The sequence below is a fragment of the Pteropus vampyrus genome, unplaced genomic scaffold (genome assembly GCF_000151845.1).
Source record: "Pteropus vampyrus isolate Shadow unplaced genomic scaffold, Pvam_2.0 Scaffold116, whole genome shotgun sequence".
Lineage (NCBI taxonomy): Eukaryota > Metazoa > Chordata > Mammalia > Chiroptera > Pteropodidae > Pteropus > Pteropus vampyrus.
In genome coordinates, this window is record NW_011888897.1 from 1,304,267 (window position 1) to 1,376,169 (window position 71,903).

At 39.1% G+C, this 71,903-nt stretch overlaps 3 protein-coding genes across 5 annotated transcripts; 2 read left to right on the forward strand and 1 right to left on the reverse strand.

The window, feature by feature from the left end:
* Positions 1-10,348: 10,348 nt before the first annotated feature.
* Positions 10,349-28,456, forward strand: FOXJ2 (forkhead box J2). Of its 2 annotated transcripts, XR_002781761.1 has the most exons (12): positions 10,349-11,508; positions 17,342-17,688; positions 18,877-18,951; positions 19,727-19,795; positions 19,980-20,120; positions 20,617-20,815; positions 22,454-22,849; positions 23,256-23,357; positions 23,925-24,134; positions 24,750-24,848; positions 25,712-25,892; positions 25,945-28,456. XR_002781761.1 is itself a non-coding variant. In XM_011365780.2 (11 exons), exons 2-11 carry the CDS (start codon positions 17,356-17,358, stop codon positions 25,798-25,800), a joined length of 1,713 nt encoding a protein of 570 aa, XP_011364082.1. In that variant the 5' UTR covers positions 10,349-11,508; positions 17,342-17,355; the 3' UTR covers positions 25,801-28,456. The 2 variants fall into 2 exon arrangements, 1 of the variants encoding a protein (XP_011364082.1); XM_011365780.2 differs by having other exon boundaries at positions 25,712-28,456.
* Positions 28,457-30,298: 1,842 nt separating this feature from the next.
* C3AR1 (complement C3a receptor 1) lies at positions 30,299-31,754 on the reverse strand. Its single transcript, XM_011365781.2, has one exon. The coding sequence runs from the start codon at positions 31,752-31,754 to the stop codon at positions 30,303-30,305; it is 1,452 nt and encodes a 483-aa protein (XP_011364083.1). The 3' UTR covers positions 30,299-30,302.
* Positions 31,755-51,220: 19,466 nt separating this feature from the next.
* NECAP1 (NECAP endocytosis associated 1) lies at positions 51,221-65,542 on the forward strand. Of its 2 annotated transcripts, none has more exons than XM_011365783.2 (8): positions 51,221-52,378; positions 59,452-59,552; positions 59,711-59,815; positions 60,499-60,580; positions 61,371-61,479; positions 61,580-61,763; positions 63,215-63,317; positions 63,657-65,542. In XM_011365783.2, exons 1-8 carry the CDS (start codon positions 52,284-52,286, stop codon positions 63,703-63,705), a joined length of 828 nt encoding a protein of 275 aa, XP_011364085.1. In that variant the 5' UTR covers positions 51,221-52,283; the 3' UTR covers positions 63,706-65,542. The 2 variants fall into 2 exon arrangements, with proteins under 2 accessions (XP_011364085.1, XP_011364084.1); XM_011365782.2 differs by lacking the exon at positions 51,221-52,378 and adding an exon at positions 54,130-54,804.
* Positions 65,543-71,903: the final 6,361 nt, after the last annotated feature.

Sequence of the window (71,903 nt, forward strand, 5' to 3'; positions counted from 1 at the left end):
GACAGAACGCAAAGGTGTTTTGGAGGGATTGTTCTCTCCTGAACATATTTGGAGCATCACTATAATAACGTGGCCTTTGGTAAAGGGTTGAGTCAGTAGTGAAAGTTTTTGTTTTGTTTTGTTTTGTTTTGTTTTGTTTTTTAAGGTCTATACTGTACTTCCCAAAAGGAAAGTAGCCCAATGAACAATACACACATGAAAAGGTATGCAACTGAATAGGTCCCCAGGGAAATCCAAATTAAAACCACATGAGATTGTACCATAGACCCAGGAGAATGGTTCAAATGGAGGAGGAAAAAGAAAGAGAATGGCTGACATGGGAGGGGATATGGAGTATCCCAAACTCTGTTAATGGGAGTGTAAACTGATGAATTAGTGCAATCACTTTGGAAAATTATTGAGCAATATTTATTAGAACAGAACATATGCCTACCCTATGACCCAACAATTCCACTTCTAGGTATACACTCAACAGAAATGCATTCATGTGTTCATCAAAAAATAGGTGCCAGAATGTTCATCTCAGCAGTATTCATAATAGCTCCAAACTGGAAACAATCCAAATGTCCATTAAGAGAAGAATGACTACATACATTGTGGTATATTCACACCACGGAATATTGTATAACAAGAGTGAATGTAATTACAGAGACATGCAACTGTATGGATGAATGTCATGAAATTGAAAGAAACCAGGTGCAAAAGAGACCATATTGAATGATTCTGTTTCTATAAAGGTCAAAAACAGGCAAAACTAATCTATGGTGTCATAAATCTAGATTGTGGTTACTCTTTGGGTTGTTGTGACTGGGAAGGGACATTAGGGTTTCTGTGATCTGTGAGTTGGTCTGGGTGCTGTTAACTTTGTAAAAACAATCATCCGAGTGAACATTTTTCCATATGTATTTTACTTTAAGAAGTTTTTAAAGAAAAAAGAAGCCTGAAGTATTAATTTGTCCAACTTCTCCACTGTTCAATTCAACATACATTCATTTTATAATTACAATATATAAGGCACTAGTAGGCACTATGGAGTCCTGGAAAGATATTTCTGTTTCCAGGAGTTCATAATTTAGGAGGTGGCACAAACATAAAAGCATTGCTTGAGAATAGTCTTTGCTACTATGCTAATTGTTAGGGCAATCCAAATAATTACTTTGGAAGAAAGTTGGGGAAAAGAACATGCATGTAGGCAGAGTTTCTGAGTTAAAAGGGATCTGAAGATCCTAGTAATTACTTGTGGGCAGGGGTTAGGGTGATCAATTGTCTCAGTTTCCCAGAACTGAGGGGCTTTCCAGGAGGGGAGACTCTTAGTGCTAAATCCAAGATATTCCTGGGCATCCTGGGCAACCTGGGATGGGCAGTCACTCTAAAAGAGCCTGAGCCTGATTCATCTATGAACTTGTTGAAGTATCTAATACATAGTCTGGCTCATAGAAGATGCTCAATAAGCTCAATGATTATTTGTCTAAATGAAATGGGGGAAACCATTATAGAAAAAAGGGCACCTATTCAAGTGATATCGATTGTTTTATGGAGGCAGAGAATTGTGGGAAATACGGGTTAGGACCAGGTTGAGGAGGGCCTTGAATGCCAGGCTAAATAGTTTGGATTATATTTCATTGACAATTGGTAGCCACGGAGTGCTTTCGAACAAAAGGCATGACATAAACAAACAAACAAACAAACAAACAAAAAACCTGTGCTTTTTCTTATTAAATCTGGGGGACAAGTTGGCATAAGTAGAGTACACAAGCTGACATCCAGGTAAAAGGTTTTTATGAGTCCAGAAAAAAATTAAATAATAGACTCTTAGAACTATAAGGGAGCTAAGAGGTCCACTAACCTAATGCCTTATTTTTTCATTAACAAATTTTCTTATTATATGCTCTTTTTAGAAACCGTTTCTTTCATACTTCTTCTTCTCCCTTCTTAAATTTTAATATTTATTTGTAATATGAATTTTAGTTAGCAGTAAGTGAAGGCCCAGTGGTAAAGCAGGGCTGGGTAAGCAGCTGTTTTTTCCCCTGCAAGGGCAGTGACTTCAGTGGTTTCATAGCCCTGCCACACTAGAACAAATTGTTCACTGAGCAAAGAAAGGACAGGTAGTATTTTTCTTGAAATTAAATTTATCCAGTTCTTAAATTGAATATAGTTCTGAGAGTATAACCTTCCCACCTTTTGGTGTTATAAATGTTAATTCTTTTATGAAATGATGGTGATGGTAGATGGTAGTTGGTCATGTCTTTATTGACAATATAAAAAGTTCTCTGCTCTCTCTTAAGTTCCTATTGGTTTATAAAATGAAATAGCCTAAAGCAGTCTTTTGCTGCATCCTTGTGCTGCTTCTAGTTCATAGTCCTTTCGTTCTACATATTACCAAGGAAAAATGTAAAATGTAGTACATATACACTTGTGATGGATATGGCTGACCCACTTCTATCTCCTTTTTATATGCCTTCCTATACTGCAGAGGCTGGAAACCCAAAAACCAGATTTTCTAGATTTTCTTGCAGCTTGGATTCTAGTTGTAAGTTTTGATCTAACAATAATTTGCACACCCAAGAGACTTGGGTAGAAGTAAGAAGTAGAAGTGAGGCAGAGGCCATCTTCTGGCGCTTTGCCTGTTGTTAGCCAGCATGATGGTGGTATGTTGGGGTTTTCTGCAGTAGTAGTCCAGAATCCCTTCACATGGCCACCGAAAGCTGTTGAGGTAGTGTTAGCAACAGTAGCTTCCTGATTCCTGGATCACAACGAGGGTACTGTGATCCTGAAGTCAACAGTTTCAGCGCTAGTCTTCATTCCTCCTCTTCTGAAGCCTCCCTGGTAGAAGAGTTTAGTAGTCTCATTCTCAGAGCCATTTCTAGAATACAGCAGGGACCCTGATCTTCCAGTTCTTCCAGTGGTTTTTTAAGCACTCATGTCCCTGTTTTAATGCATTTTCTGCTTAAAATAAAGTGGTTTCTGTTTATTACAAGCAACCCTGACAGAATACTGACTGGGCAATAGTAAGTACATTGTCTCTCTATGCCTTTATCAGTCTCTCCTACACCCCTGTCTTCTCTTTTCCTTCTTTCCATAAATGCCAAATGCAGTATAACCTTGTGTTTTCATCCTTAGTCTTTTGAGGACTTGTAGCTGTTTCTTGGGGGTTCCAGACAGGAAGAAAACTCTTGATTACTGTTTCACAAGGGGGTGAGAGGGTGAGGAGAAGGGGTAGAAGCCAGGCAACAGGAGGTTGAGGATTTTTCTAAGGTCCAAGATTCTATCTATTATCTGACTCAGTGTCTCATGTTCTCACCAGTGAAGATGCCACTGGTTTACTTTGTCGACATAAGAAACATCCAAACTTGTAGAGAATTTTTATGAGTTTTATTTGAACCAAACTGATTACATGTGCTGGTGAGCGAGATCAAAAATGCTCCTGAGAATAAGTTTTGCAGCTTCTTTTATGCATTTAAATTAAGAAGGAAAGTAAGAAAGATTACATAGTGGTGATGGAAAACAAGGTGGGGACTGGATTATAGAATAGTTAACAAGATGATGTGCTCTCTTGAGGGTGGTTATGACTTATTTAGAAGGTCTGTTAACCTAGATGAACAGAAACAATGGACAGGCCTTGCTTAAGGCAAAGATAAACCTTTTACTAAAAAGTTATATGCCCGGGGTATGTCTATCCATCATGACCTGCCTAACTAGTAAATTATGATAAGATCAGCCTGTAAGGTTACTTTTCATAGAACCACATTTTACATCCACAATTGTTACATGCTGGCAGGCTTGGATCTACGATTAAGGAACAATGACTTTTTTTCTTCCTTAGACTCTAGGTCTCCTCAGAAACAATTTGTGCTTTGGCTTATTGGGCATCATCAAAGGGAAAGTGACTGTGCTATCAATGTATGAATTATTAACCTAAAAATCATTTTGTATGTTTCTACATAATCCATATAACATTTGGGATATGGATGAAAAAATGTGGAAAGTAACCGCACAGGCTGATCTGATCATACATTTCTAACTGGGCAGATCATAGTAGATAGTCATGCCCAGACATATAATTTCTTTAGTAAAAGGCTTATCTTTGCCACAGGCAAGCCCTGTCCATTGTTTCTGTGCATTTAGGTTAACACACCTTTGAAATGCCTCTTGTCAGACCCTTCTAAAGCATGGCCACCCTCAAGAGAGCATAATCTTAACTTGTAATCCACCTTGCTTTCTCCCACACTCCTGTAATCTTCCTTATATCCCTCTTTAATCTCAAATGCATAAAAGAAACTGAAAACTGTTATTCTCTGTAGTATTTGAGATCTTGCTCACAGGCACATGTGATCAATTTGGCTCAAATAAATGCATATAAAAATTCTCTATACGGTTGGACATTTCATACACTGACAGGAACAAAATGTACTCTTCTCTCATTAACACAATTCTTGAAAGTTTTCTTAACATTTCCCACTCCCTCCACTCCATGCCCTTTGGCATAAGCAACATACACCTTATTATGCTAGAATTATTTATAGCCTCGTAATAATTTTCCCATGGGATTTTCATTATTGCAAATATAGCTGCTTCCTGTTCCTCCCTTTATTTCTAAACTATTGTCATAATGATACTGAAAAACACTATAACATACTACTCTCTTGTAAACTATCTGGCCTAGAAGATCCCAGAAAATCATAAAAAGATGGGATTGCTTCAGATAAACAGAAAGTATCTGTTGCTGAATCTTGACCAATAACGCTGGCAAGATCCTGCGGTGGGGGTAGTTATAATGCTAATAGGAAGTTCTTGCACTGTTCCCTCAGTTTCAGAGCACAATTTTTAGATCAAGTTAAAGTGTTGCTGGAGTCTAGCTCTAAGAAAAAAATCTGACTCAGAAACATGTACATTTGTTCTGGGTATCTCTCAAAAAAAAAAAAAAAGTGTCTCTCAACACAAATAGTATGTCCTTCTTATCCTGAATGTGAGATTGTAGGTTAAACACCTTATTTTCTATTCACTGCGTGTAGAAATCATCTTTTTCTCTAATCCCATCTATCTTTTCAATCTTTCTAGGAAGGCAGGTTGAGGGGAAATCTGCTTTCAAATTTTAAAGGCTTTGGGGGTGTTAAGGAGAAAATGGTAGTATTTTCACAGGTAAGTATCTTCCCAGGTAGATCTGGGAAGCACATCTACCTCTTAATTTATGGCTGGATTAACCCAGGTGGTGAGTGTGAAACATTTTTCCAGGATCATAAAGTTAGCGTAGATACTTTTAAAAACATATCCTAAAGGTCTGGCATCTTTAGAATTTGTCCAGTATGTTTTATAAAAGTCTTCTCATTCTGGTTTGGTTCAGATCACCTACTATGTATCTGACCACTGCCAGGCACCAGATATACGACGATGACTAAAATACACTTCCTACCCAAGGTTTTTGTATGTGATTAATGCCCTTTCTTCAGTCAAATCTTTACTGTTCCTTCACCTCCACCTACCTTCTCCGATTATTTTTTATGAGGTTTCTTTAGGCACCCACCTGCTTGGATACTGTGATCCAGGGTCATCCTTAGTTTTCCATATGAGAGCCTCAGTTTCCCTAACCTTCCCTAAAGGCAGGTTTTTTCCCTTTTTCTTTCCTCTATCTCATTCATTCTTTTAGGCAACGTAAGTAAACGGGAGACCAAAGGCTCTTAAGAATTTAATTTTCATGTGTATTCCAGAAAGCCAGGGTACATGCAGACTTCATGGGGTAAACAGGAAACTATCAAACCCATGCAGGAAATGACCTTGTTTGAGGGCAACGAGGTGCTGCCGATTTTCCTCTTTCTCCTTCAGTTCCTTTCTAAACTCATTTCCGGGTTTCAATCAATTTGGTCTTTCACTACAATTACAGAGTCCGGCGGGCTCTTCCAAAGTCCCACCCTAGAAAACGTCTCTGCGAGAATGGCCAATAAGCCCTTCTCTGTAGTGGACATTTTTATGCCTTGTTTTACATCACTGCAAAGTTCAACCAATCAGGAGTTGGGGTAGGAGGTACCAAAATAATCTTCACTTCCTCTCAAACTAGCCACCCCCCTTGCTTGCGTCATTCTGATAGATTACTTAGGTGGCCAATGAACAGGCAACCTTGGGCCCAGCCTACCTTAAACCCAAGCAATTAAAATGAAGACGGGGGATTGGGGCGGAGAATGGAAAACTTGTCCCTCTTTTGGAAATGGTTTGAAGTGGCGCGTCCGGATCTCGTGAACTCAGAATTTTAGAGTAGCGATCACGGCATGCTGTATATCTCAAATGCCCCAGTTCTGTCCCCCTTCGACCTCACCCTTCACATCCTTCTCCCCCCCGGATTCAGTAGAACACATCCCCATCCTGAATCCTCCGGAAAAGAATCAAACCCTAAAGCCTGGTGCTTTACACACTCCTCCGGGTGCCAGTAGAGTAGCGGGAAGGAGAGACCTTGCAGCCGCTGGCGCCAGTCTTTCCATTCAGTGCGTCTCTCCTCCCTTCCCCACGTTCCCGGGTCGGAGCTGACACGGGAGTGGGAGGAGCTGAGTGCCTGCTCGATGAGGGGAGCGGCTAAAGCTTCTTAAGGTGGAACAAAACTGTTCGGTGGCTGGGCCTCAAAACAACTAGGGTGTGACGTCCTTCTGCCTCTCTCTCTCTCTTCCCACACAGACTAGCCTTAGTTCTAGCGTTATTTTTAGAAGAGTAAACAGGTTAGGTAGAGGGTATAAAGATAAATTGATAAAATAACGAACAGTTCTGTAAATGAAATACAAATCATGGGGAGAAGTTTTTCTTTGTGATTTAATCTCTTCTGCTGTGTTCTTTTTTCCTGAAATTGCCTTTTAAAATTAGCTAGCTACATTTTTTATGATGTGTAAATGTGAGCTCAAATTTTGTCTGATAAATATATCTAAATGAATCGTTTTGTGTGTTACGTTTATTCTCTCCCCACTAGATCTGACTACAGTCATTAAAGGACCTTGTGCTGAGTGGCTGCGGGTATCTCCTATCCTTTTACCAGAGTCCCCCTTAGCTGGAAGAGAGGAGGTGGTATATTTTGTGGACTTGGAGTCTTAGCTCTGGCTCAGTCTTCTCATTTGTAAAATGGGGATAGTAATACCTACCGCCTAGGTTTAGTGTGAATACCAAAAGACATAGTGTAAATGAAAACGTTGTAATCTGAAAGGTGTAAATAAACATTAAGTAATATTATAAATACAAATCATGTAATAGTAAACATTTCTATCATCCTATGTTCCGACACTTTTTAAACAGTATTTTTAAAAACTATGTATTTTGTAAAACTTCAGACACAAAAGTAGAGAAAATAGTAGTTTTTTAAGTTGTAATAAGCAACACTTGGCCAATCTTTTAACCTATGACTTTCTACTCTATCATTTATTTTGAAGCAAATTTCAAACATTTCATGACTATTTCCATATGCAACTTTAAAAGATAAAGATTCTTAAATAATAACAATTTCATTAGCACATCTAAAATATAACAATAATTTTTTGATATCACTAAAGTTAGGATTGAAATTTCACCAATTGTTTTATAATATTTGTTCTAGCTGGTTTTTTTTTTTTTCCAAATCAGGATTCTCCCAAATGTCCACATATTGTGTTTGATAGATATGTCTCTTGATCCATATATATTGCATTTGGCTCAGGTGTGTTTTAGGTCTCTTTCAATCTCTAGGTCCTCTTTCCTCATGCACTTATCTAAATGCGTTAAATGCACGAAGTCATTTAACAGTCCTTCCATAACACTATGATATGAGTACTATTATTATCACCATTTTATTGATGAGAAACTGAGTGACAGAGCAGTTAAATGACTTAAATTTTCAGTTTTGAGTGCCAAGATGGGATTTGAATACATGAATCTTATCCACTATACTATGTTTCGTATAATACACAGGTCTTTAAAAAATGCTAACAAAATGTATAATGTGGCATATTCACCAATATTATGAAGAAGTATTTTGTTCAAGGTCAGCTAACACTCATGAGGAATTACATAATATGTTCTATCGTAGAGGAGAGTGGATCCTTACATTTTGATTGTTTGCATGTTTCAATGACTATATTTTTATTCTGTTTTTATGATCCTCCTTAATAGAAAGTAAAAGAAGAATAAATGCAAGTGCTTCCCCTGTTTTAGGGCAAAAAGTAAACCAAACCAAACCAGGCTTATCAGTTGTTTGTTTTTTTTTTAATTTAAAAAATTACACAAGCAAAAACCATACAAACACTAATTACAGATATAGTAGAAAATGAGGTAAATTAAAATACTCTTTAAGCTCACATCTTCAGTATATATCCGTTTATATGTGTGTGTATGTTTACACAAATATACACGTACACACGTGTACATATACAAACTTTTTAAATATGATTTTCTTATTGGAATATATTCAAATATATGAAAAAGAATGGTTCTTTAAAATAACAATACCTATTCCAAAATAGCTAACCCGTACAGAAGATATAAAAACAACTCCTCACTAATTCTACTTTCCAGAATTATATACCATTACTAGTCTTTCAAAAGCTAAGTAGTATTCTATTCTATAGATGTACCAGTTATTTAACAGTTACCCTATTATGAATATTTAAGTTGTTTCTAATTTTTTACAGTTGCGAATAATGCTGCGGTAAATATCTTGTACATATTAAATAATTTCTTGAGCTTAGTTTTCTAAGTTTCCAGAAAAAGAGAGTCTAATCTCTCCCTAGCTTTCCCATTTTTAGTGCTTCCACCTCTCAACGCCTGCCCCCGCATTCCATATACATACACGGAAATAAAAGATTGGAAAAAGAAACAAAACATCTAACACATAGCAAGAATAATCCGATGCCAAAGTATCTGTGTGAGGGGAACGAGTGAGTGTTTCAAAGAGGGGGAAAAATACAGCTTTAAAACCTGGATATTGGAAGGATGAGGTGAAAGAAATGGCTCAACTGGGCTTCACTTCCTTTAAGGTTAAAAATGACGTTTAATTCTGACAGCTCAGGACAATGGAACAGAAGATAGAAGCTGGGTCTTTGGAGTCATTTGGATTTGTTAGTTTAAGTCCTGATTTTGCTACTTACTAATCATGTGAACTTAGACATAGTCAATATCTCTAAGTCATAGTTTTCTCATCTGTAAAATAGGTATAATAATAGTGCCTTATGGGACTTCTAGAATAATTAAATGTAATAATACATGCAGAGTGCTTAGCTCGATGCCTGGCACATTGTAAATATAATGTAATTTTATATGTGTATAATTTAAACAAAATAAAGTATCATATATTTAGCCAGAAGACAAAAGACTTTACTATCTAATGTGAAATGTAGTCATCAAGCTGTATGCAGCCTTTTTTTTGAGCAATTCAAATATTTCATGCATAATATTTTTTGCTTCCATAATATTTTATGTGATAGAGAGTACAGTAGATTGACAAAAGTTTAATAGGCCAGAAGATGAAATGTAAAAGAGTTTGCAGAAGAATAATATGACTCCAGGAGGAAAAGTGGAAATGGGCTCCCTGGTGGCATTTTGGGGGGGGGGTGGTGGTAATTTTTCTGTAAGCGACAGAGAATGAGCACATTCTACACTTCGGTGACCAGGATAAGAAATGTTATAGAACTGTCAGGAGAACTGAACAATGGTCATATTTTGTATCCTGTACAGTTTAAAAAGCATTTTCACATAAATGATCTCATTTGATCTTTACAACACCCTGACTGGGTAGGCACTACGAGTATCAAGGTCCTCTCTTTGCTGACCAAGATTCCACAGAACAAGGGCCTTGCACAAATCCATAAAGCTAGATTTTCTTATGTTTAGTTCAGAGTTATCTTCATTACACGCTCTTTTATTCCTTTACACATTTACTTATTCAGCAAGCATTTATTGAACTCTAGGATGATATCAGGGTAACTTAACCCCAATCCCCATAACCCTTTGTAAACTATCAGGGGAAAGAGAAGCCCACCAAAGATATTCCTGAGAAAAACAGATGTTCATCTGTATACAGAATACAACAGAATGAGAAAAGGTCAGCATACCAAGATTAGAGTTAAATTGAAATTGACAGTTCGTGTATGGTGTGAACGAAGGAATCTCCGCAGAGAGAGCAGTAGGTCGATTCCTGGGGTGGGTGGGGAGCTGCGCGGAGCGAGGTGGCGGATGGAGGGGAGTCAGGGGCGGCGCGCGTCTCCCACAAGCCAGAGTACAGCGGCGCAGCTCTCCAGGCGCAGCGCCCCCCGGCGGCGCGACCCGCGGCTCGGCGCCTCCCGCTCCTCCTTAACCCGAGCGGGGAGGCGGTGGCGGCGGCGGCCCGGCGGGCGGGGGAGGGGGAGGGGCGCGGAGTGCGGCGCGGAGGCCGGGGAGGAGCCGGGGCCTGCAGCGGAGCCGAGCCGAGCCCGAGCCGAGCCCTGACACTGTCCGTCCGCCTTCTGGCTCCCCCGGAGCTTGGACTGGCCGGAGCCGGAGAGGTGGCAGCGCGGGGAGCCCCACGCGCGAAGGGAGTGGACCGGACGGGACGGGACTAGAGGAGGCGCTGCTGCCACAGTAGCCAGTGACCCGAGTCCGGAGCCGCGGCCTCCCGGACCCTGCTGCCCAGGCCGGCCCAGGGAGAGCGAGGAGTACGAAAACCCCACCCTCCGGGGCACCCCAGGAGCGGAGGCGGGAGCGGGGACGCGAGCCACCTCTCACCCTGTGGAAGAAAAGACCCTTACCACCTAGGCGAGGGAAAGAAGAGACCCTTATAGGTGGCGAGTCTCTCTTTCCTGGGGGCGAAGAAAACCCCCACACTGGCCCGGGAATAGACTTCCAGAAGTAGAAAGGGGCGATCTTTAACTCAAGGAAGCAGAGTGAGACCGCCCCAGCGCGCCTCCACCCCTCCAAACACACTCTCAGCACTTCGGGACTTTTGAGGCAAAGAGAAGGGAGGTATGCCTATGGAGTAGGCACCCTCCATCCTCTCCAGTACTCACACGGAGAGGAGTCCTTACATTCAGAAGCAGAGGACACTCCAGGGAAAGAAGAGGAATCGGCTTTCAGCCCCCTTCGGGAGAGGGGAAGAACTCCCCCCTCAACTTCCTTGTACCTAGACAGTGGAACAGGGCAGAGCCCCTCCGCTCAGATCTCTGTTGGACAGAAAGAGCCCTCTGCTCCCCAAGGATCCAGTTTGGGGGGGAGGGGGACTCCCCCAAGGGGGAGGAGACAACTCCTGGTTGGGAGAGGCTCCTCCCCTCCTCCCCAGGGTAGCAAGCAGAGTGTGGGGGGTGTGCCACCTTCCCCAGGTAGGACCTCCTTCTCCACCTCCCCCCACTCCTCCTCCCTCTGCTCCTCATCCTCAGGGGACCCAGTTCCCCTCCCCAGCTTGGGAGGCTCAGCCAAGTACAGGAAGAGCCACCGAGGATGAGACTCTTCATCTGCCTTTGAAGAGGGGAATCCCTCCAACCCCCATCTCCAGTGCAAGGTGGTTCCCTTCCTTTGCTGGGGGAACCTCGGAGACAGGTTAGTGCATTCTTTCATCTTCTCTCTGTCGTCTTAAGCACTAGTGGGCTGTAGGGGGCTGAGATGGTGGCTCTCAAGTTTCATTACTGGGGAAGATAGAGTGATAACTCAGAGAATCCTCTGGGAAATGTGTTCTGAGGTAGCTTTTGGATTCAAACTCACATCTCGCTGCAGAGGCTCTGAGAAATGGGTTTCTTAGTGTTTGGGGATTAATGGGATGGGGGTCATCTGAGGTCCCTAGGGAAGTGTATGTTTCCATGCTGACAGCAAATGGATATCAGAAAATGCCTGCATTTTCAAAACTACATCTATACTGTGTAACAGTGATTGACACATCCCAACCAGACTCCCATACCACCCTCCATCCCTGGGCCCTGTCACCCTGAGAGTAGGCCCTCACTAAAGTCATGAAGGCATTTTGTGCCTTGTTTAGGGCTTCCATTGGTATTACACTTTCTTATCTGTAACCCTAGGCCAGTTCTCGAACCCACTGTGATAAGTGCTCCTTTGACAGGAAAAGCAGTCTGTACCCACTCACCAGACATCAGACACCAAGAGGTCTCCTCTCATGATATTCTCATGCCTGGCTGGAAGCATGTCTCTACCAATAGAATCCAAAGGGAAAATGGGAATCTCCCATGTCCCGAGACAAGAAGAAAGGGCATAGAGGAATGCCAACTCTTAAATTGAAGTTCTTCGCTAATACTGGCCCTGTACCATTGCCCTAGTCCCCTCCCTACCTGACTCCTGTCCTTTGCTGACAGTTTCTCAAAGAAAGAAAAAATCAGATCCTGCACAGAAAGAGAGGAATGTTTTGCTCAGCCTCCTTCCAGTCTTCCATCTAAATAAGTTGGCCACCAGGGAAGTTTGATCTCTGAGGAGTTTCCTTTCATAGAAGCACCTAATAGTCTCATCTTCTCCCTTCCTGTTTCTTGTTCAGTTCGGAGTCTCTTATATTTAAGTTTCCCTTCATAAGATAGGAGTAGGAATCATCAAAGTCCAGATTCCTCAGAAAATGCAGAAAAAGGGTGCCAGGAAATAACTGAGCCCAGGCTATGTGTTTAGTAGAGCTCTGCCTTTCAACTTGGGATCACTGCCTTCATGCCTTGCCGTTAGGAAATATCTTCTGTAAGGGATATATTACATCCCACAGCAAAGCCACTGGGAGGCTTTATCTTGCTTGGGTTTTTATGTTTTCTCCTTCTCTCTCTGTCTGGGCCATGGGAGGGCTGCCTAACTCTCTAAGTACCATCACTTGGTCCTGGATGCTACCAGCTAGTAGTGGTATGGAGTGTAGGAGACAGAGCTATAACCCAGGTTTGTGTGACTATGCTTTAGAATGATGGGTGTGCATATATTTCTTAATTCAGGCGAATGTGGTTTTATCTCTGTGTTTTGAGTGGGTATGTGTCTGGAGACAAGTACATGTGTGCTTTTCAGACCAAGCCTCCAATTACCTAGAATTATATGTTTCCGGTAGGCCTCTAAAAGCAGGTACCCCTGTACAAGAACCTGGGGAGGGTCCTGGTAAGGATACCCAGCTGGAAGGAAAGTCTTGTCCTCCCCTGACCATTGAGAGCCCTTGTGAATGGCTCTGTGAAAGTCATCCCAAGCAGGAGAGCCCTGTCTCAGGCAGAGACTGCTTCTTCTAGGACTAATGAGAGAGCTTCATTTCTGATATCTCTGGCCTCAAAAGCATGAGAGTCCTTGGCTCTTAACCCTAGAACTCTCTCCCAAACTTTTTGAAAGGAGCTAGCTCTGGTGTAACAGCAGCTATTTCTTACAAAGTACTTTACCAGATGCTGGAACGCAACTTGTTGAATGGCTCAGAGTGAACAGGATCACAACGCCTCCAGGTGTACTGCCACCACACAGCTTCACTGGTCCTCCTTGCTCTGAGCTTCTCTAATTCTCCTTGCCTCTGTGGAATCAGTTTAGAAGCACATGGCTATGGCGCTGAATTAACTGCGATTTAGAAAGTGCTATTTTCCATATCGTGTCTTATGACTAGACCTAGTCCCCCCTGAAAAATAAGAGATGATGTTCTCCCATTCCTTCATCCTTGGAGTTTAGTTGGTCCTGGCATTGATCAGCAATGGGGTGAGACTATTCCCAAAGGAAAAGCTTGAGACTCTAACATCCTGAAAACTATTGCAAACTCAGTGCAGCCTTTGCAGTGTAAACCACTGCAGGCTTTCTGCTTCCAGTCCTTCCTCTATGACCTGTCAGTTTTCTAATTTTTCATTTCTGATATTCTCTTTTTTCCCCATTCAAAAATGGTAATAGCTACACTTACAAGTGCTTTAAAAATATTTACTCAAGATAATCCAAACAACAACCCTACAGTTATTATCTCTTTTATAGATGAAGAATCTACAGCACACATTATGTTACTTGCTTGAGGTAGTAGAGCCCAGACTGAAACGCAGGCAGACTGACTGGTAATTGGTAATGTAGTTAACTTAGCCACTACTCTATTAGTTTTGGCATTGTGTACAAAGCAGGAAGTTATCACTCCTTGATACCTGACCTTGGCACCATACAGAGAACAATTACTAGCCTTTCAGATAAAACTGGGAAGAAAACTGTGCCTGTAATTTTGGATCTTACACGTCTCATCCCAGGTCAGTCTTCCACTACAACAGAATGTCTTTCTGTTTTTCTCGCCTTTCTCCCAGTACTGTAGTCTTCATTAGACGTCCTGTGGATGTGATGGAGCCTGCCCTTTGGCTGCCTTTCCCAGTTTCCCTGGGTATTTCCTTTCAGTCTTCCAACACGCAGAGAAGAATGTGGCCTGACTCAGGTTCTGCCCAAGCCCAGTGGCACGAGGCCCACCTGGAGAGAGAGGTCTGGGTAACTAGGTTGGTTGGACTGAGAAATGGAAGTACCTCTTGTTTGCCTTTCTAATAATAGCCCTGAACATTAGCCTCATGCCATTATTTTGGGGCGCGTGGAATGTGTGGCAGCCACGAGCTCATTAAGCTTCATTTACGTCCCTCCAGGGATGAGGCTTTGGCCGTGTTTATGACTTCATCCCTTTTATCGAAGGGGGAAACTGAGGCATCAAGACTTCAGGGAGCGTGGGGTGGTTAGGGACATTTAAGTGAGTCCGCGTCAAGGTTGGGAATAGAGTGGAGGAACCTCAGTTTCTGAGGTTCTTCACACTGGGCTGCCCTTCGAGAATGGGGAAGTGACAGGAGCGAGGAAGTGGGATGGGTTAAAGGAGAGTGGTGCTGGCAGATCAGAAGGATCTTTTGCTGCAAGCTTCTTGTAGCTGGTAAAACTGGAATATATTTTGAGTGCTAGGGCGGTAGCTGGAGGGCTGACCGGGAGGGCGCTTGGAGAGTGGTTAAGTTTAACCTCAGTGTCCTAACCTGGTGCTGAGGTAAGGACAGGAAAGGGCATGGAACAACAAGCAAAAGGCTGAGAGTGCTTCCTTCCCAGAAGTCACAGTGATTGGCATGTGCCACATGGGTTCGGTAATTAAAGTCTACTCTCATGCTGCCCAATGTTGGGTGCATTACAAATGAAATATCCAGCTGGGATACCTCCGCTACGGGACCTGGTGACTGCCCAAAGTGCCCTGCTTTACCCCGGAGGCTGTGGTGTTTTGACTTGGTATAATGCTAGGAGGTCTGAGGCTTCTTGGAATGATTAAATGTCCCTGTTAGTTTCTAAGTTTCCATGGTGGTGAGATGAAAAAGAGGGTGCTGGGGAGAGAAGATAAGGATAAAGGGGAACCCCCTTCATGAAGCTATTTATAAACATGCCCCCCACCCTTCCTCTCCTGTGATTCTTGGCTTGCAATTGGGTCTCTGGCTGCCCAGTCCCCTGAGGCACTAAGGTGTTTCCTTCAGCCTTGTAGAGTGGGTGTGTTGCTGGTGAGGAGGGCAGGGTACTAGTGTGTACATGCAAAGATTGCATGGGTGTGGACCTTGGGGGAGAGGGAGATGAGTGTGAATGCTGACCCTTAGGAGGAAGGGGTAAGTGTCCAGGAGAGCAGAGTCACTGACTAGAAGAGGGACCGATGGCCTGGAAGATGTGTTGGAGGCAGGAGAGGACTAGGCAGCCATAGCTGGGATTGAGCTTTGAATGGCAAACTGTGAATTTGTGTACTGTTGTATGTATATGCTTGTACATAGTTTCTGGGTGTGGATTTGGAGGTTACATACATAATACATTTCTGTTCAGGATTCTGAACTCTGAGGCATGATAGAGAAATGCCCTGTGGTGGGATTGTACGCAGGGATACAAGGAAGAAATACTAGTTGCAATCTGGTGGCTGTGCAGGCACAAACCTGTTAGGCAGCAAGTGCTTAGGGGGTTGCTGGCATCAGCTCTAGGGGAGTGCCAAATGGCTACCAAGTAGTTCCTGCCAGCCTTTCTAGACCCTGTAATACAGATGTCACCCATCATTTTTCTCCTCCCCCCACTCACACCTCACTCTAGCTATACCTCTCTGCCAGTGAGAGCGCCCAGGCTGTGTAGGTGGCAGCAGGGCGTGCAAACGTCAGGCGTGGGCGGTTTGGCAGCGCCAGGAGTTTGCATGGAGGTGCAGCGAGCTGTGCGTGCCTGGCTGGGAAGGAGGGAGAGAGGAGGAGGGCGGGAGAAGGGGAGCCAGCTCCTAGCCCCAGAGTGGCTATTTTTAGCCAGGCTATCTGATTGTTACCGGTGCGCACTCAGCTGGGTGTCTCCCTGGCTCAGTGGAGCCCAGAAGGCTGAGAAGTGGGAGGTCCTTGTTGATGACTTCTTCCTGGTGTAGGTGTCTGTGGGCAGAAGCTTGCAAGGGGGTAGCTTTCAAGGTGTGAGGGCAGCTGTACTTAGGATCTGTTACCTCTGTGTGTGACTTTGTGCTCTGTTGGTAATGTATGCTATAGAGCTAATTGTGATGTCTGTGTTTGTGTCTGTCTCACATCTGTTCTTTGCTTGTTGTCATGTAATTTATGCTTCAGATATATCTAATATGCCTCATGTGCACATGTATGTGGGCTAAAAGGGCAAATGCTCAAATATATCTAATATGAAATATCTTTAAAGGTATGGTGTGTGTTTCATTAGTGTATATTTCTATTTACTTAGACTGTATTTCTTTATATGTTCACTTGTGTTGTCTACTTGTACGTGTATGTAAATTATAACAAGTGTCCCATAATAGGAGAATAGACTTTGGTTGATTTTACTTGCTAAGTGCTTTTTAAAAATTATTTCTATATAGTTTTAAAATATTATGTTGTAGGGCTTTAAGTAAGGAGAATAGAAGGAATAGCTCAATTTGATGGGTGGTTTGATCTCCCTTTTAGTTCTGCATGAAGGAGGAGGCCTCTTGGCCATGTTCCACACTGAGATGTAGAATAAGTATCAGTCTATCATCTGGTAGCTAATTGGTGATATATCCATTTTGGGGTTCTGGGAACACGTAGTTGAGGGCTGTGCCATGAGTGGAGTCTCCTATGGCAGGGGTCCCTAACCCCCAGGCCTGGGCTGCAGATAGGTACCGCCCCCGGCCTGTTAGGAATGGAGCCGCACAGTAGGAGGTGAGCAGCGAGCGAGTGAAGCCTCATCTGTATTTGCAGCTTCCCCCCAGCGCTAGCATCACCACCTCAGCTCCACCTCAGATCATCAGGCATTAGATTCCCGTAGGAACACCAGTCCCTGGTGTCAAAACGGTTGGGGACCACTGTGTTTGTGTCTGTCTCACATCTGTGGGAATTATAGCAGGAAGAAACTCTACTTCCTTTAAAGCAATAGGAATTCAAGTATTATTTGCTACCTATAACCAGAGGTAACACTCATCTCTTCTATTTTTTTCTCCCCTTTGCTCTCTTCTCTGTAGAACCCAGAAGAACCATGGCTTCTGACCTAGAGAGTAGCCTCACCTCCATAGACTGGCTTCCCCAGCTGACCCTCCGAGCTACCATTGAAAAGCTTGGGAGTGCCTCCCAGGCTGGGCCTCCCGGGGGCAGCCGCAAGTGTCCACCAGGCTCACCCACAGATCCTAATGCCACCTTGAGCAAAGATGAGGCAGCGGTCCACCAGGATGGCAAACCACGATACAGCTATGCCACCCTCATCACCTATGCCATCAACTCCTCTCCAGCCAAGAAGATGACCCTCAGTGAGATTTACCGCTGGATCTGCGATAACTTCCCCTATTACAAGAATGCCGGCATTGGTTGGAAGGTGGGATGGCTTCTATAACCAGGGATTGTTTTCAGCCTGCAACAACCTTTTTTTCTACTTCTGTTTTTCCTATAACCTTGTCCAGTTCACTTTGACCTGTCTCAGAGATGTGGTATATCCCTTCATTAGGTATCTCAGAGTAACTCCAGCGACACTGAGCCTCTAAGTACAGTTATGTGGACAGCAGGATGCTGTTGCTCCTCAGATTCTCTTACCCTCTGATTCCTCAAAAAGGAGAGTCATTTATTTCACAAATACTGATTGCCACTCTGTTCAAGTCACTGTGCAACGCATGGCATTGCTCCTTCCTATGTAGTGGTAGACATCTCATCAGATTTCCAATGCACATAGTGATCATCTTTTAAAAAATGGTTTACCAAGGAAAAAATATATATATAATTAGGTCTTTCACCAACTGCTCATCACAAGCAAGCAATGAGAGGATAAGTCATTTGGCTGGAGATAAAGGAAGAAGGGGTCTCTCCTCTTCCAGCCAAAGGAGAAGGCTGATGTTTTCAATCTTTCAGAGCAGCAAATTCATTTGCTAATTGCTGAGTAGAATGAGGATTTAATATAGTTCTCTCACTCTATGAATCACCAGTTGAGATACAAACCAGATGATGATGAGCTGGAGACTGTTGACGGCATTCAGTTTTTTTCTTCATAAATATGTCCCTGCTACCACAACCTCCAACACATACACACAACAGTATTTCTTTCCTTCGAATGTGACCATCCTATGGGCTGTTGAGAAAACGAAGGTGAACTGTGCCTTTGTTTCACTCATAATTTATATTTGTCATCATTTGTATAAATAGTTTTAATGCAGTGTGCTTTTACTACAGATAGCATGATATAGGAACTGGGCAATGTGATTTTGAGGCATTTATATATCTGTTGTCAATTGGGTAGAAAGATTGAAAAACTATATAATTAGCTTTCTAGAAGCACATGATAATCAAATTTATAGTCATTACTGCTCATCAGTATGATATCTGCATTTTTCTTACCTCATTGCTGTTGCTGTCTGATAGGTAATCTCTTCTGTCAGAAGAGTTGAGAGGTGATAACTTTACCCCGATGCTTGAACTCTATTGTATGTTATGTCCTTTTGTGTCCCTCTGTGCCTTATTAGAAAATTTTCTGCTTTGCACAATGCTCAAATCTAACTTGTTTGTGCTTCCCCAGAATTCAATTCGGCACAACCTTTCTCTCAACAAGTGTTTCCGGAAGGTGCCCAGACCTCGGGATGACCCTGGGAAGGTGAGATACTGCTGTAAGCGTTGAAGGGAGGAGCAGGAAGGAGAGAGAAGTAGTTGACAACCCAGAGTCTTGTGGTTGTTTTAATCACCCATAAGAGGAAATCATGTTAATTAGAGAAGCAGCTTTATTTTTTTTTTCTCAAAGGAAGAGCTTGGCAATCAAGCTTGTGGGCCTCCCCATTAGAATGAATGACTAAAGAAGATTATGAAATTTTTTTTTTAATAGAAATATTTATGATAAAGTTGACTTTGCTGCCCCCATTTTTTGGGTGTGGCACTTTTTCTGGATGTAAAAGGTAGACTTAATAACAGTTGTACGAATGTTTCTATACAAAAATCCCGTGATTTTTATCTTCAAAGGGAAGAAGGGCTAGGTCATTCTCTTCATTTGACAGATGTGGTTGCCTAAGTCCAAGAGTCTCGCCTTGGATCACATGGAAGGGAGGTGTTGCATCTGCCATTTCCAGCTTTTTGAACTATATCCCACGGCTCTGCTCCTCCAGAATAATCGAAGCCTGTGTTTGCACCACAGGGGTATCTCTGATATACTTTTAGGACAGGTTTACTCCTCAAAAATAGCCAGTACAGTGAGCTTTTAGGACAGATTTACTCCTCAAAAATAGCCAGTACCCTCAGGTTTCTGTGTGAAACTCCAGTCATTTTTCTCATTATAACTGTAATTTTATGTTAAAATCCTCCCAAACATCTACTTTTCCAAAGGTGGGAATTTCCGCATATAATGATTTTGTTCTCCATGGTGCTGATTCTCCCTCTAGGGCTCTTATTGGACAATCGACACCTGTCCTGACATCTCCCGAAAGAGAAGACACCCTCCAGATGATGATGTAAGTCCTCACCTCATGGAGAGATGCTGTTTCTGATCCAGCTGCTTCTTCCACATTCATTCCTGTATTTTCAATCTCTTCTTATATTTGAAGCGAAGAATAAATACCAACAGAGGTGAAACCATGGGTCTTGGGAGGAAGTTTAGCTTCTGCTTATATATTTTTCTTCTTTTATAACCCTCAGCTATCCCAAGACTCACCAGAACAGGAGGCAAGCAAGAGCCCCCGGGGAGGTGTTCCAGGGAGTGGAGAAGCCTCACTGCCTCCTGAGGGGAATCCTCAGATGTCACTTCAGAGCCCCACATCTATCACCAGCTACAGCCAGGTAGGTAGTAGAGGTAACAGGGAGCATAAGGGCAGGTGGGCGGGTGGATGGATGGATGGATGGATGGATGGATGGATGGATGGATGGATGGAAGGAAGGAAGGAAGGAAGGAAGGAGGAAGAATAGATTCATGCATCTGTTGGTTCAAAATTATGTATTGAATATCTGTGATATACTAGTCAGATAAATTGGGAAAGAAGGGGAAAGCAAAAGAGGAAAACTGAGAGGGAGAGAGAGAGATAGAACTTTGAGAAAGATTAAAAAAAAAAGGTGAGAAGAAAGGGAGCCAAAAGAGTTATGAGAAGGCAAAGAAGGACATGGATGTAGCACAGGGCAAGATAAGAATGAATGAGAAAAGAAAGAGAAAGTGATACTCTTTCTTTGAAAAGTTGGGAGAGGATAAAGAAGACAGGCCGGAGAGCTTGGTGACCATTAAAAGGTTGTATTGGTCCCTCATTTAGGACGCGGATCAAGTCGTTCTTGCCTCTTTTTGCAGGGCACAGGGTCTGTGGATGGCGGAGCAGTGGCAGCAGGGGCTCCAGGCCGGGAAAGCGCAGAAGGTCCCCCTCCCTTGTATAACACCAACCATGACTTCAAATTCTCCTACTCAGAGATCAATTTTCAGGACTTGAGTTGGTCCTTCCGCAACCTCTACAAATCCATGCTGGAGAAGTCCTCTTCCTCCTCTCAGCACGGTGAGTCCGCGTTTGGGATAGAAGCATGGTCGTCCTTACGTTTTTGAACAGGCGGTGACGTTTTCTTATCACCCTTCTGATTTTTAACACAAAAGAGGTTGATCCCTGGTCAGGGGAAGCATGTCATGAACCCAAACTGCTGGGCGTTGAGCTCTTCTGGCTTCGTTCTGAAGGTCAGCTGTTTCAAGACGGGAGCTGGGTTATTAGCTTCGGAAAGTGAGTTGGGGCAGCGTTTTTATGGCGGAAAGCAAGTCATTTACCGAATGGCCACTAGGGGACAGCAGCCATTCTCTTTCCCTAAGAATCCCTGTGTTTCATTGCGAGAACAATTTAATTTTATTCTTTAGCATATTTATATTTATGTGAATTTTTATTAGGAAAAATTTCAAACAGATGCAAAAATAGAGAAAATAGTGTATAAATCGTCATGTTTCCATAACCCAACTTTAACGGTTACCAGTATTTTGTTAAGCTTATTTCACGTACCCCTAGCTTTGTTTTCAAGTAAAGTAATTGGATGCAATTCTCAGACATGCCATCCTACTTGTAAATACTCTTTCAGTGAATCGTTAATTATAAAGGCTTTTTTTTAAGTTATCCATTTCCATGATCACTCCTAACACAATTAACAAGCCTTCCTACTATCAGTTTATATCTTATCCATACTCAATTTCCTGAATTATGATGTAAAAGGGATTTAAAGTCCTTATTAGGAGGCTCTTTGAGAGAATACCTGGTTTAGCCCTCTATAATTTCTAGGTTTTGTTTTGGTTTACTTTTAAAGAAATTAGAGATAGGAGTGAATTCAAGATTTCAGGTGAGTCATCAGACCTCGTTCTATATTATGGCCTTGTATAGGCAGCAGGAGACAAATGAAATGATTAAAAGCGGTTAGGAGTCACTTTTTGGAAAATTTCTATTAATTGTCGTGAATTACTTTTATATCCAAGAAGATTCATATCTAGAGTTGTGTTCCGAGATTGTAGCATTTGCTTGAGAAATGAGTGCAACTCAGGTGATTGGTTGGTTAGAAGTGGGGACCATGGAAGGGCTCTCAAAAACAAAGTAAAAAATTAGATTGAGCAAGGATAGCAAAGTGTTCACTCGAATGTAATGGTGGCCGAAAGCCCCTAGCCTCAATCTCTAGTCCTTCCTTGCCCGATCTATTTGAGAAATTCGTCCATCCCTACTCCATTCCTCACCACAGCTCCATTTGTTACTAGTGAATACGAGAAGGTGGTAGGAAAAGTAGAAGGGTGTAGAGACAATAAGAAGGAGGAGAAGATAGATGTTCAATGGCTTTGTTTCCTTTATAATGTACTTTTAAACTTTACCTAACGTCTGGTTTCTTTTGAAACTGTGATTACAGGCCTACACCCAAATCCCTGTAAAATAGCACAAAAAAGTACATATTGCCCTTTTTGCTAAAATATCAGCGGCCGCCACACTGTCAGGGCCCTTCCTTTGTCTGTTTTACCTACCAAAGAGGGGGCCAAGAGGGTCCAAGCTGTCCCAGAACACCTTAGCCTTTGAAGTCTGTGGTTTCTGTCTGAGGCCACCCACCTCAACCCAGTGGAAATCCTGTTGAGTGAAAAATACATCACCCAAGCCACTCACCTGTTTCCTCCCACCCCGCAGGCTTTTCGTCTCTCCTGGGGGACATGCCACCCTCTAACAACTACTACATGTACCAGCAGCAGCAGCCACCACCTCAACAGCAGCCACCGCCGCCGCCGCCACAGACCCAACAATCACAGCCACAGCAGCAGCAGGCACCAGCCCAGGGCCCCTCAACTGTCGGGGGTGCCCCTCCACTACACACCCCAAGCCCAGATGGTTGTACCCCACCAGGGGGAAAGCAAGCTGGGGCTGAAGGCTATGGGCCTCCCTCTGTGATGGCCATGCATCCACCCCCGCTGCAGCACGGAGGCTACCATCCTCATCAGCACCATCCCCACCCCCACCCCGCCCAGCAGCCACCACCACCACAGCCACAGGCACAAGGCCAGGCTCCTATCAACAGTACTGCTTTTGGTGAGTAAGGAGGATGCAAGGAGATCCTTGTTCTGACCCTGGCATGGAGGTGCAATTTATTAGGAAGTTAATAGTGAGTCTTTTAGCCTCGTTCCTCCACAAGAGCTCACCTGAGCCAACAAAAGTTGCTACTTCGAGCTCTGTATTATAGAATTCTTGAAGAAATCATGGGGATTGTTTTACATATTCTCCTGCCTATGAGCTGGGCCATCAACACCTAACGCATAAAGTATAGATATCTTTACTCATCTTAAATCTCCAGGGAGGGAGATTCCAAAATTATCTTGGTAATGCAATCGATAACCTGTATAAATGCAAGAATCTTGCTTGTAGTCAGTCTGCTATTATTTGGCTGCCGTCTTACACTTGACTCTATGTTATTCCCACTTCGCCCTCTTCTTTACAGCCTTTCCTCCTGACTGGTGCTCCAGTATCGACTCCTTAAAGGAAAGCTTCAAGATGGTGAATCGGCTCAATTGGTCCAGCATTGAGCAGTCACAGTTCTCAGGTTAGTGATCAAAGGATGATGACTGAGGGAAAAAAGGGTACATGGTAAGTGGGAAAATCCAAAAGAAACCAGAACAGAAGGGGACGATTAAGTGAAGTTTGAGGACTGAACATTTTATTGTTTCCCCTCCATATTTTACAAGGTGGATAATATTGATATTATTTGCAAATTAATTGTAATTAATTTTGCCTTAACTCAAAATATGGCAGTGGTTCATTCTAGCCAATTCTGTCTCTGGGAGAGAGAAGGCTCTCAGGAATTCAGAAAACCTGGACCACTGTTTTATAGTTTTGTCACCATTTACTGACAGTGCGATTATGGCTAATTCATTCAGCCACTTTGAAATTTTGTTTTATTCATTAGTAAGATGGAAATTGTAATAATTTATTAACAAACGAATGGAATGAGAGTTTGATAATGTGGAGCTCTAACAGATGCCAGTTATTATTAGTAATGGGTATAATCAGTGGAGTTGATTTATGATGTGGTTGGAACAGTGAGATAGGATAGATGGCAGGGGCTCTGGGGCCTCTGCAAGGCTAGCGTTTCTTACTTTTCTGTTTGTAGAACTAATGGAGAGTCTGCGACAGGCAGAGCAGAAGAACTGGAGCCTTGACCAGCATCACATTGCCAATCTGTGTGACTCCCTCAACCACTTCCTTACTCAGACTGGTCATGTGCCCCCGCAAGGGAGCTCCCATAGGCCACCAGCTCCTGCCCGTATTGCTGACTCCTGTGCCCTCACCAGCGGCAAACAAGAAGCAGCCCTGAACCAAGGTACTGAACAAAGCAAGTGGCCAAAAAGGTAGAGACTCTGATGAAGACAGAGAGGAGAAGGGCAGAGAAGAATTGAGAATTTTCTCTTATGGGCAAGATCCAAACCGAGCAGTGGGCCTGGTTTGTCCACCACATTGGCCGGACATCTCTTATATCGGTAGATGCTAAAAAATGCCAAAGAAATAAACCACATGATTCCTTTTTAGACCTTGATTTGGGAGATTAGGATTACAGAAGAAGAGGGAGGAGAAGGTGTCCATTTCAAATCTGTGTCTCAGTAACCCCTATCTGGATGATATGAGGTGAAGTTATGACTCTCTACCATTATATGATCTTCAAACCAGTGACATGAGAGTCAGTGATCCTGTTTATATATTTGTCATTCTTCTAATAGCTGTGATCTTTCACAGTTCTGGTATCTGGTTCCTTTTTACCCTAAGTGGTGAGGTCTGATAGCTTCTTCAGAAAGGCTTTATGCCCACAAGAGCTACAGAACAGAGCAAGGAAGGGAGAAGAAATTAAGGGGAGGAAGAGTATTGTTTTCCCCCTGTCTACTGGACCCTGCTTTATTGAATATAATGATCTCACTCAAGTAACTCTTGTCTTCTTTGGCAGTGAACTCTTATGGGCACCCACAAGCTCCCCACCTCTACCCTGGCCCATCACCAATGTATCCAATCCCTACCCAGGACTCAGCAGGATACAACCGCCCAGGTAAGAGCCAGGAAACTTGTTTCACCACCAAGCAAACGCTGTCTACCCTGACAAGTTGTTTCACTTTCCTCTGGCTCTGAGGCTGCATTCTCTGTCTTTTTGTCTGCATCTGCTGGCAGGGGTGAGCCTTCATGATTCCCAAGGCTAGAGGGTGGGCCACCTGCTAAGGAGGTGTATGTCATAGGAGACTAAAGAAGACTGATTTACTTTAAAATTAGCTGGTACCTGCAATAATGAAAGGAATTAAAAGCATGAATGTAAACAAAAGATGGATATGTAGAACGATTATGTCTAACTTTGGAATCTGAGAGATATACTCAGACGAATAAAATGAACATGGTATGCAAACATACCTGCTTTGTGCCCTTGTCTGCTTTCCTGTCGCCTGACCTTTACTACTGGGGGTCTGGGATTGAACCATCTCTGATGGTAGGAAGGCAGGGGAGACCCTAAATTAACATAAATAGTACAAACTGAACAGACCCTTCACCTTTAAATACATTTTAGAAAAATCACTAATATCATCCTGCCAAACCACAAGTGTTTTCAGGTTTTTGGGTGACATCTGACTCTTTGTTCATGTATTCCTTATCCATGTAATACATACACCAATTTCTGTACTGCTATTTCATATAATAGTGTGTTCTGTATGTTTTTTGGCATTATTACACAGTCTTCATAAGTATAAGTGTTAATGGCTGCATACTATTATATTGTCATGGGACCTAATTTACTATAGTTTATTTCCTGGGGCCTCACCAGACGATTCTCATGGTTTTATTTGGGGTTGAGCTCTGTCCATCTAACTGATAGATAGCATCCCATCCACTCTTTTTCAAAATCTCTTTCTTTCTTCCTGACAGCACACCATATGGTCCCTCGGCCAACAGTTCCACCTCCTGGTGCCAATGAGGAGATCCCTGATGACTTCGATTGGGACTTGATCACTTAGTGCATCATAGAGTGTGGCCCTCAGCCCAGGGCTGGGTGGTGAAGCCTGGCAGTGGGGAGAGAGCAGCCCTAGCCCATCACTCCCCACCTTGCATATATCTATATATATATCTATATATATAGAGATATATATATATGTAGATATATATATATATATCCTCTTTTTTTTCTTTCTCTGTCAGAGAAGCCACCGCAAGATGCTGCCGAAGATAACCCATTTCCTGCCTTGTTCTTCCTCTTCCTTCTTGTTTTTTTTTCCCTAATTCTTTTATTATTATTCTTATTATATTATTATTATTATTATTATTGGTTATATGCTGTCCCCTGTCTCCTGTCCCTATACTATGGACTGTGTCCACCCCTTGCTAATTTAAAATTATCTGACTGGAAAGTGAGGCAATGATAGCTACAGAGAAAGATTTCAAAGTCTGATTTACCTTTCTCTCAGAGAAAGTCAATGCTAATCCCACCTTTTGGCCCTAATTTGTTTTCTGTTCTTATTAATTCAGTCCAGGACTGGAGAGGCCACATTATCAAGTAGAAGGGATCTCAAACACTGCTTGGCAGCCACAACTTTGCAGGTTTTACTCAATGGTGCTAATTTTGTCCTCTGAGCTCTTCCTTGTCCCTTTATATCTTTGCTCCTTACTTCTGCTGATCCTCATGCCCCATCAAGGGTCAGAGTGAAAGTGGTGGTGCCAGAGGGTGACAATAAAATCCTAGAGGAATAAGAGGCCTGGGGTGGGTTGAGTAGAATACTGTAAAATATTTGGAAATTGGGTATCTAACACTGTGTCAAATAAACATCCATTCGCTTTATCCTAGCCCATTCTCTATGGGAGACAGGGTGGGTCTGAGCCGGAATTCTGTTGCTATGGTGGAGATGAGGACAGCTATTCAGCTAAGGTCGGCCTTTTGGAGATGTTTTCAGTTGAACCATTTTGCCTTTTTAAACAAATTTTCTCTGAAAATTAACTGTGGCTCTTATTTGCATTTACAAATTATCCTTCAAACCTCTTTTCCCATCCAGCAAATATTGTCCTCCTTTGGTGGTTTGCTCACCTCTTCTACCCACTTCATTTTCTTCCCTCATTTTCTGGCATTCTCAAGATAGAAAAGTAAGCCACTATCACTCTTGCTTTCGTCACGTCCTAGGACAGGATGGGAATCTCTTTTTTATCTATCAGCAGAACCAAACCTAATCGGTGGTAGGAGGGTGGGCAAAGGAAAATAGACCTGGCATAGATACGGGTAGGGAATATTTCAGTTATTTAACTATGTAGACAAATGCTTCTCTTGGAATCCAGATCATTGGGGCTGAAGCTTTTACAATAGACTGTTGAGGGGTGAAGGAAATTAGTAGTGTGGAGTATATAATCTAGAGGGAAGAGTTCAGTAGGGGCCAAGAGAGACCCCCAGAAAAAGGTATAGGGATAACTTATCTCCTTTAATAAGGAGTGGCCATGATTTTGCTGCAAAGTACTTAGTGTATATTTAATGTTAATTGTTGAATTTAATTATGGAAGGGAAGAACAATTTTACTTCTGTTGCTATTTCACTGAACATTTACTTTCTGAAAGCTACAGGACAAAATGTACAGAATGGACAAGGCTGCTCTCTCTGTGATTTCTGCTTTTTGTTCATATTCTTTCATTTCCTGATGATTTCCAAGAGATTTAGCTTTTCACTCTCCTGCTTTCCCCACTCATCCACCCCTTCTTTTCTTTGTAAGGGAGTTGAAGAGGTCCAGTGAGGCTGAAGTAAAGGGTCAAGAAAGGGCAATTGATTAAAGAGCACTTTATTTCTTTGAAGTTCTTCGTAAGAGATAGGGGCATGAGTGGCTTGAATCCCCCATCGTGTTGGAGGGCAGTTAGTGGGGTTGAAGTATGACATAATATTTCGCGTTGGGGAAAGGAGAATTTCTCTTAGAGGGTAGCAAAATGCCTTTGCCCGGTTTCCCTATTTTAGGCATCTTTTCCATATTCTTTCCAATCAAGGTGCCTCCTGCACACAACTTCCCATCTGTTCTCCCTAAAATGTCTCCTTTACATATTATCACTCCTCTTTTCTGAAACCCTTTTCTACTCAGATCCAGACAGGGTTCACAAGGGTAGACTAAATCATACATGTAAATGTCCCTTGATCATAATTCATCTGTGTCTTAAAACTAGTCTCATTAAGAACTCTGGTGAAATTTGAGGTTAGGGCTGGAGATTGGCCATCAGGCCCCGTGGGATTTTAGCTCCCCTCCACTAAACTCAGTCTTGCTCAATGGCACAGGACAAACCTGGCCCTATTTGGGCCTCAGTCCCACCCCCCCTGAAATGGAATACTACTACTTTTTCATGTTAGTTCAGCACTGCTGGACTTGAAGTATAGTCATTGTTGTTATATTGGGTGATGTGTGCAAAACTGCAGGAGCTCACTGCCTGCAAGAGGAAATAAGGGAGAAAGTGGAGGAGAAAGATAGAAGGAACAATTATTTGGTATAGATCCACCCATCCCTGCCTTCCTCTCTTCAACCCCTATGTTTCTGGTTTGGTGAGTCCTTCATACCACCCATATGCTTTGCGTTGGTGCAGGCTGGGAAGTGGGGGGTATGGTCTCACAAGTTGTTGTTTTTTTTTGCATGCTTTCTTAATAAAAACAAAAAAGAATGTTTCTGGTATTATTTTTTTGGTGCTGGCCTCAAATTTCTTTTTGCCAGGATAGGAAGGGAGAAATGTGAAACATTTGTTTTCAATTAGTCTTTTGCCCCTCCCCCACCTTACACTACAAGTTTTGTTTAGTTGACCAGAATTTTTTTGTAAGATTGATAGGAGAGAAGAATTTGAAACATGCCATTAACATTCCCCTTTTCAAATGCTATTAAAGATAGTGAAATACCATTGGGAGAGGCAGTCACTCTTTGCAGTTTGGTATGTGGACAAGGCCACCTTGCATTCTGAGATATTTTAAAAAATTAAAATACTGCAATTTGGGGAGGAGATGGGTCCCAATTTGGGACTTCCTATGAGTATTTACAGGTACTCAGGAGAGTTTTTCATTAAAAATGAAGGAATTCCAATTTCTAAGGCAAATGGTGCTCTCAAAAGGAGTTGGGAAATGCCAGCTATTGAATTTTTGTAACTATGCCAAATTCATTTATCCTAATATCCTACATATTAACCCCAGAAGTTTGGAACTAATACCCAGGATCTTGTGAGATGTGTTGAGATTTCCAGAAGGCTACTTAATTGCCATTAGAACAAGCCTACAGCTACCCACTAGGAGATTTATTTGCTGCATATTTAGAGATTATGATATATTCTGAATGTCAAACAATTAAAAGGATCCACGAATCTCCAAGCCTTGTAATGAACCATAAGAAAGAAAGCATTTATTCGCATCAAATATATAAGATTAAATTGGAAGGTAGCATTGCGAGTATACATCACATCAGACATTACCTTACAAGTAAAAGAATTCTTAGTTATTTGAAATTTTCCATATAGCACTTTATAACAAATTTATAGTCCAGACCCTCACCTCAACCATTGCAAGTTTAAACTTCTCATTTTCTATTTTTAGATTAAATTATTGTATTCAGCTTATATGAAACTCTGTTGTAGTACAGGCAAACCTGAAATTTTTGAGTTTTAACACAAAGCTTTATATAGAGAAAATGAGAAGGTGATACGGAGTTGAACAATGCTCTTACAAAATGAAAAGAGAGGAAAACGATATATAATGGTTGGGATAGATAAAGTGGAAGAAAATGGTCATGAATGAATTAAAGTATGATGGTTAATGAATATTAAGAAAATAGATAAACAAAAAATATGAACGTGTATGGATAAAATTCTTCATCTTTCAAAATAAGCCATTTTATCATGTCTACAAAAACTATTAGCATAAGCACGTTACTTAGAATTTCTATGTTTTATATCCATGAGTATCCCAAATAGGAAGCATCTGGCATTGTACTCTGCTCCAGACTCAGTCTCATAAATCCTCGTTTTCACAGACATTTTTTTTCTTGCACCTTCTTTTTATTTAAAACCATCCCCGCTACCATCAGCAGCATAACCACAAAGCCATAGAATAAATGGTCATCTTTCACTCAGAACTAGAAGAAATTGTTTTAAAATGAATCTAGAAGGGAATTTAGATATACTAAATAGAAAATTTAATGATGGAAATATCCTTTCACAATAGATTTATCCCAGGTGGATTAGTTTGGGATAGAAATAGACTGATTTTTACAATGACTCAGATTTAGCATTCATCAGAAACAAGACCTTGTTAAGAAGTCTGGGGTGGGGCTTGAGATTTTGTATTTCTAACAAATTTCCACGTGCTGCTGTTGCCACTAGTTTGGGACCACACTCTGAGCACCTCTAGATTGATTCTTTGATAGTTTCTTAAATCCCCTGTTCACCATGTATGTCCCTCATCCTTTTGGAAACATGTTACACTGGGTGAATACCTAATAAGCTCTGCTTGAGTCAGTGCTCCATATTTTCACACAACTCTACTGTTTGTTTCTGAAAAGACTTTGTTTGTTGTACAGCTGGTAGAATGTGTGAGGTCCTCACTGAAAGCTGCCTCTAGAATGCCCTGCATGGACTGCTTTGCTTTCTTTCTAAAATCTTTCCCCATGAAGGCATAGAGGAAGGGATTGAAGCAACTATTGGCAGATGCTAGAGCAATGGCCACATGGTCCCAGGACAGCAGAGCCTCCCCAGAGGGAGTTTCTGGGTCAATAGACAATGAGAGGACACCAAAAACGTGGTATGGGGCCCAGCAGACAAGGAAGACAATGACCACGACCATGGCCACTCGGAAGGTTTTGCTCCTGGACTTGGTGAAGCGGCCCCGTCGCATTCGAAAGATAATGAGGCTATAACAGGTCACCATGACAATAAAGGGCAGCAGGAAACCCACCACTAGCCTCGTGATGGTTATTGCCACCAGGGGTGTTGGAACTTGATTGTCATATGGAAACTGGTCTAAATTATCATCCTGGAAATCTGTCCAGGAGAGCTCAGTCGTGTATAAGGAATTGCTAGAGTCACTAGAGAAAAGCTCTAAATCAGTAGAGAGGAAAGCATCAGAGTTATCCAGTGGGTTAGTTCTGTGATCATCGATGGGAAACCCACTGGGGATTGTAGGTGAGACCTTATCATCAAGTTTAAATAAAGTATAATATGGACGTTGACTAGATAATCTAGCTGAATCCACAGGGAGTGAATCTCCAGAAGGTCTTTGAAGTGTTTGAGAATAGAGGACACTGGTAGCTGTCCAAGGATGATCATTTGTTTGTAAAGAGAAAGCATCTAACCTATCGTCTATTTTTCCAGGCAGCTGAAAAATGGAGTTGTCAAGAGACCCATTTTCCAGTAGATCAAAGGTGAAGTCTGAATAATCTAAGGAGCTATCGACACCAAAATTGTAACCACACATATTATGGTTGTCCACAGTGAACATTTCCCGGTATATGAACACTGGTATACACATTACAAAAGCCGCCACCCAGATACATCCACAGACAGCGAAGGCTGTTCTCACATTGCGGTGATTCTGGCACCAGATAGGCTTGAGTACCAAAAGACAGCGGTCTAGGCTAATGGCAGTCAGCAGGAAGATGCTGGCAAACATGTTGAGGATGACGATGGAGGGAATGAGCTTGCATAGGAGCCATCCATAAGGCCAGCGACCTTGGAGAGCCAAGTGAACCAGGGAGAAGGGCAAGGAGAGGCAGCAGAGAAAGTCTGCCAGCGTGAGATGGAGAAACCAAACTGTGTTCACTGTCCACTGCATCTTTAGGCCAGCCACCCACAGCACCAGCCCATTGCCTGGCAATCCCAATAAAAAAGTAAGGCTGAGAATGACCATAGAGAGAATTACTTGGGGTTCATCCCAGAGTTGTGAGGATAGGTCCGTTGAATTGGTCTCAGCAGAGAGAGACTCCATGGCTAAACTCCTGCAAAAAGATGAACAAAAACATTTAAACTAACATTATCTTTTTTAAAATGAGTAGTCTTAGTATTCTAACTTTCCCACACGATGATGTAGAACCACAAAGTCCCTTACGTTGTTAGTTTTTGTTCCTCGACTTCACACTGGATCACACAAAAACATTCTCTGCTAGACCATTTAAAATCTATTGTATCAATTTAAATGTGCATCAAAATAATAACCTCATTTGGAAGTCCATATCAACATAAATTTCTCCTTTTTCTTGCACTTTCCATCTCTCATTCTCCTCTAGTTTCTTTCCTTACCTAATAACCCCTATTTAAAAAAAAAAAAAAAGAGCCTAATGGACAAACAAACAATAACTTGTAGACCAGAGATTCCCAATTTGAGATCCATGAAAGGGCCTTGGCAAGCTCTATCACCACCTCAAATGATACAAAAAATTTTAACTTTACATATTTTAATTTCTTTGAGGGCAGAAGTTCCATCCATCCCCTCTCCCAGATTTTCAAAGGACTCAACACCACCGAAAAAGGTGCCCTAGATTCAGTTATGTCTTTTGGATGCAACCTCAGCTTTTCCTTTTGCTATCCAATGTCTCAAGAGAAGTTTACCTTCTTGGGATTGATTTCCTCATCACCCATCATTTATTTCTTATTTATTTGTTTTTTTATGAATATAATGAAAACAATAGCTTTATTATTACAAAAGCAGAATATTTGCATGAGGAAAAATTGGAAAATATAGGCAAGCAAAAATAAGAAAATAAAAATGTCATATACTATGTCAGTGATTACTACTTTAGCACCTTCATTTAGATCCTTCTGGATCTTTTATGTATATGTATATACATACACACACATGTATTTATGTATGCATATTTTTTGTTAAGAAAAATGTAACAAAATTAGATCATACTATACATATTGGTTTTTAAAATTTTTTAATTGTTGTAAAATACATATAACATAAAATTTTACCATCTAACCATTTTTAAGTGTACAGTTCAGTAGTGTTAAATATATTCACATTATTGCACAATCTCCAAAACTTTTTAACTTTACGAAACTGAAACTCCGTACCCTAGATAACAATTTCCCCTTCCCTCTCCCCCAGCCCTTGACAATTACTATTCTACTTTCTATTTCTAGGTGATTGACTATGGTACAAGTAGAATCATATAGCATTCATTTTCTTGTGAATGGCTTATTTCACTTAGTATAATGTCTTTAATTTGTATCCATGTTGTAGCCTGTGTCAGAATTTCCATCCTTACTAAGGCTGAATAATATTCCATTGTATGTATAGACCATATTTTGTCATCCATTCATCTGTCAATAGATATTTGAGTTGCTTCCATTTTTAGTTGTTGTGAATAATGCTTCTGTGAACATAGGTGTGAATACATATTATTTTATAAACTGCTTTCTTTTTTCAGTTACCAGTCTCCACATTATACAGTAAGATTGTACCTTAAAGCAGGGGTCCCCACTTCCCGGGCTGAACTGGTACCAGTGTGTGGCTTGTTAGGAATCAAGCTGCACAGCAGGAGGTGAGCAGCAGGCCAGCAAGTGAAGCTTCATCTGTATTTGCAGCCACTCCCCAGCGCTAGCATCACTGCCTCAGCTCCATCTCAGATCATCAGGCATTAGATTCTCATAGGAGCACCGGTCCCTGGAGTCAAAAAAGTTGGGGACTTCTGCCTTAAGGAATACTCAATATTTAATTTTTTCCAACTTTCCCAAAAATACCTTTTGTAGCTGATTTGCCCACAATTACATCTAATATAGGATCACACTTGCATCAGGATGTTAGGGTTCTTAAGTCTCTTAATTTAACCTAGTTTCTCTTTTTCAAGGATACTGGCTTGTTTGGGGGTCTCTTGTTCTCACCATTCACTTCTTAACCCTGTGTAATTTGTCTTCTGCCCCTATTCTCCACTAAAATTACTTCTAAATAACAAATCCAAACATTCTTTTCTCGGTCGTCATCCTCCACAATATATGTGTCATTTGATACATTGGCCCCTTAACACTCTCTTCTCTTGGTCTCTGACATTACCTTCTCCTAATTCTGAACACTCTCATAAACATACTCTACAGCTTTCCTGAACAGCTCACTATTTCAAGTTAATGCCATTTTCTGTTCCTTGACTAATGCTATTTTCTTCTATCTGCAATTATGTCCTTCACCATAACTTCTTTCTTCTATTTTTAATCTCTACCTGTTAAAATCCTAGCTATTCTTCAAGATCAAGCTCAAATATTATATCTTCCTTGAAACTTCCTCTAATAATCTCAATCAGAAATTAGTTCTTCAGCCTCTTAAAATATGTGTGTGTGTGTGTGTGTGCGCATGTGTATGTGCGTAGTTTGAACCTCCTTTCACATTCTCTGTTCAATGATGCATTTTATCTTGTAGTTATTTTAGTATCTGTCTTATTTATCATACTGGCTTTAAATTTCATTATGATAAAAATGAGTCTTGTTCCTAAATGCTTGTTCCATAGAATTTAGCACAATGCCTTATATGAGATAAACATTAAATATTGAATAGATAGATGCTCATTTTAGGGGTTTACTTTTTTACTTTTTTCAACTAAATTTAAAATTCTTGTTTTTATTCATTTAATCCAGTAAAAACGCAGTCTCTTTTAACTTCTTTTTTGTTTTCCAGTTCCTAGTTCTTACTGGCTGTAACAGCATTTATGTTTCCTCTTATAGAGGTCCAAAATACTTTGTGGCTAGAAAATAGTTCTGCTGAGTTAATCGAATGTTGTCATAGGGTCTTAAATAATTAACGGAAGTTAAAATAACTGAATCAACAAGATAATAATAAAAAGAAGTGATTCTCATTTCTTTTCTTGTAGCCTTACCTACTCAAATATTCAAGTCCTGTCAGAGTCCCTTCCTTTCCTGTTGTGCATTTCGGTGACCCCGATCCACTGTGCTACTCAAAATAAATAGTTATTCATAGATTCGTAAAATATTGAGAGAAGGATAGAATCACAGAATGCTAAGATTAAAAAGAAATTTAGTAATCATCTCTCCTGGTCTCTACTCTTATTCTGCAGTTTTTGACTCTGATACTCTGCAAATTAGGTGACTTTTACATATATGCGACTAGGAGGATTCTCAGATCCTACGTCCAATGACTGTTAGGCCAATACACTTACTACAAAGAATCACATAAATGAAAAAGTCATTGGTTTTGCTGACAAGGGGAAAGGTACCGAGAGCTGCACAAATGGAAGTAATAAAGACTGACACAAGCCAAATTTCAGTATCAAGCAATTGAATCATCTGGCAGGAGCTATTTTAAATATTACATAATATCTATTTTGAAATGAAAGTATATATAAATCAAAGTCTTAAAAGTCTTTCAGAACAAGATCACTTTCTACATTTTTCCAAGTGTTCTGACTAAAAAATACTTCTACCCTTAAGGGTAGGAGAGAATTTTTTACATTTTAGCTTTTAATACTGAATCGACTGACCTCAACTAAAAAGATAAATAAAATCCTGAAACTAAAATTCTACTATGATAGGAAAAGAAAATTAGATTCCAGAATCAAATAGTAGTGATAGGATTACAAAGTCAATAGCAAGAAGGAATAAATAAAAGGATAAAAGAAAAAAAGAGAGAAATGGAATGAGAGAAAATACATATGTAAAGACAAAATAGGCAATCAGTCATTTGAAAAACAAAACTATTGGGAGAATCTGAAATCAATGTTCAGAAGGAAAAACAGCCTATTTAAGAGAAGGGGGTAAAATGACATGAAAATTTACTATTAGTTTCAGAATGAAAATGTTAAGAGCAAAGATAATCGAATGTGAAATATTTAGAAAAAGAGAAGTGCTTATGGGGAGAAAAACAAAAGAAATATAAGTTAGGGAAAAAATGAGGAGAAATAGAAGGTAATAACCCTCCAATCATTATCTGTAATAAGCAAAACAAGCTATGCGCAAATCATCAAGTGGATCTAAGTTTTCTTACCAAAATCCTGTGACAGTAGCTGATGCTTCAGTACTGATCTGGAGGCCCCCACGAATTGTCTGGCTTTCACATTTAACCAATCAAGTCATAAAGTATGTTTAGAAAATTTGTTAAGCTCTTCCTCTTTCCTCTGTCTTTTCATTTGTGTTGATAAATAAAATCTACACTTTTGACTACTATTTGACTTCACATGAAGAGTTTCGAAGTGAGTCATTTCTAAATGTATCTGATAAGTAAAGTAAGAAAAACGGAAGTGGGAGGACGTAATTCTGACATTTTCTGCAGGACAGAGCACAGTTAAAAAGGGAGTACTTCTGTACATAAGCTACTCACTTTATAGGATTTTGCTTTTGCTTTTTTTGTTTTGTCTTGTTTTAGAAATGCACCAAAATGATCTATGGTATGTAAGAGTCGGGGTGGGGAGTCGTTCCCCACCTGTACAACCCCATGTAATGAATCTCACAAATAACATCTCTTAAATGCTTAATATGTGTGAAGAAAAATGCCATGCCAATATCAGATAAATTAAACTATGTTCTAATCTCTTGAGATTCACAATCTAGTGGGAATATGCACTTATACACACACAAAAAAAACTATAATACAACCCAGACTACAATGATATAAGTAACAATAGAAGTAAAACAGTAGAACATAACAGATAGGTGTGTATTTAGCCTGGGGCTATCTAGGAAAGTCTTAAAGTAGAAATAGGATCTGGGAGGGTCCTTAAAGAACTATAGGACTTCTACAGGCAGAGAGAGATGACAAGCTGTTTAGAGTGTATAAGTAGAGTTTAAGTCAGAGGCAGATGGGTGAGAGACGGCTTTAGGCATTGGGGAACAGGCAGGAGTCTGGTTAATTAGATTGTATTTCATTAGAAAGAGTGCAGAACATTGAAGCAGCACCTTGAACAAAGATTTTTGCTTAAAATATGTGAATTCTATTCATGTTATCTTTTTACGTATATGCACATAAAATAAAATTTATTTGGATGAAATATATTTGAATACTCTTGCCTGTGGTAAAGGCTTCAGTCCATATTCATCAACTTAGTCTTCAAACAGCAATAAATGCTCCTCCTCTTGTTTGCAGTCAAATCACTGTGGCATATTTTTTGAGGAAGAAAGACCCAATAAAAATGCCAAGAGCTGAGTTTTGTTGTTTTATCTATCTATTTTTCAATTATTTTAATCTAATTATCAGAGTAGTACATACTTATATAAAAAAATTCATTGAAATAATACAGGAGTATAAAGGGTAAAAGAATAAAAGTTTTCATTTCCAGTTCCGCTGCCTGGAAGTAACTATTTTAAGGTTTCTTTTACATCTAACAATCTATAATTCCTCCATGTGATCTGGGAGTGAGAAGCTGAAAGGGCATTTCAACCAGGAGGAAAACGTGAGCACATATTAAGGTGGAGGTGAGCCCAACATGAATGGATGACACAAGTAAAGTGATTTGACTGGAGTAAAAAGGACATACTAAAGGAGTGATGAAAGGTAAGTAGGCTTTAATCTAATTGTGTGACTGTGTTTTTTTTTTTTCTCACCTGCAGAACAGGGATTGTGTTAGATGTTATCTATTGATACTCAAGTCCATTCCTGTCTTTCTGTACTATCTCTCTTTTAGAAGCCTGGGTGCGACATTTCTCAGACCTTCTCTCCAGTGGGTTCTGAAAAGACTGTGCCAGAGGTTCATGGTCATGTGCTGTCAGAAAGAGAAAAGGAAATGATTGCATTTGATTCTGGAATTTAGCCAGTGCGCAGTTTGCAAATCTATTTTAAAAGTAAAAGAACAGAAACTATAAAATAGGATAAACATTAAAACTATTAAAATAAAACAGAGAAAGAGATTGAAAGGGAAATTATTTAGCTATTGGTTTCTATAGCAGCAGACAAGTCTGGTGGGCTCCTGTAATAAAGATGGTGGCTGTGGCCATGACAGCTACTGGCAACCATGGGCTCTAGCAGCATTACTGGTTCCAGCAGCAGCCACAGGCCTGTGAGTTCCTAGATTCCTGCTAAGCAGCAGCAAGAGACCCCAGTCTAAAACACAAGTACATACTTGCCCATTCCAGGTAACATCCTTTTCCACCTTTCCATTCCAATTTTAGGGAAGCAGCCTCCTACAGTTATACTATCTTCTCCCTATTTATTTCTCTAGTCCTTTCAATACTTTTGTAACCAAATCTCTATATTAAATATCCTATTTAAAGTACCTACAATGGTTTCTTTTTTAAAAATTGAAATTATCGGGATGATATTGGTTAATAAAATCAAATAAATTTCAAGTGCACAATTCAACAATATGATATGTTTACCACCCAAAGTTAAATTTCCTTCTGTCACCAAATATTTGACTCCTTTACCCCTATCTACCTCCCCCGTCACCCTTTTCCTTTGGTAACTGCTAATCCACTATCTATGTCCATGAGTCTCTGTTTATATGTCATGTTTGTGTGTTGCTTTCAATTTTATATCCCAAATATGAGTGAAATAATATGATTTTCAACTTTTTCTGTCTGATTTATTTTGCTTAGCCTGATTATCTTAGGATTCATTCATGTTGCTGCAAATGACAATTTTCATCTTTTCTTATGGCTGAGTAATATTCCATCATACATATGTACCACATCTTTATCTGTCATAGGACACTTCAGTTGCTTTCATGTCCTGGCCACTGTGAATAATGCTGCTATGAACACTGGGGTGCATATATCTTTGCAGATAAGTGTTTTCAGTTTTTTTGGGTAAATACCCGGAAGAGGAATTCCTGGGTCATATGGTCGATCAATTCTTAATTTTTTGAGGAAACTCCATACTGTTTTTCATAGTGGCTGTACCAACTTACATTCTCACCAGCAGTGTATGAGGGTTCCTTTTCTTCCACAACCTCTCCAACACTTGCTATTACTTGTCTTGTTGATGATAGCCATTCTAACAGGTGCAAGGTGGTATCTCATTGTGGTTTTGATTTGCATTTCCCTAATGGCTAGTGAAGTTGGGCATCTTTTCATATGTCTATTGGCCATTTGTATGTCTTCTTTGGGAGAAGTGTCTGTACAGGTCCTCTGCCCATTTTTTAATTAGATTGTTTATTTTTTTAATTGTTGAGTTGTATGAGTTCTTTATATATTTTGGATATTAGACCCTTATCAGAGATGTTGTTTGCAAATATATTCTCCCATTTGAATGGTTGTCTCTTTGCCTTGTTGATGGTTTCTTTTGCTGTACAGAAGCTTCTTAGTTTTATTTTTTATTTTTATTTTGCTTTTACTTCCCTTGCCTTTGAGGTCAAATTCATGACATCCTCTCTAATCCAAGGTCCCTGAGTTTAGGAGCTATGTTTTCTTCTATGCAATTTATTGTTTCAGATCTTATATTCAAGTTCTTGATCCATTCTGAGTTAATTTTGTTGTATAGTAATAGACAGTAGTCTAGTTTCATTCTTTTGCAAGAGCTTTCCAGTTTTCCCAGCACCATTTATTGAAGAGGCTTTCATTTCTCCATCTACAATGGTTCTTTCCTGGCTTGGCAATGACCAATTTAGAGAATATTCTCTATACGTACTCTACAGGATCCTTAAGAGTAAATAAATTAATGCATGCAAAACACTTAAAACAGTGCTAGTGTATAGGTAAATGTTAGCAAATATTATGTTGCAAAACTAATGTGGCTTCCAGTTGAACATTAGATCAAAACCAGTCTCCCATCTTGGACTTGTAGTAAATAACCTACAGAATGTTCTCTTCCCAGTGATAAGTCACATCCTCTCTGTCAAATCAAGTTCTAACCCATGGCACTCAAAGATGTAGATTAGATGTACTTCCTGCTCTCTACAGTCTAACTGCCTAATTATGTACATAGAGTAAAACCAAGTAGTAACAGAAATTGAAGAACTCAAAATTCACCCAGAAATTAAAGCAATTCAGTTGAAAAATACATATAACAAAACAAAAGTGTTTAATTCCATCATAATAACAAATATCCAGTGCACTTATGCTTGGATCTTGAAGAAATCAGCCATATTTGTCATGAAAAAAATCATTCAAATATGAGTGGTTTAAAAACATTTAATAAACTTTGCTTCTTCTATTGATTTGTTGGTTATTGATTTTCTGTTATAGTATGTATCTAAGACAGCCAAGGAAAAGAGACTGAAGAAGAAGCAGACTGAGTTTAACTAACACTTTTTGTGACAGTTCTATGAAAACAAAAGTAGACAGGGGCACGAGGCTTCAGTTTGTGTTTATCTAATATATGGGAAACTGTAGGAACTTTTTTTTTTGGTCAGAGGACAGACAGAATTCAGGACTGTCAGGAGGTGGATAACTCATTAATTTTGTAGGTCTAAATAAATTTTTGAGTAAATTTTGATGCTTTTTTTTTTTTTTTAGGTTAACTATCTTATTTGTGCATTATTTAGAAAATGTCTTCATTTTATTTCTCCGTTAGGCTTTTCCTTACCCATTTCACTTCCACTAGAATGCATGCAAGAGAAGGTGGTGATACCAACATCCTGGGTTGGAAAACCACTCATTTTTTTCTTTCTGTGTACTGAAAAACCCAGTTTTTCATCTCTTGTATGTTCCCTCTACTTCACACAGCTGACACCATTTCTGACACATAAAGTCACCACATGCGTGAAATCTGACACTATCTCTAACTGGAGATAATGTCAGATCCTACAGGTTAAGAGCTCAGGCCCACAAGGTTGCCCTACCACCCCGCTCCACTTCAGATGCAAATCTTTTAGTAGGTCCTCAGGTTACCTACAACTTCTGTTCATCTTGGCTACAAATCAGAGGTTCCCATGACTTCCACCCCCTTGAATTTCATTATTTGCTAGAGTGGCTCACAAAACTCAGGGAAACACTTACTTACATTTACCAGATTATTAAGGGATATAATAAAAGATACTGGTGAAGAGCCAGATGAAGAGATACATAAGGTGAGGTCTGGGAGGGTCCCGAGTGCAGAAGATTCTGTCCCCACGGAGTTGGGGTTGCTTCATTCTCCCAGAGTGGATGTGTTCACCTACCTGGAAGCTCTCCAAGCTGTTCTTTTGAGATGTTACAAAGGCTTTATCATGTTGACGTGATTGATCTTTAACTCCATTTTTAGCCCTTTTTCCTTTTCTAGAGAATTGGGGAGGTGGAGACTGAAATTCTTGGCTTGGTCTTTCCAGTGACCAACCCTCAACTAGGAGCCATCCAGCAGCCCACTCAGAGTTACCTCATTAGAACAAAAAGGGCCACACACTAAACGTGACAGGCCAGGGGAGGCCAGCATGGCAGGCCTTACAAACATAGAGACTGAAAGTAACCACATAGGATGGTCTGAACAAAAATATCTAACTAAAAATGGGTCATGGCAGGTAGTCACATCCTAAGACTATAGCTTTCTTTACAAAGATCAGTCTTTACCTTAAGTGAGCCTGTCTATTGTCTTTTTGCATCTAAGACAACGTACCTTTGAAATGTCAGAGTAACCTCCTTTTGCAGACTCCTCAGGGCACACCCACTATAACAGAGCAGGAGACCACAGAACCCCTCATTGTTATCTTGTTCCCCCAAAGACCATCTCTATGTGCTGTAAATGTTAATTATTGACTATCCTGTACCCACCAATGTAAAAAAAGTCCGTGTCTCTCCATTTTACTTTTTATCTAACCCCAGAGATCTCCCCGCTTTGCTTTCTCCCACTCCCTTAATCTACCACCATTGATTTCATGTAACCCTCTTACATCTCCTCCTTTGAGTATAAAATAAACTGCAAACCTGCTATTCTCCAGAGTATTTTCTCAATTCACTGAGATTTTGCTTCTCAGCAATTGTTGTCAATTTGGTTCAAATAGACTCATAAAAATTCTCTACAGGTTTGGACATTTCTTATTTTGATGTTTCTTTCACCCAGGAAATTACAAGGGTTTCAAGAGCCCTATGAGTTAGGAATTTACAAGACTTTTGGAGCCTTGAGTTAGGAGCTAAGGGCAGAGACCGGGATATAAATTTCTTATTATCAATCACACTATCACAGATACCCATTCCAGATGAAAACAATGCTCCTTCTAAGTCTCTTCAAATCATTTCATATTGGTCATATTTGTCAACTATTTAAGGGAATATGGTGTTGAAATGGTAACTCCATTTTAGTTAATATGTTTTCTGTTGTATAGCTTCCAAGATACTAATAATGAATGTGTTAATGTTTATATTTACCTAAACAAATGTGATAATTCTTATTTCAAATGTAAATTAGTATTAATAATAGTAATAACTCATACATTGAGAGCTAATCCACCAGACACCGTGCTACTTCATTAACTGTATGTTATTTAACTCTCACAGAATCCCAATGATGAGATAGGTACTAATATTAGTACCTTATCCAAAAAGACACCCACTATGACAAAGCAGGAGACCACAGATGATGCAAAGAGGCTAGTGAGTTATCAAGGTCACATGACTATGTGACAGAATTAGAACCAGACAGTTGGCCTCCAGAACCTATATTCTTAGCTCCCCCATGAATGTTAATACAGTCAATTCTCTTGGTATTTATGGTAGATACATTCTATAAAGTCATCAAGAACACTAAATTGGTAGATACTGAACCATTGTTCCTAGGGGAAATACAGGGTTAGGTTCCTGCCAGCCTCTGATCACAGCATTTTGGTCAACTGATTAATACATAACTTTGTTTTATGTGTGTCTCTTTAAAGGCACCTTAATTAATATATATTGATTCATTAACATTGACCTCTCACAACAGTATAACTCATGCCTGAATGAAATTTATCTAACACACGTATTTTCTCAGTAAGGCACTTCACAGCCCTCTTGTGTGTAGGAGCACTACACAGCACTTCAGCACTTTGCTTGGGGGCCATTTTAAACAGCAAAATCACCAACAAAAAGCACAAGAGTGTCAAAAACTTGGCCTTACATAGACCTTGGCAGTAAAAGGCACTGCTAACAATATGAAAACCGAAACAGGAAGGGATCACTCCACCTTGTTTGACTGAAGCTATGTAAGTGCATATCTTCTGACTCAAGTTTTTTTGTCACCCTATGCATGTCCAAGAGTGACTGTGAAAGTTTAGCAAATATTGGTTTTGGGAAATTTTAGTGAGTGGGCAAATTCACAAATATGAAATCCATGAATAATGAGGACTAACTGGAATTCCTAAAACTCTTGAATATTCTGTCTATTTTCTAGATGGAGAAGTTGGAAGAGAAATGAATTACTGAGGTAGAATTGCATATTGGTTAAAGACCTAGGCTTAAAGATACTTAAATCTATGTTTGCTACTTGTAATAGTGAACAAATGATTTATTCACACTGTATCAATTTCTTCACCTGTAAAATGGGCATGTAATAATAGTACCCATCTCTTGTGAAGATTAATGATACAATGCACATAAGCATGTAGAACAGTACTCAGTACTTAATAAATGTTAGTCATTACTGTACTTCAAACATAGGCACTTGAATACTAATAATACATGCAAACATTTAAACATAAGACAGGCAACTGTTGTGTTGATATCAGGAATTTAGAGGTTTTCTTTGCTGACACTAATGTATTTGGATGAGCAAGTGAATAACCTTTCTGTACCTCAGCATTATTTTTTTAATGAAAATGAGGATAATACTACCTATCTAGGCAAGATTTTTGTGAGAAATAAATGAGATAATGTATATGAAAGCATTTCGTAATCTTAAAGGTGTATATAAATACGAGGTAATATTATCATTATTGTTATACAGAAATGTTTATTGTTGAAATCAATAACTGACGACTTAATTGCTTCACATATCACCTTTTAAATTTATTGTGAGGTATATAATATATTCAAGAGTGTATATAATGAATATGTACATTTTGAATAATAAAAAAGTGACCATGAGCTTATCATCTAGTTTTAGAAGTAGAATGCTACCTGTCTCCCAAGCCCCTTTAGTGCCCATCCTTATCTCTCTCCTGCACCCTCCTCCTCCAAATATCAGCAATTAAGAATTTTGTGTTTATCATTTCCCTACATTTTAAAAATGACTTTACCACCTAAGCATATTTTTTAAAACTATACAATTTTAGATTTGTCCATTTTTGAATATTGTGCAGATGGACAATTTTGGTTTTTGTTGTCATTGTTATTAACTTTTCCCCCCACCCAACATTATGTTTTTGTCATCTATCCGTGTCGATGTACAAAGCAAATAGTTCATTCATGTTCACTATTTACACTATCCCATTATATGATTATACCACAGTTGAATTGTTCTAATGATGGACATTTGTTTCCAACGTCTTGCTATTACAAATGATAAACAATGTAGCAATAAAATTCTTGTGCATTTTTCTTAATTACTACAGTCTGTCCTCCATGTATGTGGTTCTGCATCTGCAAATACAACCTATCTTGTATTGAAAATATTTGGAAAAAAATCTTACATTGTTACTGACACATACTGTGTAGTTAGGCTTATGATGGTTACCTCTGTATTGAATATATACAGAGGGTTTTTTTCTCATCATTATTCCCTAAACAAATGGTATAACAACTATTTACATAGCATTTATATTGTATTAGGTATTATAAGTAATCTAGATAAAATTATAAGTAATCTAGATAAAGAAGGATATAGAATGTGCATAGGTTATATGCAAATGCTATGCCATTTTATATAAGAGACTTGAGAATCCGAGGATTTTGGTATCCTTAGGGGGTCCTGGGACCAAACCCCTGTAGATATCGAGGTATACAACTATACATCCAGCCCCTGGATGTATGTTTGTACCTAGTGTATATGTGCAGGAGTTGCTCTTCTTAAATCCTGTGATAAAGTTTGAGCATATTCAACTTCACTAGGTACTGCCAATCTCCCACCAATTCCCATTGCCCAACATCCTTGTCGACAGTAGGTATTGACAGATTCAAAGTTTTTTTGACAGTCTGATGTGTGAGAAATGTCCTCTACGACTCTTCACTGAATAAGGAGGTTATTCTGGAAATCAAATATTTCCTTAATAAATCATCCACAGACTTAAGTAATTACAGTAGGGAGTAGAAATTCTTCGTGTTGTGTTTGCATTTGATGATGTAGTACTGGTCTTGGCAGAACTGGGAGGGAAAGCGGACATCTTTAACTCTAGTGTTCAATCCTTCTCTTAATTACATCAAGCACCTGCCACATGCTTCACGTCCTCAGGATGGGTGGAAATTCTCAAAAGATGAGTTATTGCTACACATTGCACACTCATTTTAAACAATACATATTCTGCAACTCACTTTAGCATTCAGTAATTTATCAGGTCATTTCTCCATTATTTAATTTTTAATTTTTACCTCTTGGACTCTCATGTTTCACTTTATTATGAAATATTAAAAACACAAATAAGTATACAAAAATATAATTTACATCAGCTTTATCAAGTTATAACTAATCAGCTTTATTAAGATCTTAATTTATTATTTGCTGTATTTACTTCAGGTATTTTTTTAAAGACATATACTCTTTTCTCCAATTTTTTATCTCCCTATTTCCCCAGAGATACTTTTCTTTCACCAATTGCTCCTATACTTTTACTACATATGTATGACTCCATAAACAATCATTTTATTTTCATGTTTAAAAATTTTATATGAATAGTTTTTGATTTGCCATTACAAGTCATTACTGTTATTATAAGAGTAACATAAAGAAAGGTATGAGTTTCCCTTCCTTTCCCCTTTCTATTTTCCAGAAGTACCAGTCCCTGTTAAGAATCTTAGCTATAGTCTCATAACTATTTTATGCCTATCAAGCCTATTTTATATTGATTTTTTATAAACTGACCTAATATTATACTTTTCTTCTATACTTTGCAGTTATCACTTATCAATTTACCTTTTTATATCAGAACATATCAATAAATCTCAATTTTTAACAGGCACATAGTACTTCATCGATAGATATACCGGTTATTTATGGGATTGATCAATTACAGATTTATGGACAATTAGATTATTTCCATTTTTAAGTTACAAATATACTACAATAAATATTCCACATATCTTTGTATACTTGTGAAGCTATCTATATGGTTTATATTAAATGAAAAATATATAGATGTATGTGCAAAACTACACAAGTGTGTTAATTTTGAACCAAAATCTTGGTGTTTCCTGTGTTGGATAGTGCGGTGTGGTGAAAAGAGTGTTTGTAAATCACAAGAGATGAGGTTCCAATTCTCACTCCATCGCCAACTGTGTCTTTGGACAAATGATTTAAAAAGTCCAGGGTTCAGACCTTCCACGTGTAAAATATGGGATTTCAACTACAAGGGCACTAATGTTCATTCTAAGTTATAAAGATCCGTAAACTATGATTCCAATCTTTATTACATTTTTTATCACTACATTGATAGAAATACCAGGATTTAGAAAAATTATACTTTAACAAGTATTTTATGATAGATAACAGTACCTTAAGCAAAGGTAAATCATAATTTTTAAATCTGTGGTAAATAACTTTGTATGTGTGAATAAAGAAGAGATGGGAAATACATTACTATTTCATACTACTACTACTATTTCATATACATCTAATGACTCATCTGTGGAGATAAGTCAAGAAAACCATTACTTTTTTTTAATGTTTAAATTATATCTAAAAGTAATCAAGATTTGAGACGAGTGAGGCTTCTGTCATTTCCAACAAAGGTGCTTTTATTGAACTTGGTTAAATCACATTTACTTAGTCACAAGTATGAGAAAATTAGCTTAATCTATTCGCCAACCCAGAACTTTTGAATTGTGTAGCTGCTGCCACCTAGTGGTGAGCAGAGGTGAATTCTCATTATATTCTGGAAATTGTAATAGACGTTGGGGAAATACATGTTTCTTGCCCTTGGAATATAGATGTATCTATAAATAGTTGAATGCAATGTAATAAGAACTAAAACCAAAGTATTAAAAATGTTATGGGAACATAGAGGAGGGACTTACTAGTTGTATTTAGGAAAGTTGAGGAAAGTTTCTCAGAGAAATTATTATTTAAAATATATCTGAAGGCATTTTACCAAGAAATGAGTGGAAAGAGTATTTCAGCATGTGCAAATATGTGCGGCATGAACAAAGACGGTGTGTTTGGAAAATTATGGCAATGTGATCAGTTAAGTTAGAAAGGACATTATGGGTAAGAGTGAGGAAAAGGATGTGAGAGAAGTGATTCTCAGTGAGTCTGGAAGAAGTTGGGGCAAGATTATGAAGAATCATCTAGGTAATGAGATTAGACTTTATTGTACAGCCAGAGGAGGGTGTATGACTCTTCTAAAAGCAGAATAAAATGTACATAATGATCTTAGTATGTGATCTAATTATTAGAAATACTTTTGGTCTTTCTTCATTACTTTTTTATCTTGTAAAATGGTGATCAGTGTTAGATCCCTTCTTATTTTTTCCCTGAGTCAAGAGGTACTATTGGGTATTGAAATTAATTTTATGAGTTGAGAACAACATTAGAATAGAATAGAATAGAATAGAATAGAATAGAATAGAATAGAATAGAATAGAAAGAATAGAATAGAATGAAAACTATAAACTGCCATCTCATTTAGTAAGGGTAACATTTTAGGAAACCTTTGTTTCAATTATATATGAGTATACATGAGTGCATTGAGTTCTAATATAAAATGTGTTCTTATTGTGTGTCATAGTTAAAAAATAAAAAACTTTTAAAAGACTGTATTAATGTCTAAAAGTCTCTCCTAATTCAAAGTTTCTATACTTCTACTACCTTCTAATAATTCTTTGGAAATAAACATCATTAATTTAATTTACAGGCAACTTGAAAAGATTTTATTGGTAGTCTTTCAATGGAATATATAAAACATTTTAAAAGTTTGAGGTCTACCTATATTACTGACATAAAAAAGTGTCTATTGTTAAGAGCAAAATATGAACAGTATGTTCATTTGTGAAAATTCATTATACTCACAATACACACACTTATAAACGCATAATGCACAGAAAATACCAGGAAAAATATACAAAACACTGATTACGGTAGTTAATTCAATGGAGAATAACAGGAGAATGGATTTTGAGGAACAGGAAAGTGGACTTAAATTTTTTTTAAATAAATTTTATTTAGTTATAATTTACATACAATACACCATTTTAAGTATACAATTTCTTAATTTTTGACTAATATATACATTTTGTGTACCCAACACCACAATCAAGATATAGAACATTTCTATCACCTACCTGACCCCAAATAGCCTTGTACCTTTTCCTATTCGATCCCTACCTTTGGCACCAAGCAACCACTTATCTAATTTCTGTTTCTATAGTCTTCTCCAGGATTTCATATAAATAAAGTCATACAGTATGGACTCTTCTAGGCCTGGCTTCTTTTGTTCAGAATGTTTTTGGGATCTATCCATGTCATTGTGAGTTTTAGTGGTTCAAATCTTTTTATTGCTATCACTGAGTATTAGTAGTTTAATCCTCTTTATTGCTATCCTATATATTACAATTACTTATCAATATGACTCTACCCTATTATGTGGATACACTACAATTTGTTTAGCCATTCATTTAGTGTTTTTAGTTTTTGGCTATTGTAAACAAAGCTTCTATGAACATTTGCATATATGTCTTCTGTGGACATATGTTTTAAAATCCTGTGAATAAATATCTCAGAGTGGAATGCTGGGTCATATGATAAATGTTTAACTTTTAAGAAAATACAAAACTTTGTTTTCCAAAATGGTTGTGCCATTTTAGCTCCACATTAGCAATGTATGAAAGTTGCTCCATATCCTTGCCAGCACTTTGCTGTTTTCAAGTTTTCTTTTAAGCCATTCTATTAGACGTGTTGTCTTGTGGTCTCTATTTAATTTATATATTTTCTGAATAGAAGTCATTTGTCAGATACATGTATTGTGAATATTTTCTCAGTCTGTGGCTTGCATTTTCATTTTCTTAATGGTAATGGCATCTTTTGAAGAGTAAAACTTTTTAATTTTGAATAAAGTCGAAGTTAACAAATATTTTATGGTTTGTGGTATATTTTATCTAAAAATATTTTCCTACTCTAAGTTTGCACAAATTTTATTTTTTTTCCTAGAAGTTTTATAGTTTTAGCTTATGATCCATTTGAGTTAATTTTTGTGTATGGTGTGACATATGGGTTATTTTTTTTTCCGGTTGTTCCAGCACCATTTGTTGAAAAGTTTATCTTTCTCCATTGAATTGTCTTGGCATTTTTGTCAAAAATAATTTGACCACACAGATGTAAGCCTATTCTGGATTCTCTGTCCTGTTACAGTGATCTATGTGATTTATATGTCTACCCTTACGCCAATACATCACACTCTTGATTCATGTATCTTGATTCTTGATATGAAAGGTAAATTCTCCATCTTTGTTCTTAACTGTCAAAGTTGTTTTAGTTATTCTAGGACCTTTGTTTTTCCACATGCATTTATAAATCAGGTTGTCAATTTCTAAAAAAAAAAAAGCCTGCTCGGATTTTGATTGGGACTGCATTGAATGTATGGGTCAATTCGGCAGAACTGACATTTTAACAGTATCTTTCAACACATGAACATGGTATATCTATCTGTTGAGGTCTACTTTAACTTCTCTCAGCAATATTAAATTTATCCCGAGGTGTCATGGTTTTTGATGCTATTGTAAATTTTAAAAAATTTTAATTTCTGATTTATTGCTAGTTATGGAACTGCAATTGATTTTAGTGTATTGACTAACTTGCAACTTTGTTAAACTCAGTCGTTTTCTTTTTTCTTCTTTTTATGTCTCAGCATTCTCTTTGTACGTAATGATGTCCTCCATGAGTCAAGGCAGTTTTATTTCTAATCCATAAACTTGTTCTTTTGCTTGCCCTATTGTATTGACAAGGATCTCTAGCATTATAATTAACAAAAATGTTGAGCGCATAACTCTTGCCTTGTTCTTCATTTTAGCAGAAAGGCATCCAATATTAACCATTAAGCATTATGTTAGCTGTAGGTTTTTAATAAATGCCCTTTATCAGACTGAGGAATTCCCCTTCTCTTCCTAGTTTGCTGAGTTTTTATTATGAGTATTGCATTTTTTCATAAATATTTTTGCTTCTTTGGAGGTGATTATGTGCTTTTTCTTTATATTGCTAATTTGGTGTTATATTTATTGATTTTTGAATGTTAAACTAACCTTAAATTCTTAGGAGGAAATCCTAATTAGTTATGACATAGTGTCCTTTTTACACATTATTGTATTTGATTTGTTGAAATTTTGTGAAGATCTTTTGCTCAGGAGAAAAAATTGGTCTATAGTTTTCTTATAACATCTTTGCCTGGTTTTGGTATCAAGGTAATGATTGTCTCATAAAACTTGTTTGGAATTTTGATTTTTCCTCTTCTATTTTCTTAGAGTTTGTATAGAATTTATACTATTTCTTTCTAAAATGTTTGATCAACAGTGAAGCCATCTGGGTCTGGAGTTTTCTTTTGGGGAAGATTTTCAGTTACGAATTCAACTTTTTTAATAGATATAGGGCTATTCGGATTTTCTATGCCTTCTTGAATTATTTTAGGTAAGTTGTGCATATCAATGACCATTTTATTTATGTTATTGATTTGTTAGCATTAAGTTGTCCATATATAGAGATGTGGACTTTCATTTTTCATTTAATACTCTTCTATACTCTTTGAATTTTTTGCAGATTACATGTAGGGTCCTGAAATTGGGGAATAGGCCAAATTAATGTTAAATAATTAGTTTTAAGTAGAAAGTTTGTGTATTCAACAACAATCATTGTCTACTATGTGAAGGGCATTGTGCTGCGTGCTGAACAAGCAAAGTTCTTGTCTTTATGGATTTTATGGCATAGTAGGAGCTATTTAAAGTATAATATCACATTAGGTATCATAAAAAGGTATACCAGAAGCAAGTGGAAGCATTAGAGAAAATTCATCTAATTCATGTAAAGGACCTAGCAAAGTCACAGAGAAGGTATTATTTGAGCTAACATGTGAATGTATCAGTTTGCCAAATTGACAGGCTAGGGGAGAGCATTTAAGGTAGAAAGTATAATGCATGCAAAGGTATGAAGAACATGGACAATTTAGGGAATCAGAAGTAGTTGAGGATTACTGAAATTTTAAGTGAAAGTTTGCTGGGGCTTTTCGTTGATATTCTTTGGTTTGTTTTAAATCTTGGATCTCTTTCTAAGGCTTTAATATTGAAAATATATATATAATCTAGTGCAAAACATCTCAAGGTAATAAATATGGCACTAACCATTTATTATTGGTAGACATTCACGTTGTTTCCATTTTTTTCACTATTATAAACAATGCTACAATAAATGTACATATTTTATGCATATAAGAATATCTCTAAAATATCTATTAGTGGATTTGCTAAAATGAAAGTTACATGCAATATTTTGGTCAATTGTGCTAAATTGCCCTAAAAAATACTGTACCGATTACCATTCGTGCAAACAGTGTATGAGAGTGGCCAATTTCTCACATCCTTGCCTTGGACAGATATGATAATTCTTTTTGAATTTTAAGGTATCACTGAGCTACCTAGATAAATTAGAGACAGGTTTTTCAATAGTCAATATAATGAAGTGGTGAAGATAGCTACCGTTGTAGTCAGACATACTTGTGTTTATATTTTGGTTTTGCCATTTGCTATCTGTGCTAATTAAATCGTTTTACGTGAGAGTGTCGTGGCAAGTTTACATTTGGAATGTGCAGTAACATATTTATAGAGCGAGTTCAGTAAGATTTATAACAGAACTGGAAAAAATAGCAGCCATTAAATAGTTCATTACGCTTCCTGATTTTGTCAGTAATTGGGTGATCTCACTTAAGGGTTTAAGAAGGTCAAGTTTTCCAAAAGATAACCAGCATACACAACTGAAAGTGAGGAATATTACTTTAACAGGTGCTGTTGTGGAAAATATAAGAGAGAAAACGGTGCTATTAGGCAATTAATCAGGCTGGGAACTTTTAACCTTTAGACTCTGGAGGGTTGAAAATCCACCCTATGACTTGATCACATATTTCCAGCAGGCCCTCAGTTCCAGTTTACCGACGGATGGATACTCCTTTTCTGCCAGGAAATTACAGTTAAGAAGTTACTCTTGGAAGAAAAAAATTCGCCAGATTTCAAGATGGTCCTCATCCCCCCAGGGCATCGCTGGAACTTGCCGGGAGCAAAATGGCGGCTTTCCCTCATTACCTCTCGGGGATGGAGATTTCCACAACGTGAGTCAGGCACTGGGATGGCATCTTCGCCATTACCCAAGATGGTGAGCCGCGTAGCCTCACCGTTTCCAGGGTTCAGTATGGCTTCCCCAACCCGCGCCACCGGAGGTTAATCTCAGGAACCAAGATAAACTGGAGCGGGAGCAGCGAAAGCGGAAGTTGTCGTGCAACGCAACTCTCCGCTCCACGTCCCGCCCCCGGCTCTACGCCCCGCCCCCGGCGCCGCGGAGAGCAGAGCCAAGATGGCGGCCGAGCTGGAGTACGAGTCTGTCCTGTGTGTGAAACCCGACGTCAGCGTCTACCGGATTCCGCCCCGGGCTTCCAACCGCGGTTACAGGTACTAACCCCAAGGCACTGCAGCGTGTGCGTACCCGCTCGGGGATGACAGTTTCCTTCTCAGGTAGCAGCTGCTCGTTCCTGCCACCGCCACCTCTGGGTTGTCACCTTGCTAGCCTCCCCACCTGGGCTGTTATTGCCCTGTCCTCTTGCTCTTCCCCTACCCTGGACTGCCATCATCTTTGTTTCCTCCGCTTTAAAAAAAAAAAAATTACAATCCTGCATCTTGCCATCCCTCTCCCCCGCCCCCCGCCCGCAGCTCTCTCTAGGTTGCCCGTCTCTGCTCTCCATCATCCACATCCATTCCGCCTGCTCCTTCGTTAGTCACCTTTTCTTCGCTCTTCCCTGCGTCCTTCAGTTTGCCACCCTCATCCCCACGTCCACATTTCCAGTACTCCGTGCATGTGTGAGGCCAATCGTTGTGTTGCTGGCCAGTCTCGGGATGATCTAATTTATCTTTGTGCTATTGTCAGCCTTGCCACCAATTATCATCCTCCATTGGGTTTTCCTTTCAGCTCTTTTGTCAGTGGGCAAAGGTTATGATTGCAGGTTTTCCAATGGTTGTTCATACTGTTTCTTTTTAATATATTTTCTTGATGATGATATACTATTGTCTATTTTCCTTCCCTCCCTCTCCTCTTAACTTCTCCTATAGCTTTTCCCTCCAGAGTTAATGCAGCATTTTCTCTGTAGGGCTAACTAACCCCCTTGTAATTCAGTGACCATGAGGGTCTGAAGATGCCGTAGGAAGTCATGAAGTCATGTAGTGGAAAGGGTTAACATGTAACTCACTGGGTTACATGTTAAAAAATATGAGTATTACCCTTGGCAACTTAACAGTTGTATGACTTTGGACAAATCTCTTAAGCTCTCCAAGGTTCAGTTTTCTTATCTGTAAAATAGAAAAAAAAAGTTAATGATAATAAAACCTGCTGTAGTTACGTACCTCACAGAAGTATTTGGAGGGTTAAATGAAATCGTATAATAAATGTGAAAGCATTTAGGAAACAGTAAAGCAGTATATAAATATATGATACTGTTCTTATTCCTCTCTCTGACTTATATCATCATCATGATTTTTTCTCTTGGCATTTATTATTACTTTGGCTGAAAGTTTATCCTCTCCTTATGTCCATTATCTTGCCTATTTACCAGAAGGTCATTCCTCATGAATCAGTATCTTTGTGGTTGGTGACCTGTGCACTAGACCCTGTGGGTTGTACCTTTTGGCAAAGAGGTAGTCCTCATTTCATGCTTCCTATCAGACCTAAAATTGAACATGAGTGAAAATCTACATGCTTTCGAATGGTAGTACTATTTGCGTGATTCATCTGAGACATTAACTTTGTTTGGGAAGCCCTCCTGGACCTTCCCACTCTGGCTTAGGTATATTCTCTGTGCTTCTACAGCACCTATACCTGTCTCTGCTACAGTGCCCATCGGTATTGTTACTGTTTTGTCTGCTGTTTCTCCAGACTAGACTATGAGCAACTTGAGGTTTTTTTTAACTTTATATTCCAGGATCTAGCACAATGTCTGACACATAGTGGACACTCTGTAAATATATTTCTGAAAGATGAAATTAGTAGATTACACTTCATCATGTAAATTAGCATCGATTTATTAAATAAGGAAAATAGCTCATGCCTTTCAACTTTAGGCGTTAAGACTTCCTAAAGGATATGATACACATTGAAGTGGGAAGGTCAAGTTTTCCAAAAGATAACCAGCATACACAACTGAAAGTGAGGAATATTACTTTAACAGGTGCTGTTGTGGAAAATATAAGAGAGAAAACGGTGCTATTAGGCAATTAATCAGGCTGGGAACTTTTAACCTTTAGACTCTGGAGGGTTGAAAATCCACCCTATGACTTGATCACATATTTCCAGCAGGCCCTCAGTTCCAGTTTACCGACGGATGGATACTCCTTTTCTGCCAGGAAATTACAGTTAAGAAGTTACTCTTGGAAGAAAAAAATTCGCCAGATTTCAAGATGGTCCTCATCCCCCCAGGGCATCGCTGGAACTTGCCGGGAGCAAAATGGCGGCTTTCCCTCATTACCTCTCGGGGATGGAGATTTCCACAACGTGAGTCAGGCACTGGGATGGCATCTTCGCCATTACCCAAGATGGTGAGCCGCGTAGCCTCACCGTTTCCAGGGTTCAGTATGGCTTCCCCAACCCGCGCCACCGGAGGTTAATCTCAGGAACCAAGATAAACTGGAGCGGGAGCAGCGAAAGCGGAAGTTGTCGTGCAACGCAACTCTCCGCTCCACGTCCCGCCCCCGGCTCTACGCCCCGCCCCCGGCGCCGCGGAGAGCAGAGCCAAGATGGCGGCCGAGCTGGAGTACGAGTCTGTCCTGTGTGTGAAACCCGACGTCAGCGTCTACCGGATTCCGCCCCGGGCTTCCAACCGCGGTTACAGGTACTAACCCCAAGGCACTGCAGCGTGTGCGTACCCGGTCGGGGATGACAGTTTCCTTCTCAGGTAGCAGCTGCTCGTTCCTGCCACCGCCACCTCTGGGTTGTCACCTTGCTAGCCTCCCCACCTGGGCTGTTATTGCCCTGTCCTCTTGCTCTTCCCCTACCCTGGACTGCCATCATCTTTGTTTCCTCCGCTTTAAAAAAAAAAAAATTACAATCCTGCATCTTGCCATCCCTCTCCCCCGCCCCCCGCCCGCAGCTCTCTCTAGGTTGCCCGTCTCTGCTCTCCATCATCCACATCCATTCCGCCTGCTCCTTCGTTAGTCACCTTTTCTTCGCTCTTCCCTGCGTCCTTCAGTTTGCCACCCTCATCCCCACGTCCACATTTCCAGTACTCCGTGCATGTGTGAGGCCAATCGTTGTGTTGCTGGCCAGTCTCGGGATGATCTAATTTATCTTTGTGCTATTGTCAGCCTTGCCACCAATTATCATCCTCCATTGGGTTTTCCTTTCAGCTCTTTTGTCAGTGGGCAAAGGTTATGATTGCAGGTTTTCCAATGGTTGTTCATACTGTTTCTTTTTAATATATTTTCTTGATGATGATATACTATTGTCTATTTTCCTTCCCTCCCTCTCCTCTTAACTTCTCCTATAGCTTTTCCCTCCAGAGTTAATGCAGCATTTTCTCTGTAGGGCTAACTAACCCCCTTGTAATTCAGTGACCATGAGGGTCTGAAGATGCCGTAGGAAGTCATGAAGTCATGTAGTGGAAAGGGTTAACATGTAACTCACTGGGTTACATGTTAAAAAATATGAGTATTACCCTTGGCAACTTAACAGTTGTATGACTTTGGACAAATCTCTTAAGCTCTCCAAGGTTCAGTTTTCTTATCTGTAAAATAGAAAAAAAAAGTTAATGATAATAAAACCTGCTGTAGTTACGTACCTCACAGAAGTATTTGGAGGGTTAAATGAAATCGTATAATAAATGTGAAAGCATTTAGGAAACAGTAAAGCAGTATATAAATATATGATACTGTTCTTATTCCTCTCTCTGACTTATATCATCATCATGATTTTTTCTCTTGGCATTTATTATTACTTTGGCTGAAAGTTTATCCTCTCCTTATGTCCATTATCTTGCCTATTTACCAGAAGGTCATTCCTCATGAATCAGTATCTTTGTGGTTGGTGACCTGTGCACTAGACCCTGTGGGTTGTACCTTTTGGCAAAGAGGTAGTCCTCATTTCATGCTTCCTATCAGACCTAAAATTGAACATGAGTGAAAATCTACATGCTTTCGAATGGTAGTACTATTTGCGTGATTCATCTGAGACATTAACTTTGTTTGGGAAGCCCTCCTGGACCTTCCCACTCTGGCTTAGGTATATTCTCTGTGCTTCTACAGCACCTATACCTGTCTCTGCTACAGTGCCCATCGGTATTGTTACTGTTTTGTCTGCTGTTTCTCCAGACTAGACTATGAGCAACTTGAGGTTTTTTTTAACTTTATATTCCAGGATCTAGCACAATGTCTGACACATAGTGGACACTCTGTAAATATATTTCTGAAAGATGAAATTAGTAGATTACACTTCATCATGTAAATTAGCATCGATCTATTAAATAAGGAAAATAGCTCATGCCTTTCAACTTTAGGTGTTAAGACTTCCTAAAGGATATGATACACATTGAAGTGGGGTTCTCTTCTTTTTCTTTTACTTCAAGACCTTCCTTCTCTCACTCATCTGATGAGTTTTCTATCTTCACTTACTTGTCAATTATCCTTGTCAATTAATTACACTGAGCCATCAAAGCAGTTTCTTAATTTTTTTTTATTCTTTTTCTCTTTTTCGTTCTGTGTTTTCTATTCTTATCATTGGTATTTTCTATCTTCCAAGAGGCATTTTATCATCAACCACTCTTTTAGTATAGTGAATGAATAGAGCAGAACTAAGTTTGAATAGTGATTCTCATTCGTTTTCTGGGTTACCTTTGGCACATCACTTAACCTTTTTGAGCTTTAGTTTCCTCATCTATAAAAATGGATATAGTACTACTTACCTTATCAGATCCTCTCACTTAATTTTCACACGAATGGGCATCATACCTGGGACATAATAGATACTTGATAAATATTGCTTTTCTGGTTTTTTTTTGTCTGCATAATCTTTTCTTTTTGTTTACCAGAACCCATTTTACATCATAAGCATGATTTCTCTAGGCTGCCATTAAGGGAAAAACTGGGCTTTTTAGGAAGCAGGAGAAATCCTTTTTTTTTAATGACTAATAATATTAGAGGAATAAATGACTTTGATTCACCTAGTGTAAGCTGTTGCTTCCCAGACTTTTACTGACCATACCAGTGGAAGGAAAATTGATGAGAAACTTATAAATAATTAGAAAATGGTTTCCCAACCTATAAAACTTTTTTATTTATTACTACCCTTCTCTCCAGCTTAATTAATATTAAATTCCCTAGTGTGTTTTAATGTAATGAAAAGAATGCTAGACTTTGATGTTAGGCACTATTACTGTGTTATTGTCCTTCATTTGGGGGTGAGGTGGAGAGGATAAGCTTTTCCTTCTATTTTGTATGGCTGTTGTAAGGATTTATTGCTAAGGTAAATGAAAATTTGTGAGATCAGTTTAGAGTGTTGTCTGAAGACAAGCAAAACTAAGAGTTCTTCAGGCTGGGTCTTACAAGTGGGAGAGGAACTAAGGCTGAGGGCTGAGGGCTGAGGGCTGAGGGCTGAGGGTTGAGGAAAACTGCTGCCATGAATTTGTAACAGAATTTGTGAAATATTGGCCTTTAGACACACAATAATTAAGACAAGGAACCTGTCTAAACAAACACATCTAGTAGGCTTGTTCCTAATATTTTCAATAGCTATTTTTACTATGTCTGGCTCTTTGTGGTATGGTAGCATCAGTAACAACTAATTAAAACTTTTTTTTTAATAGATAGGGAACCTCTAGAGTGCTCTATTCTGGATCAGATTCAGGTATTTAAAGTTTTTGAGAGCAAGGCATCAAGCGAGAAGGACATGATGATGTTTATCTTTAAAATCCTGTGCAAAATCTGTACTAATTTAAATTTTCGCTTTCCTCCTTTCCACCTTTTGCTTACCTGATTGTTAAACTCATTCTAGTTCAGATACACCCTGTTGTTACCTTTCTCACTTGGACGTATTAGTCTTCAGAGTCCTAAGGGATGAATTATTAATAACTTTGCCCTCCCTTTTTTATACTCCTGGCAAAAGAAAATCACAAATGCAATGTTTTTTAAAATTGGTCATATTTAAATAAAGTCTTAAATTTCATTCAAATTCATTTATAACACAGATTATAAATATTTAGTGTTGTCTAGCGTTTCCATGGACATTTTGATCTTTACCCACATATCTTTCCTGAACTCTAGACTCATATATTCAACTGTCTATATCTTCTCTTGAAATCTACTAGACATTTCAGACTCAGCATAACCAAAACCAAACTCCTGATCTTTCTTCCCAGTCATGCCTTCCTCATCTCAGTTATTGGCAACTCCTTTGCTAAGGCTAAACACCTTGGAGTTATCTTTGACTTTTCTCTTTCACCTCACATCGAATCCATTAGAAAATCCTGCCGCCTTTACCTTAAATATATCCAGAATCTGGCTGCTTCAGCTATTCTCTCTTCCTAGTCACCATCATGACATTTCTGTTACTGTAATAGTCTTTTAACTAATCCCCCTGCTTCAGCACTCATATCCTTACATCTCTTCTACACAGAGAAGACAAAGTAATTCTTTTAAAATAAAATGGAGATCATGTCACCTCTGTTTAAAACCTGTAATGGCTCCTCTCCTCTTTCACTCAGATTAAAAACCAAAGTTCTTACAGTGGCCTCGAAGGCCCTACGAAGGTCCTACGTAACCTGGCCTTCTGTTAGCTCTTCCACTTCATCTCTTTATTCTAACTGCAATGGCCTCCTTGCTTGAGGGCAAACATTCCAGGAATGCTCCGACCTTAGCATCTTTGCACTAGCTGTTTCCTATGCCTGGTATGCTTTTCCCCCAGTCTCTGCATGGGCAACTCTCACTTTTCTTCACATTTTGCTCACATTTCACCTTGTTGATAAAGCCTACCCTGACCACCCTCTTGCATGCTGCAACCTGTTCACTCTCCCACTGCCCTCCCATCTTCTTTTTCTGCTTCTGCATTTTCTTTTTACCTTAGCACTTATCACCTTCTGAGATACTAATTATTTTACTTATTTATTATGTTTCTTTTTTATTGCGTATTCTATTAGAATGTAAGCCTCACAAGGGCAGGGATCTTTGTTTTGTTCACTGACATTATCCCAAGCACCCAGAACAGTGCTGTGACTTACTGTGTACTCTGTAATTATTGGTTGAGTTCACTGAAAAGTAATACTATTGGACTCCAGAATCCTCAAATGGTAACATTGTCTTCTATTTGTTTTGGACTGTCTGCTACATGAGTTATCTATATAGAGGGGATTGTGAGTTATTATTTAATAGGTAGAAAGAATAAGTAATCCAGGACAAGGGAAATCGAAATATGGCAAATGATTTTTTTGTAGATTTTTCATAGATTAAAGACATGGACTCGAGGCCTGAGGCTTCCCATTTTCCTATCCTAGGGCATCTGACTGGAAATTAGACCAGCCAGATTGGACTGGGCGCCTCCGAATCACTTCAAAAGGGAAGATTGCCTATATCAAACTCGAAGATAAAGTTTCAGGTAATCTATGTTGGTGGCTCTCTAACATATTAAGGATATTGGTGTGGTGTGCTTTTGTAAGTACCTTTAAGTTGGGGATTGAAATGGAAATAGTTGTTAATTGGAGTTTTAGATTTTTTGCTTCCTTCACTCACAGAAGTCTTTCTCTTATCTGTCAGGTGAACTCTTTGCTCAGGCACCAGTAGAGCAGTATCCTGGTATTGCTGTGGAGACAGTGACAGATTCCAGTCGTTACTTTGTAATTCGGATCCAGGATGGTACTGGTAAGGGAGCTGGGATTTGGAATGGGATGAAATTAGGAAAATAGTTAATACACTTCGTTGTATCTTGACTGCATTTATCTTACTTTTTTACTAAATTTTTCCTCCCCTTTCTCCAAAGTTAACTATAGTTGCTAAAGAGAAGGATTTACATGTTATTTGTAATAGATAGGAACACAAGTTCAAGATGTAATTAATAGGTAGATGTAAATAAATCAAAATGTACTTTTAACAAAGGAGTTTACACATATTGCCCATTCGTTGTTTTGGTGCCTTTTGGTGGGACTATCTTAAATCATCCATATCTAGGCTAATCATTATCTCTTTTCCATAGTCTGTATCAGAGGTTGGCAAACTTTTTCCATAAAGAGACAGATAGTAAATATTTAAAATTTTCCTGGCCAGCTGGTCTCTATTGCAGCTATTCAGTTCTGCTATTGTAGTGTGTAAGCAGCCCTAGATAATATGTAAACAAATTGGCGTGGCTGTGTTCCAGTAAACGTCATTTTAAAAAAACAAGCTATGGCAAGATTTGGACCATGGGCTATATGTAGTTTGCAGGCCCCTGGTCTGTGAGAAAATGATTCACATTCCCAGACTTCAGGTAAGGTAATTGTTAGATTTTCATTAAGTAGAACTTGCTCTAGGGACACTTCTATTCTGAATATTCCTGTCTTTTTCCTCAGGACGTAGTGCTTTCATTGGCATTGGCTTCACAGATAGGGGTGATGCCTTCGACTTTAATGTCTCCTTGCAAGATCACTTCAAGTGAGTGAAGCTTGTCCTAGTTACCAGATTAAATGGTTTGGGGAAAGCTGCTTCTTAGCTGAATGGGCACTATCTCTTTTACCTCCTGGTTTCTTTATTTGGTAAACTAGTTTTACATCATCATTGTATCTATTTTATTTTTTTCTTATAGCCCAGAATGTGTTTTTGATCCCTTGTACAAGGGTTTGAGATGATACTTTTGTTTATGCCTCTAGAGAATATGCCCTTTCTTTTAGGCGGCTGAGAGAGGCATACAGTAACAGCAGGGCTCTATGTGAGATATGTTGGGGAGTTACATACCAATTTTGTTACTTCATGTTGCTGACATGCTTTGTGCCTGTCGCAGCATTTCTTCAGCTCACTTGACTTTGGCGTAGCCTGTGGTGGACAGCACCATGCACGCTGTCAGCTTCCTACCTCAAGGGCACATATACCTCTCCTTTTCTGCCTCAGCACTCTCTGAAATTGAGGAAGGCCACTCAGCACAGGGGTGCAACCTGGAAGGAATGAGGAATTAACACCTCCTCGGGGGTCGCCCTCAAACAGGGGGAAGCGAATTGGTGGCTAAATGCCCTCCTTTGAAGGGCCAAGTTTAATGCACATTCTTTTTAAGGCCAATTACCCTGTTTCTTGTCTTTTACCCCTCCCCCACCCCCTTCTCAACTCTTCATGTTTCTTCACTCTGCTTTCTGGAATCCTATTTTACATAGATTAGTTACACTCAAATTCGTGTGTCAAACTCTGCTTTCAGGGAATCCCAAATTAAGATAACTTAACTCTTTTACTGAAGGTGGGTAAAGCAAGAATCTGAGATTTCCAAAGAATCTCAGGAAATGGACACTCGTCCCAAGTTGGATCTGGGCTTCAAGGAAGGACAGACCATCAAGTTGAGTATTGGGGTAAGTATGGTTTTTTCCTCCCTTTGCTATATTTCCATAAAGCCTGTGACTTCTCTTTTTTTCTCTCACACTCATTCTTTTTTTTTTTTTTCTTTTACAGAACATCACAACCAAGAAAGGAGGTGCTTCTAAGCCCAAGACTGGAGGGACTGGGGGCCTAAGCTTACTCCCACCCCCACCTGGAGGCAAAATCACTATTCCCCCTCCATCCTCCTCGGTTGCCATCAGCAATCACGTTACTCCACCACCCATTCCAAAATCTAATCATGGAGGTAGTGATGCAGGTAAATCTCTCTAGTACTTTTAACTTTCAGAAACCATATCTTCGGTTATATTTCGATAACACCTATTTGCTAAAAAAAGTGTTGATTTTTTTTTTTTTAAATTAAATAGCACTTGATATTGACAAGGTGATTCTGGCAGCCTCTAGCAAGGGATCAAAGTTTTTCTAGTGGACTGAGAGTCATGGTGTCTGGTAGATTCTTTGGCAGAAAATGGATGGATATTAGACAGACTATTTCCTTCATTGTACGTTGGTTAGATGCTAGTAGGCCTGAGAGTCAGATGGACCAAGATTTCACTCATAGCTCTGCTACTTAATACCTGAATATATTTGGTAATATTACTTAAGGTCTTTGAGTTTCAATATCCTTATCTGCAAAATAGGCAAAACTACCCCAGGACTGTGAAGGTTAAATGATGTGAGGGCACCTAGCACAGTACTTGGAACATAGTGGCCATTCAGTAAATGCTATTTCTTAATTTTTTTTCATTTCTTTATGAAGGCATTTGGCGAAAAATGAGACATCTGGTTTGTGAATGCATTTTTATTCTTCCTTACTATCTGGTGGGAAAAAGAATAGATATATTTACATTTAAAGAATGAGAATATTAGAACTCAGAAAGGAATTTTCCTAGGAGTTATAAGTGTCACCAGAAGGTACTAGAGATTATATCTAAGATTTACTTTTTATTTTTTTTAATTAAACTTTTTATTTTGAGGTAATTGTAGATTCACATACAGCTCTAAAAAATAATGCACAGAAATCTCTTGTACCCTTTACCCAGTTTTCCTCAATGATAACATTTTGCAAAAGTATAGTCTAATATCTCAACCAGGAAATTGACATGGATAATATCACTTCTCTTACATAGATTTCACTAGTTTTACGTGTTCTCATTCGTGTGTATATGTATATTTAGTTCCGTGCAGTTTTATTATGTGAAGGTTCCTGGATCCACCACCATGGTCCACATACAGAACAATGTTATCACTATAGAACTCCCTTGTGTCACCCCTGTATAACCACACCTTCCTCCTTCGTGGCCTCTTGCTGACCCACCCACCCTCCCAGTTCCCCCAATTCCTAACCTTTGGCAATCAGTAATCTCTTCTCCATCTCTATAATTTTGTCACTGCAGGAATGTTATATGAGTGGAATCATATAGTATATAACCTTTTGGGATTGGCTTTTTTCACTCAGCATAATTCCCTTGAGATTTATCCAAATTGCTGTGTATATCAATAGTTTCTATTTATTGCTGAATAGTATTACATGCTCTGTATGTACCACAGCATGTTTAACCATCACCCATGTAAAGACATCTGGGTTTCCAGTTTTTGGTTATTACAAATAAAGCTACTGTGTATAGATTTTTGTGTGAATATAATGTTTTTATTTCTAAGATTTTTGTTTTTCTTCTCTTCTTTTTTCTACTTACATATTGTATTCAGATATCCTTTTAGATTTGGATTCTCCTGCTCCTGTCACCACACCAGCATCAGCTCCAGTTTCTGCAAGCAATGACTTGTGGGGAGATTTTAGCACTGCATCCAGGTATGAGCATAATGAAATAATATATTCTCAGTCAGGGTATAGATGATATGTACAGTCAGATGAAATCTTTAATCTGGGAAAGCAGGGTGTTTGTAGGTCATATGGAGTCTTTGGCAGGGATTTGGGGTATGGAATTATAGGAGTGCTGGGGTTGGTGAGATAAGAAAACTATAGGGTAAAGTTTGAGTGGGATATTTCACTCCTCAGTAGCCTCAGTAAGTAGAATTGCTGTGAAGTTTCAGAAATTCTGGGCAGCGATTTCTTTGAAATTATTAAGTAAAGAATGGAGTAGCTCTCCTAATATTGTGCCTTTAACTTTCTCTCTGTTATGTCTTGCAGCTCTGTTCCAAATCAGGCACCACAGCCATCTAACTGGGTCCAGTTCTGAATAGCATTGGCAGGACATTAAGGACAGACTTGAAGAATGAAAATGACCTTGAGGGCACCAATCTGTGAGGGAAGTTAGGAATCCCTTCTCTCCCCAGAACCAAAATTACTGGACAATCTTTTTCATAGTTTCTTCATTGCATTCAAGCGGATTTATGTCACTCCCCTATGTTGTTACTTGCTGTACAGCCAAAAAAAAAATATCTCTTATTTCCCCTTCACTGTCAAGGCAGGGGAATAGTGGGTCTTTATCATACTTGTGGCTGACTGTGCAGGGCTTAAAAGGCCAGGGTCTCTGTGTGGGGAAAATGACCTCTAACATCTGTGGAATTTTTTTCCATCTTTTAAATTCTTTAACATATTTCAGAATCATCTCACGACCCTTGTGTGCCTCTTTGGGAAGCTCTTTTTAGCAATTTCAGGGGAGACAAAAACTTTGAAACTTTCTTTTTCGCTAACCCAAGACTCTGAAAATGGACAGACTGACCTCAGTGTTTACAAATTCAGAATTTTGATAGGGATAAGAATAAAGAAAGACCTGTTTCTTGGGTCTCTGCTCTATCTCCTTTTTAAGGCTTATCCTATTGAGTGAATATTCAGTGCTGGGTGCAGCTCCATTACCCTCTCATGTGTTTACATGTCTCTTCCTATGATAAGAGGGTTGTGTTGGTGGCACCTCCACTATTCTCGTTTGTTGAATAGTGCAACGTCTTTGATCAGTGGGTGTCTCTTGGATGAAGGAGGTTCAAGGAGCTGTGTTTTCCAAGTTATATTCTAGACAAGTGTTTACAGTAAGTCCTCACTTAATGTCGATAGGTTTTGCAACTTTAAGCTACACGACTTATGACAAAACCAGTTTTATCATAGGCTGATTGATACAAATAAGAGTTAAGTTCCTCAACAGTATAACAAAATGGCATTATTGGAGGACCTGCTGTACTTTTTTGCAGCTCCTTCTAATTGCTGCATTTGAAGCAGAGCGTTACTTTGGATTTGTCCCATTATTTGACCTAAAGTTGAGGGTTTAGAGTTTTTAACCTGCTTTGTAGGCAGAGAGGTTGAAAGCACTTAACTCTTATTCCATACCCACATTGCCTTGCTGCCTGGGTATCTGGCCCCTTTCCATAAACATTTATTTTTCAGTCCATCTAATTCTTCAATAGAAAAGCTGCTATTACATGTATCCTCATTTAGAAGGGAGCTAGAGAGTCACAGTTTGAGCTGTGATAGGTTTTGCCCAGGTGACAGCTTTGATACCCTTCACCCCGGGTATCAAAAACTAGTTGCTCTCCCACCACTTTCCTTTCCCTCTGCCCCACCATTCCTTTTACAATGCTGTGAAGAGAGTTCCCTTTCTTAGATGATCGGGCACTATCTATTTTGTTTGTTATTGAGTAATCTGGAGGATGAAATGGGAGGATATCATTTCTTCCCTTAGCACCTGTTTGGATGTGTTCAGTCTGGCTAAAGGGAGTCCTAATATTCAGTTTCAAAATACACTCTCTCTCCTGGATTTCCTTCTTGACTCTTTTTAACTTTGGGTCCATTTTTTTTCATTGCCTCCCCTTCCAGGCAGCTCTATTCTTACAGAGCCATGGCAGGGCATTTTAAAATTTCAATAGAAAACACTAAAAGGAGAATCTCCAGAACACTAGTGACTAAACTATTGGGAACCTATTTTCTCAACCTTCCTTCATGTTGTGTTCTTTGTATTCTTAAGAAGATAATATATTATGTATTTGAATTGCCGAAAAATTGATAATGAAGTTTAAGATATATGTATATAAAGCGTATACTGTATTGGTGCAATAATGGTAATTAAAAATATGGAAAAAGTAGTATCTCTTTTACTTTTTAATTTGCCAATTTCATTACCTTTTTCATTTAATTGATCCAATATAAATGGGCCAGTAGGTAATAAAAGGACATTTTACAGCTATTCTTCTTCTTCAAGAAATAGGGGCTTTTAAGAAGTTGAGGCTACACCTCTACTCATGGTTCTAAACCCACAGAGCACTCCTTATAGAAATTATTTATGTTTATTATTTATTTGCTGGTGTGGTAATTTCATTTGCTTCAAATTATCCTCATGATCTAGGCCAGCAGTCCCCAACCTTTTTGACACCAGGGACCCATGCTTCTATGAGAATCTGATGCCTGATGATCTGAGGAAGATCTGAAGTGATGATGCTAGCGCTGGGGAGCGGCTGCAAATGCAGATGAAGCTTCACTTGCTCGCCCACCACTCACCTCCTGCTGTGCGGCCCGATTCCTAACAGGCCATGGGCTGGTACTGGTCCATGGCCCAGGGGTTGGGGACCTTTGATCTAGGCCACCTTTCACATCCTAGAACTATAATCAACATAAATGAAGGGAATCAGTGTAAGAAATAGAACTAAAGTCAGAGTCATAGACTAAAAGTCAGAAGGAACTTAGAGTTCACATTGAGTGCTTGTTACAGGAAAAGAATCAGATTGATATGGGTACTTTTATTTTTGTAAAGTAATACTGCTCTCTCCAGATATTCTGATATACCTCCCTGCTTGCCCTCCCCTGGTAGGGTTAGCTGGCTCCCCAGCCATGGACTTTCTTACATTACTGAAGTTGAGAGGCACTGTCATTGATAGAAGTGTATCCTAATCTTCAGGGTTTTTGGGGGGAGAAAATGTAGACAATTGTTTTTCTAGCTCAACCCCCTCAGTTATACACTGGCATCTGTCTTCACGGTTGAAAAGTGAACCTTTATTCACTTCAACATTCTGATAACCTAGGTAGTCAGCTTACCTGTAGCTTTCTTAGCTCCAATTCAGTTTACATATTGCCACCAGAATAAGCTAAAACCAAGCCCTGTTTATGCCCTTTTTTCTTCTATTCATTGCTTTTAATGATTTTCCTTCGCTTAACAAAATAAAGTCCAAAGTACCATTTCATCCTCAACTCTCAGCTTTCCCTTTCATTCACAATATGCTCCAGCAAATCAGGGCACTAGTCATTCTTCAAATGCCATCAGCACTGTGAGCACCGAATACTTACTGAAATTCCCTTTGCCTAGAATACCTTCCCCTCTATGCTTGCCTGTTAAAATCCTTCCCATTTTGTAAAATAACTCAAATACTGCTTTATGAATTGTTACTTATCCTCCCACTCTGTGAGATGATTTCTCTTTTGTTGTTGTTTTGGATCTGTATTGGATTTCTTATTAGTTTCTAAGCTTTTTTACTATAAGGACCATATCTTCTTTTTTATCTACTCACTGCACTTCCCATATACCTTTCTAGATAGTAGATGCTTGTTAACTACTTGAATTAACAGTGATTTCAATGAAGAGGAACTAGAAGTCAGTAAATTGGATATTTTCTTTCTTTTATTCATTCTCATTTAGGTTCTAGCTACATGACACAAGTGTTTCTCATATGCTTTGTTATAGTTGTAGAAAATCTCATTTATGTGCTCCAGAGTCAATCAGTATTAGAGATCAAGAAAGCAGTGGTGAAGACAGATTTTACTTTGGTATATAGATCCTATGACCTAGGAAAAGGATAATTGGATATTGTGTAGTACAGCTGCTGATAAATGTGGTGAGGCTAAAGATGACATTGTGCTTTGGTGGTATTTTAGTCATTTTCTAGCTTTTTAGAAAAATTTCTGTTATTGCCTCTTTAATTATACATGAAGAAAATAATACACCATTTATGACTATAAAACTCAAACTCAAACACTCCCCATCAACCACATTCTCTTGAGAAAGGAAAGCAGAGTTATCTTTATTTGCAGGTCTCTTAAGCTTGGGGTTTTCACAGAGATTTTATGATTTGGCATTTATTGCCAAAATTTGCAAGAATTATTATTTTTGGACCCCTTTTGAAAGCCATCAAGATATAGGGATGGTGTAAAAAGCTTTGTCATACTTGAATTGAGTGAAGAGTAAAATATTTGTCTGTTGCAACCTCATGTTCCACCCCTACCTAAGGATATGTTCGCCCCTCAAACACAGTAATGCATTAAGACCCATTATGGATTTTTAAAAATTTGCTTTTTAATATTTTTATCATGTGCTCTTGCCACTGAACCTGTAATAAGAAAGAAATGTCATTGGAGTGCTTTCTGTGAATGTTGTATCTAGCTGCATATCAACATGGGGCCACTAGAGGGCGTGCTCCCTATAACAACTAGCATAACTGTAGGAAATGCTCAGATTTTCAGGGGATGGGAAGCATTTAAAAATAAAGATATAAATGAAGACTGTCAAGATATAAATGAAGACATTTCATCTCTGAAATCTAAATGTGCACCTGATCCAAAGTTTGTTGGGAATGTGGAAAAATAGCTGTTTAGATAGGCAGAAAATGAAATGCAGAATAATAGAAAGTTAATCATGCTGGCTACCCTCAGTTTCAGTCCCTGTCAGTGTTAGCAACAGTTTTGGTAGCATTTGCTCAGATTCCCCTGGGGCTCCGTGGTATTCGGTCTTGGAGAGTATAGGGGGAGGAGCCCTCTGAGTTGAGGGTTGGGGGCTGTGGCTCAGCCTCGGTTTTGCAACTGCGGCCAGTAAAAATCAACTTGTTTTTCTGCCGTCCCGCTTCTCTGCCTTCAGCCCTGATGACTAGGCCCTACCACTAGCTGTGTAGAAGTCACAACTCTCCCTCCCCCTCCCCCTACAGGTAGCTCCAGCTGCTGCTAGAGGCAGCTTCTTTATTTGTCCCAGTCCACTGCTCAACACTCAAGGTTCTGACCTGTGGTAGTTCTTATGCGCAGATCCCACACTCAGACATGCTGGTGTGCAGTTTGGGTGTTTTTTGTTGAGTTTTAGATGTTCAGCTTATTGTTGTTTCAAGGGGAGAGGTCTGGGGATGTCTCTCACTCTGCCATGTTTCCGAAAAATGAAGTGCAGATTAATACTTTCTTCAGAATTGAATACTTAAATATTTGAATGGAGAATAAATGTATTAATTTTAATGACTTCCCCCAGGCCCACCAAAATAGATGATTATTGGACAGTAAAGAATAATGGTTATGAGTATGGGTTTGGGAGGAGACAGATTGCCTTGGTAAAAAAATTTTACTCTGCTACTTATCAGCTTTTCGATGGATAAGTTATTTAACCTTTGTTTACCTTAGTTTCCTCATATGCAAAATGAGGATAATAGTTCCTATTTTGTAGGGTCATTGTGACAATAAAATAAGTTAAAAATTCTAAGTGCTTCGAACAGGGCTTGGCACATAGTAAACTATATTACTGCTACTACTGTTGCTCCTCAGCTCAGCATTCTAATTCTGGCTATCAGAGTGTGCAATAAAATGGTAAGTATAAGAGAAAATTATGAGAGTTCTTTTCCTTTTTTTAAAAAAAAATTAATTTTTGCTGTATCCAGCAAGTGGTAAATCCTGCCATGTCCAGCATGGCCCTAGAAAATAATTCTGAATGGGAACGGTGGGAGATTGAGAAAAGAAAGAAGGCAGAAAACTGAGATCCGGAGACCCAATATCCACTGATGATGGAATAGAGAGCGATTTTATTTTTGCAAGTTGCTTTTATACAAGAGCATACATTTGCTGACTAAAATGAGATTATCCCCACCCAACCTCCACATCCTACTATAATCATTTGCATTTCCGTAGGGTAACCCCCACCCTACACAGTCTGCTAAAATCATTTGCATTTCAACATCTATGTTGTTCTCCTATCAGTTCCTACTTCCCATTCTTAGGAGGGTTTGTCAGGTGAGGCAACCCTTGGTTGGCCTCACAGATTGCAAGGACCTTGTCAGTTTACAACTCTGCTCTCCACAAATTTTTGAGATAAAGCTGACATAACGTTGTATACATTTAGATGTACATGTTGATTTGATGCATTTATATGTTGCAATATGATTGCCATGGTAGTCTAAGATAACACTTCTATCATATCATATAATTATCTTTTGTTGTGGTGGGATCAATTAAGATCTAGTCTCATAGTAACTTTGAAGTCTGTATTACGGTATTGTTGTCTGTAATGACTATGCTGTATGTCACATCTCCAGGATTTATGTACTGGATGCAAGTTTGTGCCCTTAAACCATATATCCCAATTCCCCCGCCCCCACCCCTAGCCATTGGTACCACCAATCTACTCTGTTCCTATGAGTTTGACTTTTTTAGATTTCACATATAAAGGAGATTATATAGTATTTGTCTTTTGGTGTTTTGACTTATCTCACTTAACATAATGCCCTCAAGTTCTATCCACGTTGTTGCAAATGGCAGGATTTCCTTCTTTCACGTGGCTAAATAATAATCTTGTATATGTATATTATATCTTCTTTATCCATTCATTGTAATGGACACTTAGGTTATTTCCATATCTTGGTTATTGTGAATTATACTTCAGTAAATATGAGAGTGTATATATATATATCTGTTTGATATCCTGTTTTCATTTCCTTTGGGTATGTACCCAGAAATGGAATTTCAGATTCTATTATAGTTCTAGTTTTAATTTTTTGAGGAACCTCCATGCTGTTTTTCATAGTAGCTGCCAATTTTCATTGCCACCAACAGTGTACAAATGTTCCCTTTTTTTCCACATCCGTGCCAACACTTAATCTCATGTCTTCTTAATGATCGCCATTCTGACTGTTGTGAGGTAGTATCTCATTGTGGTTTTGATTGGCATTTCCCTTATGATTAGTGATGTTGAGCGTCTTTTCATGAGTCTGTTGTCCTCATCTGTACTCTTTTTTTCAACTGGATTCTTTTCTTGATGTCAAGCTGTATGTGTTTTATATATTTTTTGGATATTAACCCCTTATCAGATATATCATTTGCAAATACTTTCTCCCATTAAGTAGGTTGCCTTTTCATTTTGTTGATGGTTTCTTTTGTGGTGCAAAAGATTTTTAATTTGATGTAGTCTGATTTGTTATTTTGCTTTTGTTGTTGTCTTTGCCCTAGGACAGCAGTCCCCAATCGGACAGGTGCTCCTATGAAAATCTAATGCCTGATGATCTGAAGTGGAGCTGAGGTGGTGATGCTAGCGCTGGGGAGCAGCTGCAAATACAAATGAGCTTGCCCACCACTCACTTCGTGCTGTGTGGCCCAATTCCCAATAGGGGTTGGGAATCCCTGTCCTGGGAGACATAACCAAAAAAATATTGCTAAGACCGATGTCGAAGAATTTATTGCCTTTGATTTCTTCTAGATTTATCATTTCAAGTTTTATATTTAAGTCTTTAAACTATTTTGAATTTATTTTTGTGTATGGTGTAAGAAAGTAGTCATGTTATATTTTTACATGTACCTGTCCAGTTTTCCCAACACCTTTTGTTGAAGAGACTGTTTTTACTCCATTGTATATTTTGCCTCCTTTGTCATAGATTAATTGACCATATAGGTGTGAGTTTCCTTCTGCTCTGCCTATTTTTTTAATTGGATTTTTTTTTTTTTCTACTGAATTGTATGAGTTCTGTATATATATTGGATATTAACCCCCTATCGGATCAGATATATACTTCGTAGCTATTTTCTCCCAATCTGCATATTGCCTTTTCATTTTGTTGATGGTTTCCTTTATTGTACAGAAGCTTTTTAGTTTCATGTAGTCTTATTTTTGCTCTTGTTGCCTTTGCTTTTAGTGACAAATAACTACTGTATTACATACTTGAACATTAAGAGTCGATCTTAAATTCTGCCACTACACACACACAAATGGTAATTATGTGAGGAGATGTGTTAACTAACCCTATTGTAATCATTTACAGTATATCGAATTACTTTGTATACCTTCAACTTACATATGTTATATGTCAATAATATCTCAGTAAAGCTGGCAAAGTTGACACTGTATGATCTCACTTATATGTGAAATCTAAAGAAGCTGAACTCATAAAACAAAGTGGAATGGTGGTTGCCTAGGCAGGGGAGTTAGGGAAACAAGGAGATGATGGTCAAAGAGTACAAACTTCCAGCTCTCAGATGAATAAGTTCTGGTGATCTAATATACAGCATGGCTATTATAGTTAACAATACTGCATAATATAAGTAAAATTTGCTAAGAGAGTGTGTTATAAATGTTTCACCACACACACACAAAATGGTAATTATATGAGATCATGGAGGTGTTTACTAATCCTATTGCAATCATTTCACAATATATATGTGTATCAAATCATCTCCTTGTATCCCCTTAACTTATACAATGTCATTTGTCAATTTTATCTC

What these genes read in the sequence shown, in the direction of transcription:
- FOXJ2 (XM_011365780.2), top strand. Translation starts at nt 17,356, where the DNA reads ATGGCTTCTGACCTAGAGAGTAGCCTCACCTCCATAGACTGGCTTCCC. An exon ending in CTCGGGATGACCCTGGGAAG is followed by an intron (nt 18,952 to 19,726) that starts GTGAGATACTGC and finishes TTCTCCCTCTAG; the next exon opens with GGCTCTTATTGGACAATCGA. An exon ending in AGAAGCAGCCCTGAACCAAG is followed by an intron (nt 24,135 to 24,749) that starts GTACTGAACAAA and finishes CTTCTTTGGCAG; the next exon opens with TGAACTCTTATGGGCACCCA.
- C3AR1 (XM_011365781.2), bottom strand. Translation starts at nt 31,754, where the DNA reads ATGGAGTCTCTCTCTGCTGAGACCAATTCAACGGACCTATCCTCACAA.
- NECAP1 (XM_011365783.2), top strand. Translation starts at nt 52,284, where the DNA reads ATGGCGGCCGAGCTGGAGTACGAGTCTGTCCTGTGTGTGAAACCCGAC. An exon ending in TCGGATCCAGGATGGTACTG is followed by an intron (nt 59,816 to 60,498) that starts GTAAGGGAGCTG and finishes CTTTTTCCTCAG; the next exon opens with GACGTAGTGCTTTCATTGGC. An exon ending in TCCTTGCAAGATCACTTCAA is followed by an intron (nt 60,581 to 61,370) that starts GTGAGTGAAGCT and finishes CTTTTACTGAAG; the next exon opens with GTGGGTAAAGCAAGAATCTG.